The 71,915-nt window shown below is 41.7% G+C and overlaps 3 protein-coding genes across 6 annotated transcripts; 2 read left to right on the forward strand and 1 right to left on the reverse strand.

Annotated features, from left to right (window-relative positions):
• The first annotated feature begins 9,869 nt into the window (after positions 1-9,869).
• LOC146573259 (multidrug and toxin extrusion protein 1-like) lies at positions 9,870-19,703 on the forward strand. Of its 2 annotated transcripts, XM_085278742.1 has the most exons (16): positions 9,870-10,052; positions 10,625-10,726; positions 10,816-10,884; positions 11,107-11,255; positions 13,293-13,335; positions 14,154-14,198; positions 14,306-14,403; positions 15,483-15,580; positions 16,006-16,187; positions 16,270-16,378; positions 17,525-17,600; positions 17,910-17,979; positions 18,073-18,205; positions 18,865-18,959; positions 19,037-19,100; positions 19,173-19,703. In XM_085278742.1, exons 1-16 carry the CDS (start codon positions 9,870-9,872, stop codon positions 19,415-19,417), a joined length of 1,761 nt encoding a protein of 586 aa, XP_085134868.1. In that variant the 3' UTR covers positions 19,418-19,703. The 2 variants fall into 2 exon arrangements, with proteins under 2 accessions (XP_085134868.1, XP_085134867.1); XM_085278741.1 differs by having other exon boundaries at positions 19,037-19,703.
• Positions 19,704-20,875: 1,172 nt separating this feature from the next.
• LOC146573260 (uncharacterized) lies at positions 20,876-26,343 on the forward strand. 3 transcript variants are annotated; one of them, XM_085277936.1, is made up of 5 exons: positions 20,876-21,089; positions 23,497-23,593; positions 23,967-24,077; positions 24,526-24,692; positions 25,025-26,343. In XM_085277936.1, exons 2-5 carry the CDS (start codon positions 23,504-23,506, stop codon positions 26,067-26,069), a joined length of 1,413 nt encoding a protein of 470 aa, XP_085134062.1. In that variant the 5' UTR covers positions 20,876-21,089; positions 23,497-23,503; the 3' UTR covers positions 26,070-26,343. The 3 variants fall into 3 exon arrangements, with proteins under 3 accessions (XP_085134062.1, XP_085134060.1, XP_085134061.1); XM_085277934.1 differs by lacking the exon at positions 20,876-21,089 and adding an exon at positions 22,293-23,228; XM_085277935.1 differs by lacking the exon at positions 20,876-21,089 and adding an exon at positions 23,244-23,395.
• Positions 26,344-27,480: 1,137 nt separating this feature from the next.
• On the reverse strand, positions 27,481-31,713 carry LOC146573261 (uncharacterized). Its single transcript, XM_085277937.1, has 12 exons — positions 31,199-31,713; positions 31,018-31,050; positions 30,833-30,922; positions 30,350-30,421; positions 30,153-30,241; positions 29,938-30,040; positions 29,577-29,679; positions 29,445-29,497; positions 29,258-29,336; positions 28,564-29,036; positions 28,171-28,364; positions 27,481-28,062 (listed from the first exon to the last, which is right to left on the reverse strand). Exons 1-12 carry the CDS (start codon positions 31,409-31,411, stop codon positions 27,918-27,920), a joined length of 1,647 nt encoding a protein of 548 aa, XP_085134063.1. The 5' UTR covers positions 31,412-31,713; the 3' UTR covers positions 27,481-27,917.
• Between the last annotated feature and the right edge of the window lie 40,202 nt (positions 31,714-71,915).

The raw sequence follows: 71,915 nt of genomic DNA on the forward strand, positions 1-71,915 counted from the left end.
ACTCCCCTTTTTCTCCCTCCTCGCACTCACAGACACATAACGTGTATGGCAGTCCATTCTCCCTGCAGCACGGACTACAATGCCCATGATGCTACATTCTTTAGAGCTATGCTTGTAGCATTCTGCTTGTTAGCTTAGCACAACAACAACAACAACGAAAAGGCGCTCTCTCTCACCCAGGAAACACACAGTCGCAGAGAGAGAGAGAGCGTCGCCCTGTAACCATGGCAACCGTAACGCTGCCGCCTGGAACAACAGAACGTAGCTGTCAAACAAAACCCAAACAGTCCTGACCCGCGACAATATCAAACAGGAAAGTACCGCAGTGTAATCCATTTATTTCAACAAAGTAACTGTATTCTAAATACCACCTTTTTAAACGGTAACTGTAACGGAATACAGTTACTCATATTTTGTATTTTAAATACGTAACGGCGGTACATGTATTCCGTTACTCCCAAACACTGTGTATATATGTAGTGTTTTGTATGCACACAAAATACATTTCAATGCCTTTGCCAGCATGTCCCCAAAACACATTGAATAACTGATTTCTCTGTGTAAAAGGATACAAATACCAAAGAAGATTTATCAGAATACTTTAGTGATCCCTAGGGGAAATTCTTTTTCGTTACAGTGCTCCATTATAAACAACCATTAACAAAGACAGACAATACGCTAACTAAGAATAGCACAATATATACAGGCATATATATACATAAAGGTCACTTATTAATAAATAGCTGAAAAAGGAAGAACATGCGCAAAAAGGGTGTAGCTGTTGCCGTAAACAGTGTGTTAAGTGGATGCGTGTGTTAAGTGGATACGTAATTCTTTAATTACTTGTTATAGTCACGTAATTAAAGAATTGTTTTAATTTTGCAGTGTCTGTCTAATTATGTTTCCTTTTTCCCCCAAGAGGAATGAATTGTGAAGCTTAACTGAAGAACTATATCTGTTTGGTATCATGGCTGCAGCACACTGGATACAATCACAGTTAACAGGTGTTGCCAATAAACCGCTCCTCTACTGCATGACTCTTTCATCTTCACAACAAGACGTTATTGCCATGGTAACACCTACCTTTAGACTGGCGTGATTTCCCCTCTGGAGCTTTCGATTCCATCAGTGACCTGACTGTGCTCAAGCTTCAGTAAATTTAGGTCAGAGTAATGAGTAATAGTAACTAACTAACCACCTCCTGTTACCAGTTTAAATTCAATTATATACATTTTATATAAATAAAATGTATACAAATTTGGACATAATGTATATAAATATGTAACTTAAGATATTTGGGAGTAACTTAAAAAGGAATTTCTCTCATTACTGCAGTACTTTTATGGCCCACTTGGAGCCGCCCCACAGTGGGACTCACAGATATAGTAATGTTAGTCGACCTTTTGTTGTTTTTAGCCAGCAGTGAACACATTTACATGAAAGGATAGCGTGCTGAAATACCAGCTAACGTTTGTTAGTGAGCTGTGTGGGTACAAAACACGAGTACAGATATTGACTATTTAGAGCAACAATTCTAGACAGACTGTCCATTAAAAATGCTCAAAGCCATAATTCTAGTGACACAACAATAGAAGTCTGACTGACTCAAAATAGTGGACTTTAGGCCTTGTAGTTATCAATCGGATCAAACTACCTGCGTCCAGACAAATCAAAGCAGCCATACCTCTAACTTGAGTATCCCTGAGAATGGGGTTTCAAAAGTTCATGCAGTTGTTATCAGAGTGGAAACTATCCAGTGATGCCAGAAGCTGTGAAAATGCTTTTTAGTGCCTTAAGCTGTTCATGGGTCTCTCTGAGGACTGACACAGCCAGCCTCAAGTGGCACCAAGAGGAACTGCATTCCTGACTTAAGAAAAAAATTATGCATTTGTGTCAAACATTATTATGAGTTGACATCACTTGAAAAACACTTTGAATTTTGTGAAATGCCGGTTGCGGTTTGAGGAAGGAATCAAAGGGCAAAAGGGTAGATCTCCATTTGCTAATAAGATATGAATGAAGTGGGGGAGAATATATAGAGCTGGAAGGGTGTGTATCGAGGTGTGGTTTCACTCCTGAAATTCAAATAAATTATCACCAAAGCAGGTCTCTTTGATGTTAGATCACAGAAATGGTGGCATTGTTCCTCCTGGTGACTGTTCAGATAAGCCAACTGACTGGCCAGTCTTCAACAAACCGTGAAGTTGCGTAATTATTCAGCCCCCTGAGTCAATACTTTGTAGAACCACCTTTTGCTGCAATTACAGCTGCCAGTCTTTTAGGGCAGCGGTCTCCAACCTTTTTTGCGTCACGGACCGGTTTATGCCCGACAATATTTTCATGGACCGGCCTTTAAGGTGTACAACAAATACAACAAAATAAAACTAGTACCGGTACCGAAAAAAAGAAAATTTATTCATAACACACGTGAAAAGACCCAGGAAAACCGAGTAAACGATAAAAACGATAACAAAATAACGCTGAAAACTGATAAAAACCCTGAAAACTATACATTTCACACCTGAGCCTCAACTCTCGCGGCCCGGTACCAAACGACTCACGGACCGGTACCGGTCTGAGGCCCGGGGGTTGGGGACCGCTGTTTTAGGGTATCTCTCTACCAGCTTTGCACATCTACAGACTGAAATCTTTTCCCATTCTTCTTTGCAAAACAGCTCCAGCTCAGTCAGATTAGATGGGCAGTGTTTGTGAACAGCAGTTTTCAGATCTTGCCACAGATTCTGGATTGGATTTAGATCTGGACTTTGACTGGGCCATTCTAACACATGGATATGTTTTGTTTTAAACCATTCCATTGTTGCCCTGGCTTTATGTTTAGGGTCGTTGTCCTGCTGGAAGGTGAACCCCGCCCCAGTCTCAAGTTTTTTGCAGACTCCAAGAGGTTTTCTTCCAAGATTGCCCTGTATTTGGCTCCATCCATCTTCCCATCAACTCTGACCAGCTTCCTGTCCCTGCTGAAGAGAAGCAGCCCCAGAGCATGATGCTGCCACCACCATATTTGACAGTGGGGATGGTGTGTTCAGAGTGATGTGCAGTGTTAGTTTTCCGCCACACATGGCGTTTTGCATTTTGGCCAAAAAGTTCCATTTTGGTCTCATCTGACCAGAGCACCTTCTTCCACATGTTTGCTGTGTCCCCCACCTGACTTGTGGCAAACTGCAAACGGGACTTCTTATGGTTTTCTGTTACCAATGGCTTTCTTCTTGCCACTCTTCCATAAAGGCCAACTTTGTGCAGTGCACGACTAATAGTTGTCCTATGGACAGTGTAGCACCCTCAAGGATTGACGTACGCACGATGTAGTTATAGAACAGGGTTTATTCTGGTCTTGGCAACCCGTGAGAACTGCTCACGGACAAAACAATAAAACAAAACACATCAAAATGCGCTCTTGTAAGTAGTGTTAATCAATCAAAAATCCTTGATTACAGAAAATAAAACACACAAACCTCGTGAGCTGACATCCAGGAGGTGCTAAATAGTCCTTTAGGGCAAATAATTACGCACACCCCGCTTTTCAGTTATTTATTTGTAAAAAATGTTTGGAATCATGTATGATTTTCGTTCCACTTCTCACGTGTGCACCACTCTGTGTTGGTCTTTCACGTGGAATTCCAATAAAATTGATTCATGTTTGTGGCTGTAATGTGACAAAATGTGGGAAAGTTCAAGGGGGGCGAATACTTTTGCAAGCCACTGTATTAGAAGATAACATGGTCACATCCGTCCGGAAGAAGAGACAGAGTTTGAATGCACAATGCAGTTTTTACTGTAAGTGTTTTTTATTTTCATTCACAAAAGGGGAGAAATCTAGGAGAAAGAACTGGGAGCAAAATCCGTGAATAGTGTGATTTATACTCTGTATCACGCTGCATCTGATGAAGCTGGACCATAGACATGATCAAGAAAACTAGTGGTGCGGGGGGCCCTCAGGCCTCTGGCCTCTGGGCCTGCGGCTTGGTTCACTCTGGCACAGCTGGCTGCCGGCAGAGCCGGCGGGCACGCCGGTGCAGCCCCCTCTAGCTTCTGCTCGGTGGCTACTGGGTGACGCCTTGTCTGGGGATCCTCAGCCCTTCCCATGAAGGTGGCACGGATGCCCCTCCGGTGGTCCTCCTTGGGCTCTCGCACTCTGGGGCCTCTGGATGTCTGGGGCCTGGATCTCCTCCATGCCTCCTTCATGCCCTGGGGGACGGGGCTATGGCTCTCTACATCCTCTTGCAGACCATTACATGTGGAAACCATTTGAATACAAGCGCGCTTAAATAATAAAGTTTAAATAATAAAAACAAAGGTCGATCAAATGGACCAATACGGCAATGCCACGTTGATCCATTTGGCAAAATAAATCCATTGGGTATCCTTGTTGGTCTTCAGACAACAATTCTGACGGCTAAAGAACCAAATGGGACAGGCAAAAAAAAAAAAAAAAAGAAAACTAGTGGTGAAGTAACAGAGATGAAGAATACTCCATCATGGTCAGGAGTGGACCGAGGTTCCCTCTTTGTCCCCAGTGGAAAGTGGGTCCTCTTTCCCTTGATGATCCAACAATCACAAACTTCTGCTTATTCTCAGCAGCTGTTAAGTGTGACTGTGTGTATTTATATGTAATGAAACAGCTCCTCTGCAAACAGGGAGAATTTTGTAGAAATGACTGATGTCCCACTCAGCCCTCTCGTGGTTCAGATGTTTTCAGCTGTTTAGTGATTTATGAGTGTCAGTTCAAGTCCAGGATGACATTGTTTCTTTTCTCTGCATGATCACAGTTAAAAAGTAACTTCTTTGTGATACCGCCAGCAGACTGTGTTCAGGGCCAGATTTCCTTTTTTGAGTCATTTGACACCTGTTACATAACATAACATAACGTTTATTGGAAATATTGTTTAAACCTGCACATTTTTTTGTCAGTATTCAGCACTTTCAGTACAAATAGTTTTTATTCTCTGTTGTCATCTTTTGGGCCACATGGTGGAATGGTGGTTAGCACTGTTGCCTCACAAGAAGGTCCTGAGTTTGGCTCCACCCTCTGGCCACAGGTTTTCTGTGTGGAGTTCACATGTTCTCCCCATGTTGGTGCAGGTTCTGCCCAGTTTCCTCCCACAGTCTAAAGACATGCTGTTAGTGGGGTTAGGTCAATTGATGATTAAGCAGTGAATGGTTTCCTGTCGGTGTGTTAGCCCTACATCAGATTGGCAACCTGTCCAGGGTGAACCCTGCCTCTCGCCATATGGTAGCTGAGCTAGGATCCAGCCCTCCCAGCAGGAACCCTGATAAGGATAAACAGAAGAGGAAGGATCGATGGATGCACTATATATTTGTAATACTTTGTCATGTAGACAATATGGTGCTTGGAGTCATGCTGTCACAATGTAACTTAATACAGATACATTTTAATATCTAAGCTCTGTGTACTAAAAAAAAACCAAAAAAAAAAGCACATGAACCACTCTAGCACTGAGGCATCAGTTTTTAACTTTCATTTTAACGGTCAACTGGGCAAAAAAACAAAAACTAAAAAAAATTTCATGTGCAAAAGTCAAATCTGATTTTAAAAGAAAAATGTGTAAATTTAGAGTATAAATACTTTTCTTGTGAGCTGAGTATATTAGCTCTCAGAAAACATAGCTTTAAAATCCAGATTTGTTCCAGTTTCAATCCCTCCAATTAAATCAACAATTATGAATAAAAATGATAAAATGCTGAACTAGGTTCACATGAAGCGGCAATACATTCAAGCAACTCAGAACATTCATCTTCTCTGACTCGATTATCAATAATATGCACAGTCCAAGCTTCCTGTTAACACCTTCAATAATTAACCTTAATCTTAATTAACCTTAATCTAGTCTGGGTTTCTTACTGTGTCTTCTGCTGATTGAAAAAAAATTATATATATACATAATTTGGGGTTTTTTGCTGTTAAGATCACTTTTATTAGGTCACACAGCAAACCTGGATCCTGACAACCGGTCCAAGATTCTCAGCTAATCTGGTATCTGAGCTTTATCGAGTTTTCCATTACATATCTCCTATACTACTTCCTGCCTTAAGGCCAGTATTACTCCCAAATTTCTCATTGTGAGTCTTCCATCTTCACCTAACTTCTGCTATCAATCAATGACTTTCATCAGGTTGCATACCAGATCAATTAAATACAGCCTGTTAAAAAAAACTCCCTAAATTTCACTGTGTTAAAGAATTACAGGCCATTGATTTGTAAAATCCCCAAGGAAGCTGTGGCTCATCAGCTACTTGTAATAATGATTTTTTTTTTTTAAATTAACATGAATAATCCTCACAGCAAAAATCACCCTTAAATAGAGTCATGAGTTGGAGCACAAAGTTTATCTAAGTAATAAAAATGCACCTTCTTTTGTGGGAGGGTTACTTACACTGTTGATTCAACAGAGGAACAGCTGTGTGCAGTCTGTGCCCCGTCTTACAGTGTCCGGCCACAGAGATGAATTCAATAAGATGAAAAAGGCGGAATATGTAGTAAACAAAGGACAGCTTTATTAAGGCCTTTAATGAAAATGTGTGTAAAATGAGGCCACTGTTTGATAATGATAATCAGTTTGATGACAGTTGATCTTTGTGACTCATAGAACTTAATGTACATTTTATCAACAATCCTGTATAAAGACAGTGAAAACAAGGAGATACAAAACAGAAGTATGAGAAAGCAGATGTCTTCAGGCACACTCTGTTCACTGGGACTAGACCTGCTCTTGAAGCAAAAAGAAGGCGCTGTGCATCTTTATACATTATAAAACTTTTTTCTCTTGAGCTTTTTCCAGTGTTGGTGCAGGACCATGGTGTCTGATGAGATCCAGGTCACATTTCAGTTTGAGAACAGACTATAACAGTAAAAAAAATTATGGTAAAATGCAAAGAAATCAAGGACAGAATCCCAGGCTACATTTGTGACTCATTGGTGGTTATTGTAAGGTGCAACTGGTTCCAGATTGGGCACTTGGTCTGTTTTGGTGGAAGGAATGTGATATTTAAGATGCCATATTTCAGCAGCTCAGGTTGGGTTACTGAAGACTTTACAGATTTGTTGATGCAAAGGTAACATTCTTTACAGTCTGTATTTTCAGAATAAAAATATGACTGTGATGTCACATGATGCCACAACTCAGCGGCTCAGGTTGGTTTAAAGTTTTTCAAATTGATAGCTTCGGTGCAGCTACTAAAATTCTTGGATGAGTTTGAATTTCAGTGACTTTGATCTCAAGGTCAGAGGTAACATTTTCTGAAAATGTCATGAATGCTGTAACTCAAGAACAAGAAACTTATATGTGATTACTCATGAAAGTGGCCACTTTCTCATTACTTTCATACATTGTTTTAGGAAGTATCCAAAACATACAAGTTTCATTATATAATTTTTCAAGGGATCTTATATCTGTTTTCACTCTTATATGCTTTTCATACAAGTTTCACACAAGACAGATACAAACTTTATAAGCTTTATATATATCTGTTCCATATGGGAGGATTCTGAAATTGATAAAATCATGTCTCTAGTAGGATTTTTTTGTGAACTGTGGGGTATTTTTGTTGTAGCATTAAGCATAGAAACTGATTTGTCTGCCTAAAAGCTAAATCAGAAGTACCAAAGAAGATTAAGGATTTAATTAAATTTTGCCCTGTCTGTCTAATTACGTTTGACAATCATTTATGGTAAATAAGACCATATCTGCATGTCTTTGTACAATCACAATCAAACGGGTGTACAGGTGTTCCTAATAAACTGCTCCTCTAGTGTGTGACATTCTCACAACAAGGGGTTGTTACCATGGTAACACTTACCCTCAGACTGACTCAGTTTCCCATCAATGACCTGACCCTGCTCCCTGATGCTCACCTGTTCGTCTCCACTTCTCCAGAATCAAATGTAAAAATTTTGGTTTTATATTTTTATGCTGGTGATTCTACTGAATTTAAATGTCCAGGTAACTGAAACCCTCTGAGGAAGTTGCTGTGTAAAAGTATTGTCCTGATTCATAATAATGTAACAATAAAGAGTCTGCAAAGCATTGAAGCAGTCACTTGATAATTTATGAATCACTGTCTTCTGGTCATACTGGGCAGCTTTAAGTGTGAATGTGTGTATTTATGTATGATTAAACAGCTCCACTGTAAAATAAATACATAAATAAGAATCTTATTGAAGCAAACGTCAAAAAGTCGTCTCTTTGAAGTCACTCAGAGCTCACTGTAAGTCATCAGTCTCATCTCAGAGACAAGCACAGAGCTCATCACTGAGCTACCTGTGGTAATGACTTCTGTCCCACTCAGCCCCATCTTGGTTCAGTCGTTTTCAGCTGTTTATTTATTTCTCATCTTCAGTTCAAGTCTGGGATGACAGTGTTTCTTTTCTCTGTTAAAAAGTAACTGTTTTGTGATGCAGCGAGCAGACTGTTACGTATTCAGGGCCAGACAAATTACCTCTAATCATTTGCATTTTCAAGCCATTTGAGGTCTGTTGCATAAAAGTCTTCAAATATTTGTGGGAAATATTGTTTAGAGATTTATATTGTTGTCAGTATCCAGCGCTTTTATTTACATGACATTTAAAAGAAGAGCCATTTTTCAGCTTTGTTTTCATTTCACTGCATCATATTTGAATATCTGCAATACTCTGTCAAGTGGAACAGACTTTTTTTATGAAATTTTGAGTCATTTTTTCACAGTGAAACTTAATAAAGATGTATTCTGGTATCTGAGCGCTGCATATTTTGATGACCCCAGGTGATGGGTGTCTTTGTTTTGTTTTTTGTGCTGTGCTTCGTTCTGCAGGAGCTGATTAAAGAAGCTTGCTGCTTGAGGTACAGCTAAGCCCAGTGAGTTTAACTATAAAAGCTCCCTCTTTCCTGCAGCAGATCCTTCCCTTGCTCTCTGGTTATCCTTTCCTCACTGCTATTGTTTGGTTTGGACACCAGCTTCCTAGACTACACTGGCTCAGCTACAACATGTGTTTTTGATTCTTACTGACCTTGTCACATGCTCATGCACGTTTTACACTACTGACTTGCTGACATACACATTCACCTTAATTATGTTCTGTAAATAAATCATCCTTTGCTACCTTTAGTTACTTTAGTTACAACCTCATCCAGTCTCACTCTGTTTCATTGGACCCTGTTTTATTTGCAGGTGGAAGGACCCAGTGCAATCGAGGAAAGGCTCTAATCCTTCTGGAAAGTGCTACTTTCCAGAAGGATTAGAGCCTTTCCTCAATTGGATTAGGGGACAATCGTGCCTCAAGAGTTGGGAGTTCGCCTTGTAATCGGAAGGTTGCCGGTTCGAGCCCCGGCTCAGACAGTCTCGGTCGTTGTGTCCTTGGGCAAGACGCTTCACCTACTGCCTACTGGTGTTGGCCAGAAGGGCCGATGGCGCAATATGGCAGCCTCGCTTCTGTCAGTCTGTCCCAGGGCAGCTGTGGCTACAACTGTAGCTTGCCTCCACCAGTGTGTGAATGTGAGAGTGGATGACTGGGTGTGTAAAGTGCTTTGGGGTCCCTAGGGGGGACTAGTAAAAGCGCTATACAAATACAGGCCATTTACCATTTACTAAGGAATATCACCAGCATCTTTTAACTGTCATTTTAATGATCAACTGTAAGTGAATGCTTTATTTGTACAAGTGTATTGAGTATTTTGCAATAGCCGAAATCACACCTAAACAGAGTCAAGAGTTGGTTGGCTGTAAGGTGAGGAGGACAGTATGTGTCTGGCCCCTCCTCAGACTCCTGCGCTGGTTATCAAAGCAACAACATTTTCTTCTGCCTGAGTGACAGAAATCACCCAGAGCTGTTTGTGAAGAGGATCTGTATTTGTTCAATTATGGACTCTTCTGGGGAAAAAACAGGAAAATGCACCGAGGCAGTGAAAGAGGATTTAAAGGAAAGTGCAGCGGCTGCTTGCGCACAGAGCTCCCGAGGCTGTTGCCACATATGTGTCCCTCGGTTTATTCCGTCAGTTTACCGCAATGAGCTTGTGCAACTTTCCAAACTGGCGGGACCAGTGGTAAGACTGTGTGTAAATTTGAAGCTCATTTGAAGTTTGTCACACTCTCTGTCTGTTGTTACTGACAGGAAGAACGGATTTACTACAGAAGATGCACCATGTGTCAATAAACTGTAATTTGATTTAAACGTGGGACCTGGACCCTGGTTTAGTGTCTTATTAATAAATACATTAAATGTTATTTATGTTATTATGAAGTCCTGTTTCTGAATGGACCTCAAGCACTGTAGGACTGTACTGTGTATATCTGTTTAGTATTACAATCATTTAATTTTAAATTAAGTTACTATGTTTTTATGCATTATTTGGATTACATATCAAATTCCTCCATGTTTTCTTTAAGCCCCCAAAACATACAGTTGCTTATGTTTTTACTATTTTTACTCTTTATCGTGCTGCTGTAACACAGAAATTTCCCTTGTGGGAAGTATCCATCTATTTTAGATATTTGCTATATGTTTAACATCCTTAAGTTACTAAATGTTTTAACCATATTCATTACTTATTTATTTTTCCTTTAAATGTATTTCTAAATACAACACAGAGTCAGTATCTCCTCTTCTGTACTTCAGGTCATTTCCCAGTTCATGGTTTTCATGATCAGTTTTGTCAGCACGGTGTTCTGTGGTCACCTGGGGAAAACTGAACTTGCAGCTGTAGCATTATCAATTGCGGTGAGCAGACATTTCAGTGCCTTTGTTGTTGAACTGTAAATATGCATCATTTTTTACCCCACTTTATGCATGTTGTGTTTCGTTTGCAGGTAGTTAACGTCACTGGTATTTCCATTGGCACCGGTTTGTCGTTAACTTGTGATACCCTCATATCTCAGGTAGGGTCCTCACCAGAGCTTTCACTTTATTTGTGTAACCAAGACAAACACAAGCAGCACAGCTGGGTTCCCAGGTTCTCCTGGAATGCCCTTTTAAACATCTCAACACTGAGCTTTTGTGTGGAGTTATTTTTCTATGATCAGTCATACCCTTGTTCTTTGGTGGGATTCTGTGTTTTCCAACTTTTCTCACCCGAGCGTCTGTCTACCTGTTTCACGCAGACGTATGGGAGCGGTAACTTGAAGCGTGTGGGTGTGATTCTCCAGAGGGGAGTTCTGATTCTGCTGCTGGCCTGTTTCCCTTGTTGGGCCATCCTCATCAACACTGAGCCTCTCCTACTTGCTGTCAAACAGAGTCCAGAGGTCGCCAGGTGAGCTGTTATTAACCAGCAATAACAGACGCGTGGATGTTGTGACACTGCTGAGCATGTGTCTGTCTCACTCTTAAAGAAACACAAATTATGCAAAATGCCAAGCACTGTTAGTTTGTGCAAAAAATACAGTGGTCCCTCGCTATACTGCGGTTCACCTTCCGCTGTTTCGCGGATTTTTTTTGTGCAATTTTGCATGTTTTTTTGTTTTTGTTGTTTTTGCATTCAGCTTGTCAAATTTACATAAATCTTCGATCACTAGCAGTGTGACTCTGAAGTGCTGTACTGTATGTTTGTAAGTTTTCTCCCCAACAAAAACAACAATGTCGACGAAACGTTTTGCACCGTCAAAGGCACCTGCGGTAGCACCCAAGATACAGAGAAAGATGCTAACCATCTCACAAATGATGAACTTCTGGACATGCTAAAGGAAGGTAGAAGTTACCGTATTTTTCAGACCATGAGGCATTAGGCAAAACAAAACAGTCAGATGAGTTAAACTTTACTCAACTCATTGTTCTTGCTTCCTCTACTTCCGTACCATTGATTCATTAATGTTTAATTCTCTGGCAGCTGCTCTATTCCCATGTTCTGGACATAAAAACAGGGTTTGATCTTTGGCTTCATTCTTTAATACTGGACTTATTTTTCTACGAAGGTTTGAACTTTGAGAGTCTTTAAACAGGAGAGAAAAGTGTGAAAATGTTCATGCCTGTCAGAGAAAAGTGTATAAAGTGTGTAGTGACGGTCAAAGGAGCTTGCAAAGAAAAGCGTCTGGACTTCTTTAAGTTGCTTGAAGACGTTTCACCTCTCATCCGAGAAGCTTCTTCAGTTCTAAGGTCAAATGGTGGAGAGTCCCAGATATAAACCTAGTGGGAGTGACCCCCCACAGAGGGACAAAAGGACCCCCTGATGATCCTCTAATCGCCTGAGCCAAGGTGTGAAACTGGGTGTGGGTCCCAATCAGCCAGAGTTTCGGGTGAGTTCATTGTGAAACCTGGCCCCACCTTATCATGAGATCAGATGGCCCAGGATGTGAGTGGGCGTTAAGGCGTCTGGGAAGGATCTCAAAACTGGATTATAGATGGCAGAGAGTTGGTGTCGTAAACCCCCGCCTCTGTTCAAAGATGGTCGCTCACAGTGGACATAGATGGCTTCTTTCACTCCTCTTTCAAACCATCTGTCCTCTCTGTCCAAAATGTGAACATTGGCATCCTCGAAAGAGTGACCTTTATCCTTAAGATGCAGATGGACTGCTGAGTCTTGTCCTGTGGAGGTGGCTCTTCTACGTTGGGCCATGTGCTTGTGAAGTGGCTGTTTGGTCTCTCCAATGTAGAGGTCCGGGCATTCCTCGCTGCACTGTACAGCATACACCACGTTGTTAAGTCTGTGTTTTGGCGTTTTGTCTTTCGGGTGTAGTGACGGGTTTTACAGCCTAAAAACAACATATTTTTAGAACGTAACTCGAGATAAACGGGGCGTCACTGTAATGCAGTAATCGAAAAGCACATTATACCAAACCTCATAGTTTGACCACCTGTAGCAGCAGAAACTAGCTGTTAACTCAGCAGTGGAAATGCATGGAAATGTGTGCTGGTTCTTACTGCACACATTTCTGACCTGTGAGAAATAATTCAGTAGATCCTTGTACAGGTTTACAACCCAACACTACTTAAACTACGTGCTGTGTTTGTTTGTTTGTCACATTGTTACTGTGCCTTGACTTTTGGATAAAGCTGCCAAAAACTTTTAAAAAGATAATTAACATCCTGAGACCTGAGATGCATTTTCAGTTTGTCTAAACTATTTGGGATTAGTTGGACCCAATAAGTATAAAAAGGAAGCACCATCATTGGTGGGCTTATTTTACAGCATAACGCATTAAAGTCACCATTGTGTAACACAGCATGAAACAGTAATGAGCAGAATGAAGTAAAAGAACAAGCAAAATGGTATGTAACCTTAATTTATGTGCAGTCAAATGTCACCATCATCAGTTTCACAGGCTTACTTTGTTTTTTTCATTTCCACATGAAGCCTCTCCCAGCTCTATGTGAAGATCTTCATGCCCGCTCTGCCGGTGAGTTTGACAGGATTTGATGCAGATTTGGAAGGTGTTCAATATTTAAACAAAAGGCAGGTTGATATCCAGAACTGAGGGTCTTAACAACAGATGCAGTGCTATTTAAGGTCCAGAGAGCATCGGTCACACCTCAGCACACGGGGTGGTAGAGAAAGTCATCTACTAAGGGTTAGGGTTGGTAGTTTGACCCCTTAGCTGCTCCAGTCTGCATGCCAAATGTCCTTCAGCAAAATAGTAACCCCAAGTTACTCTCCAATGAATCCATTGGAGTGTGAATGTTAGATAAAAAGCACTTAGGCATGCTCACCTAACCCTATATGTGATCTCCTCCCTTTTGTCCCCAGATCTATGGGCGTTGGTGCTTAAGAGGTTAAGGATCGGATGGGTGAATGAGACGTGTTGTAAAAAGCACTTTGAGTGCTCTGAGAGATTAGAAAAGCACTTTATAAGAATCAGTGCATTCACCATTTATCATGTTTGACTTGGTATTCGTTTCTAAGGAGATTTACATTGTTCAACAATACTGCTCAATCTCTAACTTTGATGCCCCCCTCTCATTTATTCTTGGTTGAACTTTGAGGCATAAACTATCAGACAAAGTGGATGAGGGTTAATAACTTGCAGTGGAGGTGTATCAATGTATAGAATCTGTGATAAATTTTATTTCTTTGATTTATTACTAATTATTTGACATGTTCATTGTTTTCATTGAAAAGTGTTAGCGTGCTGATTAACCTAAGATCCGATCATGTGCTCAAATTTGTTCTTCACTTCTGTCAACGAGTCTCTTATAATTTAATGTTTGCTTTCTTCAGGCTGCTTTCATGTACCATCTGCAGGGGAGGTATCTTCAAAATCAGGTGCAGTGCTTTTGAAGCATGCATATGGCCTACATTACTTTAATAACTGGTTGTGCTTTTAAAACATTAACATGAATATTATTTGTATTTTGTGCTTTGGTGTACAGGGAATTATATGGCCTCAAGTTATAACTGGAGCAATCGGAAATGTCTTTAATGCAATATTCAACTACGTCCTCATCCATCAGCTGGATTTGGGTGTTGCGTAAGTTTTCCTCCATCATTCCTGTGACATCATTGGTTGAATGTAACCTCAATTCAGACAGTGAAAACTATATGTGTTTTAAATTCTTTATCTAAATTCATGATCCAGTGAATTTAGGTGAATTACCACAGGTTTTATGGTGTGTTGGTAAATTTGCAGACCCAAATGCAGGACACAAGGATCAAGTGTCCTGCATTTGATCCTTGTGCACTTGAAAGACGAGAATACACTGACCGTCAAAGTAAAACAGGAAACAGACTGGGCACAGAACTAAACCTAAGAACTAGACACAGAGGCACCAGAAAAAAACCCTCAAAACTAAAATACAAAAACAGAACTCAGAAGGCTAGAAGTCATATACAAAGATGAAATCATAGAATAACACCAATAATACACAAAACACTGGGTCACCGATTCAGGACCATAACATCATGAGCTTGAGCACAGTAATATTTTTAGTGTCAGTGTCAAGGTATCAGACAACATGCTTTCAAACTGTGGCAGATGTGTGCGGATATAATTTCGTAGTTGAAGATATCTTAAAAAATGGCTGCACAGTATTCCAAATCTATCTTTTAATTGTTGAAATGACATGAAGGTATCGTTTGATTACACGTCTTTTAATTTATGAATTCCCAGTTCATGCCACACGTTGAAAGCTCTGTCTGCACATGATGGAAGGAAAGAAGGGTTAGATGTAACAGGCATACACATTGATAGTGGTTTTAGTTTAAAGTGCTTAATTTGAAGCAAACAACATATATCTAATAAGAAATCAATACCAGGCTTCGGAAGACTATAAAACCCATAAGCACAAGGAAATACAAAGCGGCACTATTGAAAAAAATATATAACAAAATGTAGAACATGAATATAAATTGTTTCTCAAAAACCTAAAAGGAATAATGAACTGACAGCAAATTCGAAACCCATCCATCCATCCTCTTTCACTTGTCTTTTTACAGGGTTACAGGGGGCTGAAGCCTATCTTAGGGTGCTTGAATTGTCACCTGTAAATATGGAGCTTTAATTGTTCATTTTTTTTCCTTCTTTTAATCTCTAATGTTTTTATCTTCTAGTGGATCAGCAGCAGCCAGTGCCATCTCCCAGTATTTGTTGGCATCAGTCTTATTCATTTACATGTACTTGAGAGGTCTGCATAAGGCCACATGGGCAGGTCAGTCATTTTACTTCTACGGGGATCCTGAACTTGCTGAAATGTTTTGATTTTGCTGTGTCGTTCGCCTTATTTCCAATTCTGTCCAATAATTTCATCATGTTGCATCATTTAGCTTTTGGCCTTTCATACCTGAAGTTTTCCATTATAAATACTCAAGAGTTTAATGTTTGACAAAAATAGTCATACTCTATAACTGTGGAGTGCAGTGTGGAGGAGAGGTTATTCTTTAACACTGCGGTTCCAATAAACTTCAAGACATCTCTGTAATAGTTCAAATGTGTGGGATTTAAATATTGTTTAATAGTAATGTCTGATTTATGCAAATTCCTCATTAGTAATTGTTGATCCGAGGCCCATAATTAAATCCTAATTTAAACCAATAGTTTGAAAGATGACATATAGAGTCACTCTGACCCACACAGGTTGGTCCCTCGACTGTCTCCAGGAGTGGGGACCCTTTGCCCAGCTGGCTGTCCCCAGCATGCTCATGCTCTGTCTGGAGTGGTGGGTGGTTGAAGTGGGAGGATTCCTGGCTGGTGTGATCAGTGAGGCCGAGTTGGGAGCTCACTTGATATCCTACGAATTGACTATTACTGCATACATGGTAACTCCAGTGAACCTTTTGACTTTTGCTTATATGTTGACCTGGCATTACATTTTGGAATTACACATGGATTTTCCCACAGATTCCATTAGGGTTTGCTAGTGCTGCCAGCGTACGGGTTGGGAATGCACTTGGTGCAGGAAACATCGAGCAGGCCAAGCTGTCGTGCAAAGTCCCCATCATCTGTGCATGTAAGAACCAACACACTAAGTATTATTTTCTGTGTTAAATGAACAGAAAAAAGTAAAAATACTGCTAACTGAGCAGTAGCAGGATTAGTTTTATTTCATGCTGAGCTTCATGACATAAGAATATGAAGTAGAATACATTTCATAAAATATAAATGAACTATTCATCCATCCAGCCACCTTCCAACAGCGTAGCCAATTAATGGTAGATTAATGGTGGACTCTCGGTGCCAAGTCCATCACAGGGCCAACTCAGAGATAGACAACCATTCATATTCATGTATACAGTGACATTAGAGCCATTAACTAACCTAACATGCATTTCTTTGGTCTGGGAGGAAGCTCGAGTACCTCCACAACCCATACAGGGTCCATGGCTGTTCCGTCAACATAAGGGGTCACCACAGGGGGTAGCTTTGCATGATTGATCTGGTCAGTTTTATGCCGGATACCCATCCTGACACAGTCCCAAAGGGGATTTGTCTCCAGTTGAAATTGAACCAGTGACCTTTTGCCTATTATGGACCAGTTTGTTTACCCGACCCTGGGCAAAATAGTATGTAGTTGATATGCATTAGAACACATGTTGAATAAGCTGCAATAAATTTGTGGACTATGTATACTTCATGTAATTTTGAGCCTGCAGTTAAACTTGAACCCTTTAAATCCCAGCGTATCGTATTTGATACATGCCTTTTTGTGATCATCAGCGTGACTCCCCCCACCCCACCCCCAAATGATTTAAATTGCATGACACATTTTAATGACTAAATTGCAAAAATATCGCTCATGTAGCGAATGTGATTCAAGTTAAACCTCATATATGCTGATTAAAATTTGATATATATTTTGTCTAAAGGTTCAACAAACAGTCCATTATCAAAAAATGAAAGATTTCTGGCAGTTATATCATGGTTTAGGTTCTAAAGTGTTAACATAAATTCAACTTGTGCCTTGTTTTTGAACTTGTTTTTGTTGTTAAACGTGAATGCTGTACAATCGTTCTACTTTGGAAAAAGAAGAATAATGAAATTACAGTACATTTTTCACCACAACTGTATATAAACTGTAAAGTTGGCCACCTTTTGTGTTCCTTGTTTTTCTGTTTTTCCTGTGATTTTAATATTTAAATGGTTTTTCTCATTGCAGTCATAATTGCATGCTTTGTTAGTATTATTTTTGGCGTCTCAAAGGATGTCATCGGATACATTTTCACATCAGAGCCGTAAGTATCTTTGACCTTTAACCTTGATTCCAGGAAGAGTTCCTCTCTTATTTATTGCTTCTTTAATTACATGTATTATTCAAGATAATCATTTATACCTTTGTCTCAGAAACATGTTGCCCTTGTTATCTAGTTTCAGTTAACTAAAACAAGCCTATGTGAGTGCTATAATCAAATAAATTCATTGTTCATGTGTCCCATTGTATTAAAGGTCTTGTTTTCATTAAGTTTCATATGTTCTTGATGTTTGACAATATTTGTGAATGTACAGACAGATGTACTGAAGCTGAAACTGCACACTGTTTTTAGCGATATTTTGCAGAGGGTTTCTGACCTCATGTTGATAATTAGTTTCTTGCATCTTGGTGATGCGATTGCGGTAAGAAATGATTTTACAGCAGTGATCGACATTTCAGGCTAATACTGTCAAATATAAAATGTGATTCAGAGAAATCTGTGTTTGTGTTTACAGGCTGTGGCTGGAGGAGTTGTCAGAGGTGTAGGAAAGCAGTCGGTTGGTGCTCTGTGTAACCTGATCGGGTACTACTTTATTGGCTTACCCACTGGTGTGTCTCTGATGTTTGCAGCCAAAATGGGGGTTGTAGGTGAGGACTGAGTGAGGGTGGCATTCCAAGCTCCTTTGTTTTCCTTCATAGCATTGGATTGATATTACATATTCAAGACAAGAGAAAATAAGATATGTCGTACTTTATTTATCCCTAATTTTATATAATAACAATTAATTTTATTATATTCATTAAATAAAACCAGACATTTTGGTAGTTTTCTAGTCGAGTATGTTATAATAATGCCAGGGAGGAAAGACATCAGCAGTGACTTTGGGGAAGCATTTGTTGCTGTCCATGAAGGTTTGACAGAAGAAAGTCTCTTCTGTCCAAAAGGAACATTGCAGCATGGATTAGGTTTGCAATATTGCATCTGATGGAACAATGTTCTTTGGACAGACAAGAATAAAGAGGAGATGTTGGGCCATGCAAACTTCAATGCACACCACAATCATCATCCCAAGCAAAGCACCTCGCTTTTGCGTTTTTTGCTTAGTTTTTGCTAAAGACATATCATAATATGCCATATGCTGCTATTCATCTACACATCTACATCTCTATATATAACCAGTGTATGTTGTGTCTTTCAGGTTACAGGTGGATTGTGACAAATGCGTGCTGCGGTCAGAAATTAAATGTACTTCCTGCTTGTCAGAAAAACTATTAAAACTCTTCTTCTTCTGTTTTTTCTGCTGTAGGATTTTGGACAGGCCTTACGGTTTGCGTGTTCGTGCATTCGATCTTTTTCATCACATTTTTGTGCAAACTCGATTGGAAGAAGGCTGCTGAAGAGGTGCACACCTGCATCTATTGACAGTTTATCACACTTTCATTCATCAAAGCATGTCATTAACTGTTGTGTCTGATCAGGCTGAAGTGCGAGCGGGAGTCCGCATCAAAGAAGAAAAAGACACGATCAAGATGGAAAATAGAGGTGAGTGGGCAAACTGGCTGAAACATCCCATTATTACAGTGTCTTATTCATGCTTCTCTTTCCAAACCCTAGACTCTAATCACATCCAGACCCCAATCAGTACTATTGGATCCAGTGGTGAGAGCGCCGGGGTGGACCACGTATACATGGAGGTGCAAATACCAGAAGAGAGTCAAACCACCAACACCACTACAGTGGGAGATGTTCTGTCAGTGTCACAGCTGGTGTTACGGCGCGGCCTGGCGATACTCATCATGATCCTCATCCTCGCTGCTGGAGTCATTACCAACACCGTCCTCACCCCGCTGCTCAAATGATGTAATGGGTTAAATGTATTGTTGTGTATATACATACACGCTTAGTATATTTAGTGTGCACACAAAAAATACCACTTTTTATTTTATTTGCCTTAATCAACATATCACAAAAAGATATCAGAAATACCAAAAGAAAATTAAAGAATTTAATTTAATTTAGCTATCTCTTCTGTCTAATTATGTGTCTTTTACAGAAACTATGTATGAAATAGCATATTTATTTATAGCTAATAGCTAATAATAGTTGTATTTCTGATTTCATATAAGGTTTTTTTTAGTGTTTATTAATGTTTGCTAATTATATGTTTTAAATAAAGATTAGATTCACATTCAGATACATATCAGCCCATGCAATAAATGACATCTTCTCAGACAGTTTCATCAAACAACCAGTACTGTTAATTATCAATGTCCATAATAGCAAATCTAGCACAGTTCGACTCTGAAGTCAGGTTTTTTACCCATCTAATCTTGGTGGCTGTTTCTGTGCCTCCCTCTGCTAACCCCACATGTGACATTATCCACTCTGTCATAGCCAATTCAATTCAAATTCTTTATTGTCCCACAGGGTGAAATTAGTTTAGCAGGCAAAATAAAAGTAAACAAAACAATAATATAAAATAATAATGACAATAATAGTAATAGAAAGTCACAGGATGGTCATTTGCCACTAAGGAGATGGGATGCAGTAGGGATAAAAGAAACCTGGAGTCTTGGTCTTCCTCAAAGGTACTCAAAAACGGCGCCCAGAAGGCAACAACTCAAACTCACTGTGAAGTGGATGGTTCAAACAATTAACAATAGAATGAGCCTTCCTAAGCACATTTTTGTTGTAAATAGCCAAAAGTCCATCTTGCCAGCGCCCTGAAATTTTGCTAGTAGTTTTTACCAGAAGTCCCAACTTATTCTTATTCTTCACCGTCAGGTTACCAAACCAGGCAGCGAAAAGACATCATTCAATAAAACTACAAAACAAAGACAACATCTCAGATGAGACATTAAAGGATCTCATTTTCCTTAAAAAGAACAGTCTTTGTTGGACTTTTTTAGTAGTGGCATCAGATTGAAATGCAGCTGGATGCCTCTCTTGTGTCCTGGATTGTTGACTTCCGCCACTGCACAGAGACCTGTCATCTTCAGAGGTTTTCTGATGACTCTGCAGTGGTTGGATGGATCAGTGTGGGTGTTGAGAGAGAGTACCGGGCTGTGGTTGACTCCTTTGTCAATGCGGTGCGAGCACAATCATCTTGATTGTGGACTTTAGGATGAGCAGGAAACCTGCGTCCCCTGCTTCAATCCATTGCCACATACCTAGTTTCAGGGACTAAGATGCACGGAGAGGAATGGAGAATTTGCAATTTGAGAAATGAGACCCAATAAAAACTAAATGTGGAAGACGATAACAAATCACAGCACAGTGTGGTGCATGACCTTAATCATGTGATTTAGGGACGATCTGATTTCCTCGTGTCAGCATTGTTCCCACATCATCATAATTAATGTTGTTCCAGGTTCAACATTGCAAGTGACCAATCACCTTCTTGTGACGTCATTCCTTTGCGACTTCGAAATACCCGCCTTCGAGTATTTCGAAATACAAGTGAAGAAGCGAAAAACCGCCGCCTGTCCGCCGAATTTGAAGTCAATTTAGGATACTTTCCTTTAATAAACGGTAAGCATTATACATATGTTCCTCACTTGGCTTGCTGTTTGCTTGCTAGCGATAGGCTACTTGACGACAGCATTAGCTAACCAGTGTTCTCTAGACCAGCGTTCCCCAACTTTTTGGGTGTTTCGTGGCCCGGGGGTTGGGTCAGGCAAAATTGCAGTAGCTTCCCTGATCATTTTACAAACATAAGTGAAGAGAATCTGGACTAAAAGGCCTAGACTTATGGTTGTGTGCTGAATCTATGAATCAAACTATCACCTGGAAACATAATTAACTGGTCCATAGCTGTGAAACTGGACATGAGTTCTTGATTCTATGGAGATTAACAGTAATCCAGAAATTTACAAATTTGTCCTGGTACATCGCGTAAATGTTGTCCCTGAGACATCGCGTAAATGTTGTCCCTGGGACATCGCGTAGATGTTGTCCCTGGGACATCGCGTAAATGTTGTCCCTGAGACATCGCGTAAATGTTGTCCCAGGGACATCGCGTAGATGTTGTCCCTGGGACATCGCGTAAATGTTGTCCCTGAGACATCGCGTAGATGTTGTCCCTGGGACATCGCGTAGATGTTGTCCCTGGGACATCGCGTAAATGTTGTCCCTGGGACATCGCGTAAATGTTGTCCCTGAGACATCGCGTAGATGTTGTCCCTGAGACATCGCGTAAATGTTGTCCCTGGGACATCGCGTAAATGTTGTCCCTGGGACATTGTGTAAATGTTGTCCCTGGGACATCGCGTAAATGTTGTCCCTGGGACATCGCGTAAATGTTGTCCCTGGGACATTGTGTAAATGTTGTCCCTGGGACATCGCGTAAATGTTGTCCCTGGGACATCGCGTAAATGTTGTCCCTGGGACATCGCATAAATGTTGTCCCTGGGACATCGCATAAATGTTGTCCCTGGGACATCGCGTAAATGTTGTCCCTGGGACATCGCGTAAATGTTGTCCCTGGGACATCGCGTAAATGTTGTCCCTGGAACATCATGTAGAAGTTGCCCTGGGACATCGTGTAGATGTTGTCCCTGGGACATCATGTTAAAGTTGCCAGAGACATACCATATGAAAGTTTAGCTTCTTTTAGCCCCTGTTTGTTTTATATTATTTTATATATATATATTTTTTAATATTATATTTAATATTTACATTGTATTGCAAAAAACCCCACAACAAGTTAAAATGAATTAATGAATATTGACTAATTAAACCTTCGTTATTTTTCCACCAGAAATGGACGACATAATTAGAAGAAGTGTTCTGAATGACGAAAAAAAAAGAACTGGAAAAGACACACAACTTTGTGTGCATGTGTCACAATGCCAGGAGGACCCATTCAGTGTTGTGTTAGAAAAATTGAACTCATTAACCCTTCATGGACATTATAAATGTTTAAATGTTGCCTCAGGTAAAGACAGGAAAAGAGACTATTACAAATTCAACTGCATCAGAGCTGGGGAAAAAAAGTCGAAACAGCTACAGAGCAGTGGGCTGTAAGGCCTATGTTTCATTTAAAGTACTCAAATGTTGGAAAGACCACACAGTCATCGTGCAGCGTACATATGATAAGCATGATGGGCATGATCCTTCGGACCCAAAAGACGCACATTTCAACAATATTTCCAGTGATTTGAGGAGGAAGATTGAGGAACTGCTTTCCCTTGGAACTAAGCCAGCCATCATACTAACCGAATGTCATAAATGGGCCAAAGAACATGGACACAGAGATCTTCACAACAGAGAGCATTTTGTCACACCACGTGACATTGACAGTGTTAGAACCTGCATGATGAGGAAGAAGCACTTTAACTGTGGAGACAGTCAAAGTGTACATACCTTACTTAATGGAAAACATCAAGAACATGTTCTCTTCTATCAACCATACACATCTGACCAAGAACTAATGATTGTTTTGCAGACACCTGTAATGAAATCAAACATGGAGAACTATGCAAAACAGTTAGTATTTGTTGACACCACGCACTGCGTTAACCAGTATTCATTTCCCTTATTCACACTTGTTGTAAGAGATGATCATGGGCATGGAGTCCCTGTGGCCTATGCTATTGTCAGCAACGAAAGTCAGAAAACCCTGGAAACTGTTCTTGGAATAGTTTGTGAGCATTTCCCAACTTCCCCGAGGTAAATAATACATTGACAGCTATTGATTTTGAAATAATTCCTTTTCAAAAAAGTTATAACATGCCAGAATCTAATGCTATAGCTGCAGCATGGGCTGCAAAAAACTTTCCTTTCCAGTTGTTAAAGTTATTCCTATAGGCTGTATGCAGTATTTTATATATCTACTTGTGAGTTGAAATGTTTAATTTGGCATTGAAGTGGTGCTTTGAGATAGCAAAAACATTTTCATACTGTTTAATCTCATTTAGTGTTTTCTTTTTTTCTGTAGAGCATTTATGGTTGACAAAGACTTTGCGGAAATAAATGCTTTGCAGAAGGTTTTTCCAGAGTCAGCTATCCTTCTATGCTGGTACCATGTCTTGCAGGTAAACCACATTGTTTTCTTTTCACGTTGTCTAAGATGCACCTGAAACACATTTTTACAACAGGGTCCTGTTGTTATGATTTGCCTCATTGTGATATTCACCTACTCAGGTTAATGAATATAAAGGGATAAAATGTTGAGTGACTATGTCCATCCATTTAAGACCACAGTGCACTCATCTTCTGGTGGCTGCTTCCCAAAGCTCTTTTTGACATTTAAAAATATGTTTGCCTGGTTGATTTCTGTAATGCACAGGTCCTCTTGTCCAGTGAGTGACAAAGTTATTTTTGGACGTCAGCTTTCTTTTATGCTTTTTGTACAGCTGCTCCTCTGTCTCTCTCTCCAGATTAACTTTTTTTCTCTTACATTCACAGGCTGTTAATCGATGGCTTTCAAAATCAGAGTCCGGGGTCCATGGGCTTTCTAACACCCAAAAGAGAAATGAAATCATTTCTTTCTTTTGTAAGCTGAAAGCTTGCACATCTGTAAGTGTAATTTGTCTATTTCACATTTTGACTTCTTGATTACACTAAGAGCATAATAACTTTCAGTTGCTAAAAAAAGTTACAGAGAGATACAAAATAGATTTTTGAAACAATTTCTAAAACTGGCTTCTTATCTTGCTTATCAAAACAAGTACTTAAGCTGTGCAGAACATCATTGTGTCACCCACTGTGCAGTAGAACTTGTGAGTGGGATTCTTTCACAGACAGATGCTGAAACCAAATATGCTTATAGGTTTAGTGTTCCTTCTTAGCCATTGTAAGGGAAGAAATAATTGCTTCTTAATACAAAAACACGACATATTATTAATAACTTAAAATTCTTAATGTTATTCAATAAAAGGAAAAGGGCTTCAATACATAATATTAAAGATTTCAATAGGTCTGTTAAATGGATTGAAATATATTCTGTTGCATCCAATTCTCTTAGGAGGACGACTTTAAAGCCACATCAGCAGAGTTCTGCCAGACATTTAAGCAATACCCTTTGGTGTGCCAGTATTTTCAGAAGCACTGGGAAGGCATTGGCCACATGTGGTGTGACTACGGCCGTCGCTTCAGTCACGCTCGTTCTGAAACAAACAATGTGATTGAAAGGTATGATTTATTATTTTGACCTCATTCGATTGTATTGCTGAAAAAAAGATATTATGCTTTAATCCAAGAGGCTAAACTGAGTAGGTTCGTCATGTCATTGCCAGAACAGGTTTTAGGCAAATCCTTTAAATTCTAGCAGCGTTTTTTATGTTATCACAACAAAAAACAGAGTAGGTGGATTTGCCTAAATCAGCTAAACCGGCACAGAGCATTCCTTTATAAAAGACGTGTGCAATAGGTATTCCAATTTTTAAAAAAATAATACAGTCTTGATTAAAACTTTAAATTCCTTCAATTACAGTTACTAATCATTTCAAATAACTGTTTTTCAGATTTTTCCACCGCCTGAAATACCAGTTTTTATCTGGCTACAAGAATAGGCGTCTGGATGATCTGATTGAAGTGCTCCTAGGGAAGGCCGACGACTACTTGTCAGTCATAAAAACCCTGCAAGATGTGGGCCGCATGAAAAACAGGTTTGCTGACACCTTGTCTCAAGTTTCAGACTCTGCTTCAAGACTGATGGAAAGTGGTTGGGCTCTTAAAATTACAGTCAAGAACAGCCATGGAGTTAATGCATATCAAGTCCCATCTGAGTCAAGAGAAGACATAGTGTATGATGTCTGCCCTGTTGAGTCCTACTGCAACTGTACATATGGCTTACGAGGACTTCTTTGCAAGCATCTAGTGTTACTTGCAAAATTAGCAGAGGCTGACAATGACATCTATCCAAACATGGAAACAGACATTTCTACCTTGGCAAGAATTGCAGTGAAAGAAAGGCATTACTTTGTACACTGTGAGGACTTGAAAGTGATAAAAATGCCAAGTTTGTTTGGAAATCTGTGTTTTTTTGCATCGGCTGCAACACTTCAGTGCACTTGTTGTACGTTCTCTCACTATAACACATGTGCTTGCCTGAAGGTGGCTTGCCATTTTAAACAAATGAAAAACTCTCTGAAAAGTCCTCTATCAACTTTGAATGACACTCCTGTAGTTGAAAGCACAGACAAAAAATGCACAGAAGATGCAGTTGGAAAACTAAATGCTGTTTTAGACACAGTTAAACAGTGGGCATTCATTCCAGAGGGTATTACTGCAATGATAGATGAACTGCATACAAATGTCTTAAAAACAAAACAAGTAGGCAAAAGTATATGCCAGTACGAAATAAAGACGACAGATAATGCACGCAAAATTAGGCCATTGTATTCTAGCAAGAAACGTTCGGCCAGCATCGACATTCCAACAGTCTGTGAAAATGAATGTGAACAGTCGATAACCACTGAAAGAGAGACATCCTCTGGAGAAAATGAAAACCTTTTGGAATACAAAACAAAAAAGAGAAGAGTTAAAGCTAAGTATATGCACAAGTAGACTTTTGTGTGACATTTCAAAGGGACTGCATCCATTACTTCTGTTTATTGAAACCTAAAGCTGAATAGCTGTCTTAACTTTCTGCCAAGGAACAGTTGAAAAGAAATTGTTTGGTCTCTCAAGCAGTTGTTATTTATGTGTGTTATTCATTACTTTGGCTTGGTTGCTGTTTTTGATACAAATTCATCTGTGCCCATTGTAATATTTTCATATGTTACTATTTTTATATTGCTATGCATTATAAATAAAGGATTACTTATTACTATTAAAGGTCTGCATTTGTAATTGTTGGTATTATTTATAAAATATGCGCTCTTAAGTTTTTTGCTCCATAAAACGATACCTGTCACTTTTTGGACATAGAGTATCAGCTGTTGAGAACCCTGGCTCATACAAAATAGAAGTAAAAGGTTTCAACATCCAGCCTTTTTATGATTAAATACAAAGTGTAATAACAGAGTTATTGGGGTGTGATTTTGTTAATAGTTAGTCTTAAGTATAAGTTTAATAGTAATGAGTAAGAAAATATAGCCAGAATAATGGAATGAGACTAACACCTGACCTCACACTGAGATTTGGTATGAAGTGGCATGTTTGTGCTAATGCTGACATTGGGGCTCAGAGTTCCTCTGTGTGTATATATTTGTGAACGTTAACTTGGCTAATGTCCAAGGGTTTGACTGCTTTCCTGTTGGATTGTATCACAAAGAACAGGGATAAGAGCACCAGTGGCCGTGCACACCCTCATCTCTCTCCTTCACCCGATCATTAGTGTTGGAAACCGGCATTAGCTCAGAGTAGATTAGACTTCAGTATAGTGCAAGTGATTTGATTTTATGATTATTTGATTCAGATTTTTCTGTGTTCAAGCTCAATTACTTTAATAAAATATGTTGAATTCAAACAAATAAATAAACAAATAAACTGTGGACATTACCCTTTTAAACCTTTCTGAAACAAGACAGGTAAAAACCAGTGTATAAAAGTTTACATAGGTATAAATAGCTCTAACACTTTACTCCAGCCTGGCGTCCACACATGTGGACATCACATTTTGGGTTATTTAGACCAAAATACTAAATCTTGATCAACAAGTGCCTGATATACAGTTATGAGGACATTATACTGCAACTGTTCTATCGAAATTTCAAATTAATGTCCTCATATGTGGCTCTCATTTTTCTCAGAAACAAAAATTAGGTAAAAAAAACAAAACCTGGTAATTCTTTCTTTTTACATTCATCGGGTTCCAATCGGCCCAAATATCAAAGAGAAATTAAAAATGCATGCCATGGAAGATTTCGGGTCTTAGGGGGTTAAAATGACCAGACCCCTCCGGCCTGTTTTCCAGGCCACTAAATTAAACCCAGTCAATTACCAATTGAACAGAATAAAAACCTACGAGGTCCACTAATAGTCCAAAAGTCCAAATCTTTAATAGAAAAGACAGGCAGAACTCAAACAAACAATAATCCAAACGAGGAGCATATATACACACTGGAAAGTAAATAATTATAAGTTATTAAATCAGACTAAATACAGTAAAACTAATAAGGGAAGACGAACACACGGGAAATAAAAATAACAGTGTAAACATACCAAAACTCAAAATAAAACAGGAAAGCTACTACAAACCGAGTGTGACACAATTACATTCATATTGAAACATATGTGATAATTTTCTTTCTTTGTAGCATTTTTAAGATATGTGTTAGAACAGTCATTATGCTGTTTGGATTAGGAACCAATCATTTTTGCCAAATAGTTAACACAAACTTAGAACAACAATGAACAATTTTCAAGATTCTGATTTACAGAACAAACAAAAGTCACAAAAGGTTTCATTATTTAAGAAACAAGATCAAGTTTTTCACACAGGAATGAAATGACAGAATCCAGTGCAGCGGGGCCAAAGGTGTGTGTCAGCAAACTGAAGGTTGAGGAATCAGTCAGCTCATGTTTAAGATTGTGTTGGATTTTGAGAAGAGTCTGTCTGTTATTAGAAAGTAAGATTAACAATGTTACACCAATAACCCAAATACGGGGAAATGACAAATAATACCAAAAAAGATACAACTTTCATATTGTTTTACTAACTTACTTTGTCATATCAGCACTTGAATGGTCGATGCCTTTACAGACCATGTCTGTTGTGACATCGCAGGCCAATCTTCCGGCAAACCCGAGGGCTAGCTCCCCAGCCTCCTCTTCACTCAGAACACTAAACACTGTTACTTTAGTTTTGGCCTTCTTAGGCCTGTCAAGAATCATTGCGGGCAGTTTGGCTTTATGGCCCTAAAAAAGAAAAAGTGCAAACACCAAAAGAGCAGAGAGAGACACACACACGCGCACAAAGTTAAATGCTTTTGTTTACATGGTGTAATTGTGTATATGTTGCAGCAAATGCACAATTTCCAGCCACATTGTCACTTCATTGATACGAGTAACCCGGATTTATTTCAGGTGACATCAAAATCACGAAATGTATACCTACCCCAATCAAACCTCTGAAAACATGAACTGACATGTTCTCTGCGTTGATTCTGCGCTTGATCTCGTCTTCTGTTATTGTGTAGGTTTTCTTTTTTGAGCTTGGTACAGATAAGCGACCATGCACTCTGTAAACTGTACTAGTTCCTTCTGAATCAGTTTGGAATTCTGTATCTGCATCGATCCTGTCAACATCATCAGCAGCAGCATTATCTGTACTCAGACTTGTGCCGTATACTTCTGTTTCTTTTTCTTTGTCTTCAGTCTGTGTACCTTCATCTCTGACTGTCAGTCTTCCTATCTCACTGTTACTTGTCGATTTGCTGCAGATGTTCTCTCCCTTAGGAACTTTTCCTTTGTCATTCGCTGCCTGATGCTTTCCCTGATGACATTCTTCACTGGCTACTTCTATTGCTCCTCCTGTATAGCCACCCACTATGCTGCACAACTCCTTTCCCTCTGCTGTGCTGCACTGTGCTGTTACATAAAGAAGAATGATATAAACAGCACTATATCAATTTAATTGTGAAGAGAAATCCCCACAATACGACACAGTTATGTCTAAAATAGTTTTGTGTAAAAACTGGATCTTGAAACGTCCACTTTAATTACACAGTCCTGGTGTGCAAAGGCAAAATTACGAAAAAAAAATTCACTTTAAACATTTTTGGACGTTGTTTAGTTATATTGTGACTTACTCTCACAGAAGATACAGATGCCACAAACAGACTTTGAACAACGCATGTGCTTGTATGCACCACATTTCTGGCACTGCACCTGTGAATTTAAAAAAAAAAAAAAAAGAAGAAATAAACAAACAAAAAACAAATGAACAAAGTCCATTAAATAAACAATCTATATGGCTAAGGACATGTCATAGTGTACCCGGTCTTTGGCTGCAATCACACACCAGCACTGACTGCACTTCCTAGTTCGATCTGCAAAATATAATTTGTTTAAGTACAAGTTACATTTTCCAATGTTAGAGAAAAAGAAGGCAGCTAATTTTATCTTTACCTATTGAGGAAAATAAGTAGTGGCAAAGTCGGGACCTGAGCTTTGTGATTTCAGTGTTGTACTCCTCCACTTGTGTTTTACCGTCAATGAGAGATTGGGCAAACTAATAATTGACGAAGAAAAAAAAAAAAAAAGAAGAACAAAAAGAATTAGATTAACAAAGAAATGTTTGTTTGTTTTTAACCCCCCCCCCGAGAAAAAAAAAAAAAAAACAGAGCAACCAAAGCAAAGCATTACTGCTGAAATGGTTCAATCTACAAAAAAAATTGAGATTTTACCATCCTGCCTCTAAGGCTTTAAAAACTGAATAGGCAAAAATGTAAACATTACTTATATAGGTTAAAGCTATAGTTTTCAGTACCATTATGACATGCACTCCACATGAGTTCCCATCCTGTTGATGTGGGTGGCTCACATGTGACAAGGTCCACTCTCCAGCGCAGCCTCTTGCTGAAGCAAATGAGCTGAGAGATCGCAGTTATTACAAATAAAAAGCATATAGAGAAATCAATAACCACGTTCGGTAATGCTTTCAATTAAATTAAATATGTTATGTTAAATATGTTAATTAATTACCTCCAGTTTTTCAACACCGCACTTTTTCTGACCTCCGACTCGCCAAATGAATTCATATAGACTATGGTCCTCTTGGGTATGTCACAAAACTGTTTTGTAAAAAGATGGATATGGTAGGCTTGGGCCTTGAGAATTCCTAATGAGGGACACTGAAAAGTATCATGCACTAGAGAGAGTGCAAAATCTGTGCAACTTACAAACAAGGTCCAGTGGCTGCCGTTTTCCAGACAGGCTCCAATCAATTTCTCATACATCTGAAAGATGTTTTTCTGGAAATAAAAATAATGTGACAAGTATGTTTTTCTGTCAAGAATGACACTGCAAAACTGCAAAAGCTTGTCAGGTGAGACTTGTAATTAATTCTGCAGATACACAAACATATAGAAAGTGTCATTTTTGGTTTACATTAATTAATTTCTACAGTGTGTACAAAACAAATCAAGACCACAGACTCAACACGCACCACTCAATTTTTGGTGTTCTTTATCAGTTGGCCAAGACAGAAATGTTTTAATCTGTGTGCATTGCTTTTGAACAAGTCTTTACACAGAAAAGGTTTCAGAAAGGTATTTTTCAGGTTCTTCTGACAAGGTTTCAATTTTGGAAAATGCTGTTTGTTTATAGTGGCAACTTATAAACCCTTTGTGATAAGAACATAGTTACCACAGTCCAAGTCATACCTTCAAAAAGTATGCACTTTGTGCTCTTGTGGACCCATCCAAAATTTTTCCAGTGATTTGGCTTGGTATTGGATAAATGTGAGGGAAATTCTATAAAAATAACATAAATACACCTATGTTTTCAAATACATTACAAAAAACGTAAAATGCTATGTCATTATGATCAAACAAGCTTTTCAACATACCTCACACTGCAAATAGATTAGGCCATCTATTACCTTATAAAACAAATAAATAAATACATATAAATAAAAACAGAACTAAGGAACACGATTCATTAAGTAAATTGTACAATAAAGTGTATTTAAAGCAGAATTTAACATTAGTTTTATGACAACATAAAAGGATTTTTATGTCAAGAGGTACCTCATCTGAAATGTTAGTCTGGTCAAACAGGGATTTCAAACTTGAAATACCAATAGAGTTTGGTCCAGCTACTCCCGCAAGGTAATCTGTGAGAAAGCATATGCTGTAGTCAACAGATATCATTTTCTTTTTGCATGCTGCAACCATCATCCATTTCAGTCTTCTAGGAGCTTTGTCTGGTTGTAGTTCTTTTTTCTCCTCCTCTCCCCTCATCTATTAATTAAATTGTTTTCTGACCTTCCTAACTGTTTCCGACCTGTCTTCCCAATGTGATGTTTAAGCAATATATGTATGGTCAGAAGGGGGTGAAATTTTCATTGCAGTTGTACGTGTAACATTGCATGTGATAATAAAAGGCTTGATTGGTTGATTATTCAACATGAGTTGACATTTACCTGACATTGTGAAGGAGTCACAGTTTCTGTAAGGGTGTAAGAACATAACATGTGGATTTGTTACACTTCTTTTTCACAAGTTAATAACAATCAATAATTTTCATTCCATTATTTACAAGCTATCACACGATGTCCCTGGGACAACATTTACACGATGTCCCAGGGACAACAATTACACGATGTCCCAGGGACAACATTTACACGATGTCCCAGGGACAACAATTACACGATGTCCCAGGGACAACATTTACACAATGTCCCAGGGACAACATTTACGCGATGTACCAGGACAAATTTGTAAATTTCTGGATTACTGTTAATCTCCATAGAATCAAGAACTCATGTCCAGTTTCACAGCTATGGACCAGTTAATTATGTTTCCAGGTGATAGTTTGATTCATAGATTCAGCACACACTTCTTCACTTGTATTTCGAAATAATCGAAGGCGGGTATTTCGAAGTCGCAAAGGAATGACGTCACAAGAAGGTGATTGGTCACTTGCAATGTTGAACCTGGGACAACATTAATTATGATGATGTGGGAACAATGCTGACACGAGGAAATCAGATCGTCCGTGATTTAGCATGTTTTGGTTTTCTTGTTAGCTCACAAAATTTGTGGCATTGTTCCTCCTGATGACTGTTCAAATAAGCCAACTGACCTGACATAACTCATTTCCAAGACAAGCGGCTTGTCCACTCGAGGGCTGGCAGCAGGAGTCAGCCAACATCCTGTTATACAAGAGGCATATAAGAGGTCAATAGAGTCACATCCTGAGCTGAGGTCCAGAAAGACAGTGGGAGTTTGAGTGCATAATACAGTTTTTACTATAAGTTTTTTGTGTTCACAGAAGGAAAGAAATCCAGGGAAGCCTTGAAATATTGTCATTTACCCTCTCTAACACTCTGTTTCTGATGAAGCTGGACGATAGAGATGATCAAGAAAACTAGTGGTGAAGCAACAAAGACAAGTGATACACCCTTGTGGTTAGGAGCGGAGCAAGATCCCCTTTCCCCTTAGTGGGGTGGGTCACCTTCTCCACAGAGCCTGATTCCACCCAGTAATTCTTCCTCCCAGAGGAAGCATTTGCTTTGCAGGACCTCACGGTCACTGAACAGAAAGACTCCCAATTAGGAGTTTTCAGAGCAGAGACACTGTAAACGCCCCTAGAGAGTTATTGCATGTTTGGTTGTGTAATTAGTTATAGCAATGACAAAGGACTAGAAAACAAAACATTTAGTTTTATAGACTTTATGACACTTTTTGCTGCCACTGAAGATGGAAAAATAAAAACCTAATTCAAGCAAAAAAAAGTGCTCTTACTCAAGTACAGCAGACTGAGGAGGAACACCACCTGGTGAGTAAAACAGCTGTGATCTGTCCTTTTTGAAATTCAGTTTTGGGTAGGAAGTCAGTCACAATGTGGATTAATCTGCTGTTTACCACCCGTCTGTCTGTTAAAGATTATTTAAGATAATTTTATAGTTTGAATAAGCTTTGTAGCAGTACTCTGTTTATGTTATTCACTGCTTTCTCGTCTGTCCAGATAAACCAATATCTGACACTAGAGTACAGTCTGATCTATATACTTACCCAAACATCACCATTTATCTTTGCAAAACCATATTCACCGTTTACTGACACCATACAATAAGCATTGGTGCTTTAGAACACCCTGCTGGTTATATGTGGTTATGTCACTTGTTCTGTGGTTTTACAGTTGAAGTAATGGAACGTTTTCTGGGTTATTACTTAATTAAGGAATAATTAAACCTGACAGGCAGTTTAAGGCGAATACTGTCAAGCATCCACTCCTTGCACCCACCACATCATCCCTGCTCTAACGTTTTTTTCTCCCTCATGCTTGTCATACTTGCAGATGTCAGTAAAGTTGTATCGGCTACATGTGTCAGCATCTAGCTACAGAAGCACAGCTGGTAACTTTTTTTGAAGTTTCGAGTAATTTTGGATACAGTGTTTGAAACACTGTATCCAAACACAAGAGAAAAGTCACACATGAAGTTTGTTACACAAAATGCATATCGTACTCCAGCACCAGAGTAAAGGGTGTGAGAGCACTGGCTTGAAATAGAGGAAATAGGTGAATTAAAACTGAAAGTTTTATCTGTCATGCTTTAGAGAGTAAAAATGGACTGAAATGCAGAGACATTGGAAGCAGAGTATAATGAGCCATTTATTTTGGCTGATTAAATAGAGTTAGCAATGTGGTGCACAAAGTTCAGGATTTCAGAGGGAGGGTATGCACTTTTCATGCTTGCAGTTTCTGCATCTGAGCCTGAATCAAGATTTTTACCAATGACAGACCTCTCAGCTGGAGTCAAGGAGCAGTACTTCAGCATTACTACAGCTGTCTTGGCTCTCTGCACAGACTCACTGTGTCCTTTTTAAATATAATGGCATGCCACTGTGGTCGAGGTTCTGCAGCAGGTAATCTGAGATCATTGTACATCAAGTGCATCATTTAAAAGCAGTAAGGCTGCAGCTTCATGGATTATTGCAGTTCACTAATTTTCTTGTTATTGCTAATCTGGTTAATGCAGATTAATGGCTTCACAAGTTAACACACATAGCAAACAAGGTGATTGTTGCAAGCATCAGTTTATGCTTCCTCCAAAGACGTAGCCTGGTTGCCTAGACTGAAAGAGAGAGGGCTGTTCAGAGACTCCGTATTAATTACGATAGTGCCAGTGATCCATGCAGATGTTGTTACTGTCTGTATATGGTTTCCTCATGCATTCAGCAGACTAAACTTTGCCCTCAGTAATATTTGGACAACTACAGTGGGATGCAAAAGTTTGGGCAACCTTGTTAATAGTCATTGTTTCCCTGTATAAATCGTTGGCTGTTACAATAAAAAATGTCAGTTAAATGTATCATATAGGAGACACACACAGTGATATTTGAGAAGTGAAATGAAGTTTATTGGGTTTACAGAAAGTGTGCAATAATTGTTCAAACAAAATCAGGCAGGTGCATAAATTTGGGCACTACAAAAAATAAATGAAATCAATATTTAGTAGATCCACCTTTAGCAGAAATAACAGCCTCTAAACGCTTCCTGTAGCTTCCAATGAGAGTCTGGATTGTGGTTGAAGGCATTTTGGACCATTCCTCTTTACAAAACATCTCTAGTTGATTCAGGTTTGATGGCTTCAGAGCATGGACAGCTCTCTTTAACTCACACCACAGATTTTCAATAATATTCAGGTCTGGGGACTGAGATGGCCATGTTGTACTTGTTCCTCTGCATGAATGCCTTAGTGGATTTTTTGATTTTGTTGTCTTGTTTAAAGATCCAGCCCCGGTGCAGCTTCCGCTTTGCACAGTGACTCCATCAGCTGGAAGATGATGTTTTAGGTCTTTGGTGCCGGTCTGTGGGTTGACTGACTGTTCTCACCATTCGTCGCTTCTGTCTATCCGAGATTTTTCTTGGCCTGACACTTCGAACCTTAACTTGAACTGAGCCTGTGGTCTCCCATTTTCTCAACATGTTCCTAACTGTGGAAACAGACAGCTGAAATCTCTGAGACAGCTTTCTGTATCCTTCCCCTAAACCAGACCTTCCCAAAGTGTGGGGCCCGCCCCCTAGGGGGGGCGTAGAGCCATTGCGGGGGGGGGGGGGGGGGGGGGGGGGGGGGGGGCAGTATGAAAAGGGGGAAAAAAAAAACAATGCTTCGACACTGCTAGCACGGGCACCCACACAAATGCAAAGCAGGAGATGAAGCATAGCTGAATATGTTTCCAAACCAACTTCATTCTAAGCCAAAGACTAGAAAATATGGTGAGGCATATCTTCCCTTTGGCTTCACCTGCACAAGTGCTGAGGTAGGTCTCCCCTGCAGAATTGGTTTTCCCTTCGTCAGGAGCAACGCTGGGCTGTTTAAATTACGGACAGTATCCCACATTCTTGATTTTTAGTTCACAAACACTTCTTGTAATGACTAACTACTCCTGACATTTTGGAGATGTTAGATCTTTATACAGTAAAGTTACAGTGGGACACAAATAATATCAGGCTGATCCTGCCACGATTTGTTTCCCCGGTTCAAATCATGGACAAACAGTATCCCACAGCTGTTTATTTTTTAAAACCCATTTTGCACAGAGAGGCATTTTTTGAAAAATGTATTGATAGCAATGTTGAATATTATTAAACAGGAGAAAAAAAACAACTACATGTAAAATAATTACACCGTGACGCCTCTGCCTTTGTAAATGGAGGGACAGTAACTGCATGTTTATATGTAAGCATGTAAAACCTGCAGATAGATTAACAGTATTTTGTCTCTGACTATCTGCCATTCTGCAATTCATCTCATGTAAACAATAACGTGGCGCACAGCGTGACATGAAAAAAGGCACATACCTTTGACGTTGCGTGATGAACTCTGTATTCCTGTCCACACATAAACGCAAAAAAGGAGTTTTAAAAAATCTCCATTTTCGGTGATTCAAAACGCCGTTTACGTGTGGACGAAACAGCTGCGTGTTCAAAAATACCCGTGTAGGTGCGGACGTAGCGTAAAAGAGTTAGTAGTTTATTTTCTTACTACCTGTAATTTATTGCAGATTACTTCTATTTGCTTAATTGGTTACTAAATGTTTGAGGTGTGAAATAAACCGCAATGGAGCAAAATATGGGCGTGTGTGGTTGGAGGATGTGTTTGTGCATGCGTGTGCGCGGGGGGGGATTTTTCTTGGGGGGGCCTAGCAAAAACAGTTTGGGAACCACTGCCCTAAACCATGATGGTGAACAATCGTTGTCTTCAGGTCATTTGAGAGTTGTTTTGAGACCCCCATGTCGCTACTCTTCAGAGGAAATTTAAAAAAGGAGGGAAACTTACAATTGACCTCCTTAAATACTCTTCCTCATTATTGGATTCACCTGTGTATGTAGGTCAGGCAAGGGTGTTGTAACGTCGGGTTGCGTTTAGTGGTTGAGAGGAGGCGGCAAAACACCTAGCAGGGTAGCCAAAAGAATACACACTCACGCTGGCGTTGGGGATTCCACAGTGTGTTCTTTAATATACCTTCTCTTCATCAACCATATAAGCCCGGTTGAACGGCTGCAGCTTAACAAACATAGCGCACAGTGTTCGTACAACCCATAACGTTGCAAACAAAGGTGTCTGGAGAGGTAAAACATAAAATCCGTCCCTCCTCATGTACTAGCGTGCAAGCACATGTCCACACCATCACAGAGAGAGAGAGCAGAGAGACCAGTGGCACACACTGATGACACCATCAACCCTCGACTTGGGTGTCTTAAAGGGACACCACACCATAGTGGCTGTTACATATTCCCCCCCGGTTAAACAAAGGCTGTCCCCAGCCGAACACAGCAAAGGTACAGTTCAAACTTAACCAGCCTCCATACATGGTCAGCAGGATAAGACGTTAAAACCAAAATAGGGGAATGTACAGTCCAAAATTGACAACCTGGCATACATGACAGTGTCCCACATGGTGAATGCCCATTCAAATAAATGTCAAAGAAAGAAAATAAGCTTAGGATAGCCAGGACAATGACAGAATGAAATTCCCTCTTATTGTTACATTGCGTTTCCACCGTTTCCCCAAAAATTGCAACAGTAAGCATGAACATATCACCACAACATGAAAACAGTGCCAACATGAATCGTAGAAAACTCAAACAACGGTCCTGTGACAACAGTAGACCACATGAAACACATCAGAAAGCAAACAAGGTCACTTTATGTCAAATCTGTCAGTATGAAAAGGGTTGGTCCACCTATTGACCGACCAGTCAGCGGTGACCCTAGGAACTCGTCTTGGTCTGAGGTCATAAGAACCTCTAACAGCACACCCATCGGCAGCAGGAGGTGAACTGTTAACCTCTGTCTCCAGAGCAACATCAGCAGTCTCTTGGAAAGAGTTCTGGTCCATGACAAGCGGGGCAGCGTCAGCACAGTCAAAGTCAGTCTCAGCAGGGGCGTTGCTAAAGACCGCGGGAGTTGCGTCAACCGCGTCACAGTCAATGCGGCCCGGGACTGAAAGAGCAGGAGGCAAACTGCTGTCCGGGACACTGAGATCCAAAGCTGCTGTAGCATTTAGCTTCGCACGCTGGCTAGACAAAGCTGAGTCCCAGGTATGGAATGGTTGCATGTTCGCAACATGAAAAACTCCCACTCTCTCCCCAGTGTCCACTGTGGTGAGAGAGTAATTCACATCCGACATCCTCTTGGAGATGCGGTAGGGACCCGTGTAAAGCGGGGCCAACTTAGCAGAGAAGTTGGACGATGCATCTGATTTTGGGTGTGACTTTACCCTGACGAGGTCCCCAACTTCATAAGAAACCGTGCGACGTCTCAGATCATAGTAGCGCTTTTGCCTTTCATGACTCTCTCCGAGCACCAAGCGAGCATGTTCGTGAGCATCCCGAAGCGAAGCTCTCAGGTTATCTGAGTGGGATGTTTCCGGGTCGCTCAGTCCCTCCCAGGAGGGTTGAGTGACAAGGTCCAAGGGCGTGTCCAACTCTCGCCCATACAGCATCATGGACGGGCTCAGGCCTGTGCTCTCGTGAGGCGCAGTGCGCAGTGCAAAACAGATCTGGGGAAGATACTTGTCCCAAGAGGTGTGTTTATCCCCAACATAGGCTCGAATGGCCGTTTTCAAAGTGCGATTCACACGCTCAGTTGCATTCGTTTGAGGATGGTATGCAGTTGTTAGTCTGTGTTCGGTCCCAAGAGTCAACAAAACATGCTCAAAGAGTTCACTGACGAAAGGCGTTCCCCTATCAGAAATAAGGTGGGAGGGAGAACCATGTCGGGCAAAAATGTCAGTAATGAACTTGTTCGCAGCAACTTGAGCAGTGGCTTCTCTCACAGCACTCACCTCGACCCATTTTGAGAAATAGTCCACAAAAACAAGGATATAAGCATTCCCTCTTTGTGTGCGGGGCAGCGGGCCAACATAGTCCACCCCTGCGTACTCCCATGGTCTTTGTGGCTGGATAGGGACCATAAGGCCTGCTGTTTTTCTTTGACTCGGCTTAGTGGTTTGACACGAACAACATGAGACCACATACTTTTTCACGTCAGAGTTCATGTGTGGCCAGAAGAATCTGAGACGCAAGCGTGCCAGCGTTTTTGCAATGCCCAGGTGTCCAGCTGTGGGATGATCGTGGTAATATTTGAGCAGATAACCACGGAGGGCAGTAGGAGCAAACAGTTTAAGCTGCTTGAGTGGGTGGAGACCACACTTTGTCTTTGGGTCGAGGAAATAGAGGAGACTGTCATGGACAACGTACTGTTCCAGATCTTGATTATTCTCATCCGTTTGTTGGTCAGTTTCCAGTTGATTGAGCAACGGGCCTGTGACCGGGTCCTCAAGCTGCAGCTGACGAACATGCAGGCGGTCCGAAACAATCACAGAAGGTAGAGCACGAAGGTCCATGCTCCCAATCACGGCATAGGGAGGGAGAAGATCAATGGGGGCATCCACATCAGGTAGAGGATTACGGGAAAGGGCATCGGGCACCTTATTACGTTCTCCAGGTTTGTGGATGATGCTGAAGTCAAAGTCTTGAAGGCGCAGAGACCACCGAGCAAGCCTGCCAGAGGGATTCGGTCGAGACATCAACCACTTGAGGCTGCTGTGGTCGGTGTAAATGGTTACGTGCAAGCCTTCGACATAGGGTCGGAAATGTTCCAAGGCCCAGATCACGGCCAGACACTCCTTCTCTGGAGTTGAGTAGGGCTTTTCCGATTTGTGCATAGCCCGGCTAGCAAATGCTACAGCAACGTCTTTGTCATCCTCATCTTTTTGCATTAATGCTGCCCCAAGACCAGCATCGCATGCATCAGTGTGAATGAAGAATGGACGCGAAAAATCTGGGAACCTGAGGACCGGCGCTGAGGTTATTGAATGTTTCAGAAAGTCCACAGCTGCCTGGCACTTGTCATCCCAGTGAAACTGCACGTCCTTTTTAGTGAGGGCGAAGAGTGGCTCTGCATGGCGGGCATAGTCCTGCACAAAGCGGCGATAGTAGCCAGTCAGGCCAAGGAACTGTCGCACCTGCTTTGTTGTGGTCGGCACTCTGAAGTCAGTCACAGCTCTCACCTTGTCAGGGTCAGGATGAATGCCAGCCGGCGTAACCCGATAACCAAGGAAGGTGAGTTCTGAAAGGCAGAATTGGCATTTGCTCAGCTTTAAAGAGAGGCCAGCGGACTGAAGCCTACCAAGGACCTCTTTTAAGTCAAGCAGGTGTTGCTCAAAGGTCGGTGATGCGACAACAATGTCATCTAGATACACCGCGCAGGACTTATAAATCAGGCCAGCTAGAACATTGTTCATAAGCCGCTGAAAAGTGGCAGGGGCGTTACACAGGCCGAAAGGAAGGACTCTGAACTGAAACAGGCCACAGTGCGTGATAAAAGCAGTCTTTGGTTTAGCTTCTTCAGCAATGGGGACCTGCCAGTAACCTCGAGCGAGGTCTAGTGTTGTGAGAAACTTCCCTCTCGACAGAAAGTCCAGTGATTCATCCACTCGCGGGAGTGGGTAAGAATCCTTCACGGTCAGCTGATTCAGACCACGGAAGTCAACACAGAACCGTGGTTCGCGGGGGGGTTTGTTCACAATGACCACGGGGGCTGCCCATGGTCCTGATGCAGGTTCGATGATGTTATCCTGTAGCATTTTTTCCACTTGCTCTTCTATGATCTGCTTTTTAGCTGGTGAGGTGCGGTATGGTGGCAAGTTAACAGGCTTTGCATCCCCAGTTACAATGACATGTTCTGCCAGAGAAGTGCGACCAAGGTGGCCATCAAACAGGTCACCAAAACTATTTAACAACTCCAACAGTTCTTCCCGTTCCTCAGAATCCAAGTTAGCTTCTCCAGCCTTATCATGGAGTTGCGGGGTGTTCTGCAGGGTCATAGTTCCACACTCAAGATCAGCTTCCACAAAGCCATTTTCACAGAGTTCATCAAGACATGGGGGATTATCATCCATAATTACAGTTCTTGTTGGGACATGTATCGTCAGTGAAGTGCGAGTCATGAAGTCCATCCCAAGAACAAAGGGGGATGACAGGTCCTGCACTATCACAAACCGCTGATAGACTCGCTTGCCCATAAACCCAATGGTCAGCCAGGTTATTCCTAATGGACTGCAGTTGGTGCCATTGGCCAGTCTTATTGGAGGAGAATCCCACGGATTCTCTAATGACTGGTTTCGGTGTCTCTCAGATAATAGGTCTGCATTTACTGCTGAAAGAGATGCCCCTGTATCTAGTGTGGCATCCAGAGCCGCCCCATTAAAGTTCACTTTAACTCTGAGAGGGGTGTTCCACGATGCTTGCGAAGTTCCATCTTCAACGTGATTGAGCACTGGTGGCACACTTTGATTTGACAAAGACGATGAGGGCTGAGTTATTGGTTGGGGGGAGGGTTGCCCCTGTGAAACACTCTCCCCCCCCTGAAGTTTCCCGGTCTCCTGCCCGTTGCTCTCGTCTCCCTGACCCCGCCAGTTTCATCTGGATCGGCAGGCTGAGTTACTGGATGTTGGTCAGGAGACAGCGTTTGGGGAAGCTCCGGAGCCATCCTGGGAGAGTGTCGAGCTCCCCGAAAATCAGTGGAACAGTTAGGGCACGAACGAGAGGTAACACCAGGCATGGCACATTTGAAACAGCGGGGTCCTCCCTCAGCTCTGTTTTTCGGCTGAGCTCGGGAGGGCCGTGAAAGGTTAGTGCCAAGAACAGAATGCAGCTCGTGGGCACGCAGCACTAGATCAATTACTGACTTTACAGGCGTTCCGTACAGCGCTACTCTGTACTTCTCCACTGCGTGTTTACAGATGAGCTCAATTTGCTCCAGTTCAGATGGTGGGTTCCTCAGTCTCCTAAATTCACTGAGCATGTGGGCAACAAACGTTGGCAGAGGTTCTTCGGGGTGCTGGAAACAGTCCAGGATGCCTCTCAAAATCTGCTCCTGGTTGTCAGCAGGCAAGAAGACGGTTCTGAAAAGTTCACAAAACTTAGCCCATGTAGATACGTGAGGAATGAGCACATTAGACCACTTTCTTGGTTCCTTAGCTAGGAAGTGTGGCAGCTCTCTGAGGATTTGGGCATCTGTTAGGTCTAAGGAGGTTTTATAAGCAGCAACAGACTGCAGCCATTCTTCCGGGTGAAGGCTGCCGTCATTAGCGAACACCTTGGGCTCCAATTTAGCTTGGTGCAATGCCGCAGCAAGGACTCTGGTTGTATTAATTAGCTCCAGTGAATCTGAGTGAGATTGTGACAAGGCTCTGGCGGGCTGCGTGGGGCCAGGTGTTGAGATAGATTGCTGCGTTTCCCTGGTTGGCAGGCCTGGCACATATGGGGTAGAGGAGGCCTGAGGAAAAGGGTGAGTAATCTGGGCAGCTGGCACTTTTGGGACTGGTCGTTTTTGTTGAGTCCACTGCTCCAGAATATTCCTCTGGAGGTCCAAAGAGTCATGAAGACACTGCTGAAGCATATCAACCTCTGCTTGCAGACTTTGCACTTTATGCCCAAGGTCAGCAGTACTATGTCTGGCAGTAAGTCGGTTGGGGTGTAATATAAAGTCTATATCATCACACATGTCATTCAAGTCAGGATGAGTAGCCATAATACACACTTATCAAAGACCCAAATCTATACAAGGTAGCAGTTAAGCAGAAATCAACTTCAGTTCTGGTCACACAAAAATATACGAAACATGTGAATTCTGAAGTTTAGCTACACATGTCTTATCTGACTTTGAAACGTGGAGGTGGAAGGAGCAAACACCCTGGATCAAAAGCATTTAGGTGTAAAATAGATCCAAACTTACGAGTAACTGAGTATGAGCAACACCTTTTCAAGTCAGATGCACTTAAAACAGCATTTCAATAAGGACAGTTAAGCCAGTGAGAATCAATAGCAAATCAGTTTGAAATATAGACAGCGGTCTTTTTTTTTTTAAAATACACTCACTACATCAGTTCGGCGATTTTCCAGAGGACACCAAACTTGTCCAGTCCTGACGCGGTATAGAGGTTTGTCCCGTGGAAAAGTTCCCACTTGCAGAGACCATACGAACGAAGCAAAGTCTGCAGCGTGAGCTCAGCTGGCGAGGAAGAAAAAAATCCGGTGCGCTTTACTCCGCTTACGTGTACTTCAGAAACTATGAAGAAACGGCATCCATCTCGCGTCCAAGTAGCGTGAATCCACGTTAATCCAAAAATGTCGCAGTAAAGGCGTTCGGCAGATGACGATAATACATCCCGAAAACAGCGCTGCGGCGGCTCCACTCGTTGCCGTAGAAACACACTTCCGTGATCCGGCGAATCGGACGTCCGCGTCGAGGCCAGCCTGGTCTGTCTCCGCGAAGTATGGCAGGCTACTACTAGCTCTACTTTGCCGCTATGTACCTTTCAGTGTATCAATCATCCGCTGCTCGAAGATACTGCATACTGAGGTCCAAGAGAAGATGTTCGGGCGCCATTTTGTAACGTCGGGTTGCGTTTAGTGGTTGAGAGGAGGCGGCAAAACACCTAGCAGGGTAGCCAAAAGAATACACACTCACGCTGGCGTTGGGGATTCCACAGTGTGTTCTTTAATATACCTTCTCTTCATCAACCATATAAGCCCGGTTGAACGGCTGCAGCTTAACAAACATAGCGCACAGTGTTCGTACAACCCATAACGTTGCAAACAAAGGTGTCTGGAGAGGTAAAACATAAAATCCGTCCCTCCTCATGTACTAGCGTGCAAGCACATGTCCACACCATCACAGAGAGAGAGAGCAGAGAGACCAGTGGCACACACTGATGACACCATCAACCCTCGACTTGGGTGTCTTAAAGGGACACCACACCATAGTGGCTGTTACAGTGTGGATTTGGTTTTGGCATTGGTGGGGACGGATGATTCAACCACCGAACTCTGCCCTGTTTCTTTTTTTTCCTTTTCGTTTTTGCTTCTTAATAAAAAGAGGAGAAATATACTTGCCTACATATGCTATTCTACATGCTTTTAAACCATTTAAAATCACAATTCATAGTTTTATATGTGAATTACATAATGTTAAATTACTATTAAACAAATGACTGACTAAGTATTTTAGGCTTTAGTTTACTTCAGCCATAATCCATATAAACCAGGTATCATACAAAAATATAAATAGCTTCAAATACAGTCATGACAATAAAAGAATATGACTTTAAGGACTTAACAACATTACTTCAGTTATAGTACACTGAAGTAATGTGTACTATAACTATACTGCCCCGATCAGATCAGTGAGCTGAGATGTTCTATTCTAAACATGAACTACTGTTACAGCTACTGGTTTCCCACACAACAACTCAATGTCCACTATGTGAAGGAGCCAAACACATGCCTGCTCCTCTCGTTAACTGAGATAAACTGCTGGCATATTTGTTTTACATCTATACCGTCCAGTCTCTCCTGGTGGACATACAGCAGCATTGTTTAAACTCATTTGAGTCATTGTTAACCTTACCTATCTTTGTAGTCTTCTGAGAGCACTGACACTTCTTTCAGCCTCAGTGCATGCGTTTTATCCTCAGATTAAAATTATTATTCTGTGCTTGATGTGCCTCACCTTTGGCCCTGGCTCTTCCCCTCTGACTGCACTAGGACATATTGCCACCTGATAAAATAACACATGGATTCGTGCCATATAAAAAGTGAGACGTGTCAATTCAGATTCTTTGTCAAATATACACTAATGAATCAATTTACATCAGCAGCCTAACAACTGTCATGATAATAAATACTAGTTAATCTATAGCACCAAATCATCAGTCAGTCACCAGTGACCTTGCCTCTTCACCTCTGTCCGAGCTACAACATGGCAGAGCTGCCTCTGTCACCTGATGAATAACAGTGAGACATTCCACATACATGTAGTCACACATGTGCTTCAAATACAGTAATGAACCAACAAGTCATCATCCAATTTCACCTGTGATCTTGTGTCACCATTACTCTCTGAGCTTTGTGTTGGTTCTTCTGTCACCTGACAAATAGGACATACATGACAATAAGAATAAAATGTGGAGCTGCTTCAGTGTTTCTGTCAATTTGTGCAGATCTTGACTCATCAGTAATGTTTGTAGCGTGAGTGCATTTTTAAAACAATTTGTGCAAACTGCACTACAAGGTGGAATATTTGCAAAATCATCACTACCTCGTGACATTTTGTCTAAAAAATTAACCCTATGAATATGTCAGTACCATTAGGATGAAATTATTGTGTCACCAACATTTTAATGTTAGACATATAATTTTAACAGCCTCTGTAACCCAATATCCGGGCTTGCTCGAGGCTGCAGTTTTCTCTGACAGTTTCAATCAAAAATAGAAATGCTGCTCTGAGACTGAGAGAACTAATAGTGTAATAGTTGTGCAGTTAGTTTCCAAAACACATTATTCGTGGTTACATACAATTTGGTGGTTGTTGAAATTTTGTGAGGTTTCACCAGAGATTCTGGCATTTCGGGCAAAAAAATTTATATTAAAAAATCGATTCAGGATTTTAATGAATCGATTTCACGTTATCCAAGCCAGAATCGATTTTAATCAATAAATCGATTATAAAAACCCACCCCTAACTAACAGGGCCAAAGCCTACATAGCCTGTAACGTTATTATGACGGACACATTTTATGAGTTAATTTGGCTTTAAGTGACTTGCAAGTTTCTATGAAAAATACTGATATCCAGGTTCTTCCTTTTTGCTGCCATCCTCCTCTCCTCCTCGCAGCGCAGGTTTGCCGCTGCTAAAACTAAACAGAGCTCCCTGAAAGGCACAGCCAATCACATTGGCCGTATTTGTCACATGAGGTAGCACTCCAGTAGAGAACGTAATTTAACTCTTTCTGCACCGCTGGGTGAATGAGACGTTGACAGCTCGTTTTTTTTTTCTTTCTATCGGGTTTGATTTTCTTTACTCGAATAGATCAAATTATTGGTGGGGACAACTCAATAATCGCTGAATATTGGTGGGGACATGTCCCTTCCGTCCATGCCAAATCTACGCCCTTGAGGTCAGGGGTCACTGAGCTTACCAAGCCAATTTGAGTTCCAATAATTAGTTCTAAAGGTTTTGGAATCAATAAAATGACAACAGTGCCCAAATTTATGCACCTGCCTGATTTTGTTTAAACAATTATTGCACACTTTCTGTAAATCCAATAAACTTCATTTCACTTCTCAAATATCACTGTGTGTGTGTATCCTATATGATATATTTAACTGACACTTTTTATTGTAACAAACAACGATTTATACAGGGAAACAATGACTATTAACAAGGTTGCCCAAACTTTTGCATCCCACTGTATATGCTCACACTTGCGACTGTGCTCGTCTTGCACAAGAACCCACACTACTATAAACTTGTGATTTTGTCCTCCTTTTGCAGCTACGTGGGTCAGAGGAGGATTTATCCTGGGTGTGGCCGAGGGTGTACACTCCCAACATGGGTTTAATATGGGCTCTCATGCCTTTACAGTATTCAGTGTCCTTCATATTAGGTAAGACCACTCATGTGCCATTGTGATGCGCACTTCCTAATCATATCAGACATGTCAGCACATTGTTTCTGTGTAGCTTAGCGTAATCCAAATCACATAGTTCAAACAGTATCTCATCCACTAAGGCGGTCTTTTCATTGCCAAACCATTGAGGGAGAGAAAATACATCACTATGATGGACCCGTTCCAGATAAAGTATAGAAAATTACTGAGCGGTGCTCTTGTAGTGCCATGTCTGCTGGTCGACGTCCTGTGGGTGTCGTGTACTCTGCTTGGCTTAGGTAAACATGCATGCTTAGCATCTAACAAACTATTTAGCTTAGCCTTATGCAACATTTAAAAGATTGTGCTTATTGTTTTTTTCTAACAGGTGCAACTATGAGCGTGATACTGGACTTACCTTATGGCTACTCTATTTGGATCTCTGCAGCTGTGGCCACACTTTGTTGGGAGGCCTTTATTCAGTGGCCTACACCGACATCATCCAGCTGTCTGTGGCTTTCCTCAGTTTAGTGAGTTGCAGTGCTACCAAAGATGTCCTTTATTTGCTATAATTCTGCCATCTGCACTACAATATAATTTTTTCAGGCCTTAGGTGTGATCATGTCAATCTGTTTGCAGTGGTGTGTCCCCTTTGCGCTCCTTAATACAACATCCGTAAACATCGCTGAGACGGCTTTCAACCACACCTTCCAGGAGCCTTGGGTTGGCACTCTGAATAAGGACAATATCTGGAAGTGGATTGATGACTTCTTAATGCTGGCAAGCTGAGCATCCATCAGTTTGATTCCTCTTTGTGCAGAGGAAGTTGGGTATGTAATGGTACACCTACAGTAAGGAATGAGATTCTTCTACAGGCACTGTTACTTAATTTTTTGATTGGACCTTGTATGTTCTTTTATATATGTTAATTCACTGCAGTCATTTTCACTGTAAAGAACGGCTTTTCTGTCTGCAGGGTGGCAGCAGAGTTTCGTTATACTGAGTGTATCTCACAGAATTTCATCCACATAAATCATACAGTTTTAACACTGGGTATGTGAATTTGGTTTACATTATAGCTTTAGTTTTTACCTTTCCGTGGGTGGAAATGTCTAGTAATGTGAACCACTTAACACTAATCTATGAATCATTCAAGCATAAAAAGGCAACTTAACTCAAGTGATGAACCAGTGTTGCGTCTACACATGAGACAATTTAGAAAAGGACCAATGTTGAACTGCATCTTAAGGCACTTTTTTACTAGAAGCCTGTCACAAAAACACATCATTTGTTCCCAGTGTGAACACTAGCACTACTGTACTTCTTGTCAGCTGCTTCTTTTGCCCTGTTTAAAATTGTTTAATGGAAATTAGCAAGTTCACTGCCTCTAGACATTAAGACTGGATGGCTAACGGCCTCTTTACAAATAGGCACTTCAAGGCATTTTGCATGTATGCAGTATTGTGCAGAGGTCTTTATTCCTCCTCATTTCTTTATAGGTCATTGCCAAGGTGCCAGACTTTCTTGTATTTTTTAAAGTGGTCTTCAGTCCAGTCCTTGTACCAGACCATTTCCAGAGAAATTATTTTTCTTATTTTTTTAAAGCCACTAAATACTGACCTATAAGTAATTCGAGCATAAAGATGTCAAACATAACACAGTTTGACAGGTATAATATAGTTTTTTTTTTTCCAACAAAAAGGTAATTCCCAAAGAGCTATTAACCGAAAACTTGTCTTGGCATGATGTACAGCATGTCCTTAAAAATGAAACTGGACAAGTGGAGGACACTAGAAGAACTGGCAGGTCTGAAAAAGTATCTGCAGAGAAGGAACAGAATCTTAAAGTCAAGTCCTTCGGTTGGAACAAAATACAATAAAGAGCTGACAAAGGACCCTGAACTCAACATTAATGAAGTAGTATTGGATATCTTGACAGACATGCACAAAATACAGCCCACATCCAAAGAAGAGCTTCAAAAAGCCTGGAGAACTGTTTCTGAAGAATACTTAAAGAAATCACAAGAAAACTGCTAAGAATAAAGGAGGAAATACAAAATAAATGATAACATGAGACTTTCAAGCTCATTAGAATTGCACAAACTCTGTTTTTGCCTTATACACTTTATTTCCATGTATGTTTTCCACATTTCAATTAATTGCTGCACATATTTCCAATTTTCTTAGCAAAATATGAAGAAATGAATGCTGGTTCAAGACTTTTGCACACTAGTGTACATTTCAAAAAAGAAAGGGAAGCAGGGAAAGTATTTCTGACACAATCAAAGCATTATTCAGCATTCACTTCAGATACACACCCATTTTACATGAAAATTTCTACTTACTGTTTTCCCTACTTTGTCACTAATATTTGCCTCATTATTGTCAAAAAACTATTAAATTAAAAATTATACCGAAACCACAGACAAGTAGCAGAGTGAAGTTTGTAAAAGCTGGCAAACTCCCAGTTTTCAAACAAAACCAAAGCCAATGCAGGCAGATGATAAAGGTTAAACAGTTGATAAGAGGCCATAAGCAGATTTAGGCAGATAGAAGTCGATGGAGATGGGAAATGTTGGGCAACACTGAGCTGGCTGAAGTTTGCTCTGGGACCGGATTATAACAGCTTGGTTTGTGGTGACTCATTGCTTCATTATCAAGTAATCTATTAGAATAAATACAGTGCTGTGCAAAAGTCTTGATCCACTGCTCACGTTTTTTACCCCCCATAAAAGGCTGATGGTGTACTGCTGTCGCCCCCTCTGAGCTGATGAGCAACATGGATACCCAAGTTTGTGAATGCGATAACTAATTATCAGATTGATAGCATAGGTGTTTCAACTAATAATCTCAGATTAGTTTGAATGTCTATGGCATAGAATGACTCTCATCTGCTGTAGTTTTTCAGGTCTGACTTTATAACTGTCAGACTGTTTTATTTTTGGCAGTTTTCATCCATTCAACTAAATAAATGGGAACAAATTATGTTTTTGTGACAGGCAGCTAGTAACACAATACCTAAAAATACAGTTTAAAATTGTTTCTTTGCCAAGTTGTCTGTTATATGCAGACAAAACATTGGTTCATCCCATGAGTTAGGTGCCTTTTTTTATACTTAAATTATTCATAGATCAGTGTTAAGTTGCATACAAGAGAGGATTTCCGCATAAGCTTGAATGAAAATGTCCTTTTTTGTTTGTCTTGTATTTCCTTGCCTCACTCATTTTCTTGCACTTTCCTCCCATATCCTGCTATTTTTCTCCCAGGGTCTCGGCAGTCTCTCATTTCAGAGTTTCCACCAGAGGACGCTGTCTGCCTCCTCATCACAAACAGCCCAGTTAACCTGTTATGCTGCTGCCATTGTCATTGCCATACTGGGAATCCCTCCTGCCCTCATCAGGGCTGTTGCTGCTTCCACAGGTGGGATTTCCTGACACTGTATGTAACATGTAAAGTGCAGGTAACACATTTTCATCTTAAGGTTTCACAAAGCTGTTTTTTACTGTATTTATGGTATATGTCCAGCTGAAGTCAGATGCTGATAATGACAAATACTGTCGATAAGTACATGCTATAGGGATCAAACTATAACACTATGAGTGATTGTGAAATGTTTTCACACACTCCTGTTTACTTTACTGCAGCATGTTGTTTAATGGAGCGTTTTGATTTGGTTTAATCCCATTCACTCTAAAAAAAAAAAAAAAATCTGTGACAAACTTACTGCACTGTACCTGCCAGGCAGCTGGAGCTGGAGGGAGATCAATTTAAACCTTAGCTGCATGCAAACACATGCTGCCACAGACCACCAAGATAAACAGGCCGAGCACACTTCCATAATGGAAATCGCACTGCAGAACACAGCACTGGTCTCCAGTCTTCCCAGAATCCAATCCAATAGTTTGTTAACAAGTGCGACATTTCAGACCTATACTTTTTTAGGCAGCTGCTTTTAATATTGTGGTTCAAGAATGTATGTAATGTAGACAAGGCCACGCTAACTACATCATCACTGCCACTACCAGAGTTGCCACTCAAGAAGAACCCACATAGTACCAGGTTCTTTTTTAAAGTTATGCTTTATACTGCCTAATTACTTTAATATGTTACTTACTGCATTACTTTGCATTGCTAACTGGTGTGTAACATTGCATCTCAGGCCATGCTATGGAGTAATGTAAAACTTCAACTTACAGTCCCACACCAACACAACTGACTCACGAGATGTTTATTTGGGGGATTTAAGTCATTACCACAAAGCCGAAAGCAGAGCTGGCAAAAGCCAGCCTGAAGAGGACAGAAAATCGATTCTGCAGTAGAAATAGGTACAGATAGAAATGGAGGCAACAAAGGCTGACTGTGCATCTCTGCTTTTGTTTCCTGCCAGGCTCTGGCTGCTCAGCTGGGGTCAGCCTGCACTCAGCTTCATCATCACTCTAGGTTGTTCACTAGGTTTGTGTTTGCAAGCATCTGCACACACCTACATGCTAAAAAATGAAAAATAAAATAATATTCATGTCTCCTCCTCGCAAAAGTTTTAGACCACTCCAAGTTCGTCCTTCCTGCACACGAACTGAAATCAGCTGATTATAGAATGAGTGCACAGAAAGAAAAAGACATATTCAGGGTTTTTTCATGCACCCATCATCAACATAATCATACACAAGTAACAACATAATTCCAAGTGATTACTAAACAGAGGAGAGTAACTCAATACCTTGCTCCATTACAGGAAATTGTAGTGTTATTACTAGTAATGGGTACATCTGAGATAGGCTGTAGAATATGTCAGATGTCATAAAATGAAAGTGCACATCCTGGACAGGTGGCCAGTCACAGATGTAGAGAGACATTTATGCTGTTTATATCCACAGTCAATCTTTGGACTGTGGGAGGAAGCTCGAGTACCCAGAGAGAACCCACAGAAAGGCCCCTTTTTGGGATTCATAAATATGCAAACTGCCTTGAGCAATTTTTGTTTGGCTCTACATGTGATGTGATTTGGTGCTATATGAATAAAACTCAACTGAAAATTGTATTGAATTGCATTTAGCAGTGTAATACAGCTTGAAAAAAGACTATCAGACAGGTAAAGTTCAACCAGACTGCTAGAATTTTAACAAAAAATAGGAAGAGAGAGCATATCACTTCTCAACTCCTTATACTGGCTTCAGTAAAATGCAGATTTAAATTTACCGTATTTTTCGGACCATAAGGCACACAGGATTATAAGGTGCATTAAAAGTGAGACATTTTAAATGAGAATAAGAAAGAAAAGTGTTTATTTGTGCCCCCCTTTCCCTGTTAATGCCCTACCTGGCCCCCTGGCAAAACTTTGCTAGATCCGCCCCTGCACAGTTACCAGCTGTCAGCTACATAGAAAAGGATCCTGGTGTTATTTGTCTCTCAGAAACAGTTCATAACTTCCCTTCAACTCATTCATGTCACCTAAAAGGTAAACCTGTTTCTCCATCACCTGTTCAGCTCTGATGATTCAGTGAGGACATCTCCTGGTTTCATCTTCATGTTTCCCTCTCACCACATAACCAAACCGATATTATGACCAGCAGCTTTACAGCTGTGGCTCCAGCAAACATCAGCTGATACTAATTCTAACAACAGCTGATCAAGCTTAAACGTGCTGCTGTTGTTTAGTGCGACATCCTGCGGTTTCCTCTTTCTGGCAAAGTGGGAGATAAACAAACAAGATAGACGGGACTTGCGTCAGAAAAGCCGATCAGCTGATCATTGATCCTTTCATGATTGAAGTAGCAACAGGAGAGAGAGGGGGAGAGAACGAGAGAAGAAGAAACAGCTGTGCAGCCTAAACAAACGGAATAAATCCAGTTTTGTGTCTTTTTTTCATTCTAGCTGAAGTCCGAGACAAACTGTGTTCATTTTCAGCTCAATATGAAACGCGTGATATTTTCTCTGAATGCGGGACGATTCCGTTTTTTACGGGACGGTTGGCAATTCTACTAAGTAACCTTATGAATAAAATAACGTTCACTATCAGTAACATCATAGCACCCACCCAGCAGTATATAAATTCCGTCATGCTAGCTAGTACGCAGCACGAGTTATTGTAACTGACTGTAAAAAGTCACAACGAAACAAAATAAAACAACGTAAATAAACTACACCTAAACTTGGTTTATATCTGACCCAGATAGACTGCAGATCATAACTTCTTACCCGAAGTTCAGTTCACCTGACACTCAGACCGGCAGCCACACCGGGTCTCTCCTCCTCCTGCCTCCCCTTTCCCTCATCCACCTGCTGGCCTCTGTGGAAGCTCCGCCATAGCCACCACCAAACAACTGAGTTATTTTTACACATCGGCCAGCATCTGGCCAATCCACCACCTTTCATTGTTTATACCGTTACAACAACAACAACAACAAAAAAAAAACATGTGTCCATAAAAACGAAAAATCACCATCAGGCAAACCGGGCCAGTCCAGCTCTGGTCTTGCCATCAGTTAACCCTTTGCGTGCCAGCTGTGGCACGCATGCCCAGGGCTGCCGACCCCTGCAAGCAGCATTTTTACACATGCAAACACACATATCTGCTAATTTAGCTAAATAACACACTAGACAAATAGATGAATTTCAACCACTAAAATTACAGCAAACACTTCTTGGATGGGTTTTGCCACACAGCAGGTCACGTGATGAAAATTCTTCAAAAGGCATCAACGATACAGAGTCAACTAAACCCACTGGACACAGTGTCCGCACCCCTAAACCCCCAAATCTAGCAGGTGCACCACAATGACCGCTGACCTTTTTAGAGCTCCAGTTTCCATCAATGTTTCTAAAACCTCTTACCTAAAGATTTTTAAGCCAACCAGCTATGAAGTGAATCATGTCCATAAAAAGACTCGACTTGGATCAAAAAAATAAAATAAAACAAATATAAAGGCTAAGATACAAGATTACTTACTTTTAACATTGAACACTAACCCCATAACCCAGTCCAGAGCCTAAATTTAACAACAAGGACTTTCCCTCTTGAATTTAATCCTTTTAATTATTGTACTGTTGTATTATAATAATAGTTTTGAATAGTTTGTGTTGTGTGTGGCTGGTACAGCCTATTTATCAGTACAGTAGAGTGCTTTGTTCCTGCAAAAACTTTGTTGACTGCAATCACCGCTCTCGTGGTTTCTGATGTTTTGCGCTCACGCCTGTTTAAACATTTCCGTGTTAACATGAGCTTCCACCCATCAGCGTTTTGGTTTAGGACTGGGGGTAAAGTAGTTGTTTTCTGTAGCATCATGAATGAAAAAACGTATTCTTATAGGAGGTTGAGATCATAGAAACTTGTCGTTTCTGCAGAAGAAAATGCCATCTCATGTCTCTCCATGTTAATCCAATAAAACCAATGAAACCATACGTGTCATATCCGAGACAGGTTCCTGTCTACGCCAGTTTGGGCAGCAGCTTCATGAATTTTGTGCCATACTTGGCACTGGAACACAAAACTTGTAACCAGTCCACATGGATGAGCTGAGCCTTACAACACAATACCTTTTACTTCACCAGAAATGACCAGCAGAAGAATAACAGCAATGCACCTACCTGACTGTGTGCTGCATTTATTTTAATAGCACCAAGCTAAATGGGCACATTAAGAATTGTAATTTTAAGCTGGACCTGTGTTAGGCAACATAACTGAGTCACACACAAGCATGTTTACGGATTTACTCACAATTCACATTTCTCTTCTGCTTATTCCAAAGGCCAGACTGGATTGCAGATATGCCGTTCAGTGTTTGGTTTAATCATATACAAATCATTTCAAGGCCAGTAACAATAACAAGTGATTATCTTTTTACTGAAGACAACATAACTGATAATAATAATAGTGTTAATAATAACATCCTATGAAGTTGATCTGGTACAAAAAAACAACTTAGGTATCATCTGGGTTACTGAATATCTTAAGAAAAGCTTTCTAATTTTCTGAAATATTACCTTTCAAAACCACTTGGTATCAGCATGTGTACCAAAGTCTGCATGACAAGTGTTTCCTCTCACCACTTTTTTTCATATCTATGTGTGGTAACACCATGGCACACTTTTTCTTTTAATTTATTCAAGTGCTCACACTCCCTGGCTTTCATAGTGCAGCAGATTGTCTATTTCTGAATAAACATAATGTGACATAAAAGAGAAAAGTCTCTCATGCGACAGAGACATCATGGAAAAACACTGAGCCAGCACTCTTGTGAGGTAGCAGAGAGAGCCAGCTAGTACGTTGTGTGTGCACTGCTCACAGAGATGTTGGTGCAAACAGGCGGGGAAAGCATGTATAACAAAAGCAAGTTGTTGGATGGAAGGATGTGTTTTTGCTTTTACCTTTGAGCAGAGCGTGCACAAAATGCCACGGGTTACAGTGAAGACACTGATGACTGTATGAATAAAGGCTTATCACATCTCCATCACTGAAAACCAGGCCTGCCCTGCATCTGCACATAGAAACAGGTTTCAAATACAGAGCTTTTTGCCCTTGCCATCAAAATGTCCGGTAGCTTGCAACCTCTAAATGAACTAAAATGTATAAAAACAGGACTCTACTGCTGAGTGTGCATGTGATGTCAAGTTGAGGTTAACGCATTTCAATGATATTACAGCCTTTTCAAAGCACACACTGTTGATTGGCACCAAAACAACATTTTACGAGCAGTATGTGGGTGTGTCACCATCACTGAAGTGAAACGCTGCCGGCATGGTACACCTTGTAAGCACACAGGAGCATTCTGATCATGTTGTGCGATTTGAGCTGCACATATTTTGTATCCGAACAGTGTTCCTCAAATAAAGCAAAGTTTTTAATATCACTTGTTTTACCCCATCTCTTTTTACCACCATGCAGCTGAGTCACTACATGTATAACCAGAAAGGAGACTTTGGTTGTTAGTCTTTGCAAAGTCCACTCAATCCTTCTATATCCAGGGAAGAATGATGCATAAAATTAACACTGACAAAGGCAGGATTTACATTTTAGAGGCAAACGTTCAGTGTCGCACCACTATAGGAAATCATCTCAAAAGCAGCCTAGTTGTAGTTTTTGCAAATGGTTATAATCTACAACTCAAAGCTCTGACTTAGATATAAACACTGTTAGACTTTAAGGATTAAAGTCTAACAGTTTAATTAAGACTTAACAATTAAGTCTTAATTAATTTTAAACTCCTATATTATATATATATGGCAGTTGTATGCAGTTTATGTGATTCCATGTGCGTTAATGAGACTGTAAGTGTTATAACCTTTGACAGGTTAACTGGTATGATAATAGTTATAGTTGTTTGTGTATGTTTAAGCTAAAGTTATGCCTCAGTACACTGCTACCTTGTTAGTAGATTTATTTAATTAATTAGCACTAAGTTAATACCAGTGGCCAGAATCTCCCCCAATGACTATATCCCGCAGTTAAAGGATTTTTCTGTTGTTTATTGTTTGGTTTAGCTGTTGTTAGCTTGCCACATGCTTGCCTTAGTACTAGCAACTGGGAAGATATGTGCTATTTAGCCAACTTCTGGTCTTACGGCGACCCCTTGTGGACATTGTAAAAATATTGCTGTGTCTGAGTAGATGATGTGTTCTGATTGTTGCTTAGTTATCTTTGACCCTGCTAATTATAGTATTACCTGTTTCTGTTTCCAGACAACCATGCTTATAGTCACCTATACTGCATCTGCCACAATTATAAGTGCATATCTGGCTGTAACATAGTTGGATTTATCCTGGCAAGCCCTGCTGTAACCAGTTCTTCTGTGAAGCTTCATTAAAGAAGGTGAACTAAACTCCTGGACTGCTGCAGTCTTTCTGACCGAAGACTTAGGCCAGACTTGTATACCCAGCGCACACACACACACACACACACACACACACACATATATATATACATATATACAAAAACACCCAGCACGCCCCTGCGGGCGGTTTATCCTTCAAGCTCGGGTCCTCTACCGGAGGCCTGGGAGCTTGAGGGTCCTGCGCAGTATCTTAGTTGCTCCCAGGACTGCGCTCTTCTGGACAGAGATCTCCGATGTTGTTCCCGAGATCTGCTGGAGCCACTCGCCTAGCTTGGGAGTCACCGCACCTAGTGCTCCGATTACCACGGGGACCACCGTTACCTTCACCCTCCACATCCTCTCGAGCTCTTCTTTATCTGTATAACTGGCTGATATCAAATTCTTCACCAAATTAGTTCCTATGCACAATTTAAAATGGGTTGTAGTGTTAGATTACTTTCACTTTTTATCACACAGGTGCAGAAAACAATATGTTATTCATTATTTATTTATTGTTCCTATTATGCTTTTGGTGCATATGCAGAGGAATTTTAAACATCTGCACAACCTACACACTGTCCTGTTATTTGTGGGAATTTTCAGTACTGAAATGACTTAATTATAACAATGTAATTTCATTGCAACTTTGAAGGAGGAGGGGGGTGGGGTGAGGGTCCTTTTGAGTATGCATGAATTTCTTTTTGTCTGTGTCACCACAGACCCTCTTATTAAGTGATTAAACTTACGCAGGAGCACATGCCGAATAAGAACACATCCATGTGGGTTACTCCTGTTGCAGAGCTCTGACATCCTGCTGTAACCATCAGTCAGTGCTACATATTTTGTCATACGATGAAAAGGACACGTAAACATGCTTTTTCTTCAGATGTCCTGAGCCCTTGGTATTTCTCCAGCTTCTCGTGTTCCTTCTTCCTGATATTGCTGTCATTGGGAACCGCTACATCGATCACTACGGCCGTCTTCTTCTGTTTGTCTACCACCACTATGTCCGGTTGGTTAGCCACCACCATTTTGTCCATCTGTATCTGGAAGTCCCACAGGATCTTAGCTCGGTCATTCTCCACCACCCTTGGGGGCATCTCCCATTTCCAGGTTATACTCGGCACAGATGTTCCTGTACACTATGCCGGCCACTTGGTTATGGCGTTCCATGTATGCCTTGCCTGCTGGCATCTTGCACCCTGCTGTTATGTGCTGGATTGTCTCTGGGGCATCTTTACACAGCCTGCACCTGGGGTCTTGCCTGGTGTGATAGACCCCAGCCTCTATGGATCTTGTACTCAGAGCTTGTTCTTGTGCTGCCATGATTAGTGCCTCTGTGCTGTCTTTCAGTCCAGCTTTGTCCAGCCACTGGTAGGATTTCTGGATATCAGCCACCTCCTCTATCTGCCGGTGGTACATACCGTGCAGGGGCCTGTCCTTCCATGATGGTTCCTCGTCTCCCTCCTCTTTCTTGGGTTTCTGCTGCCTGAGGTATTCACTGAGCACTCGGTCAGTTGGGGCCATCTTCCCAATGTATTCTTGGATGTTCCTTGTCTCATCCTGGACTGTGGTGCTGACACTCACCAGTCCCCGGCCCCCTTCCTTCCACTTAGCGTACAGCCTCAGGGTGCTGGACTTGGGGTGAAACCCTCCATGCATGGTAAGGAGCTTTCTTGTCTTTATGTCAGTGGCTTCTATCTCCTCCTTTGGCCAGCCTATTACCCCAGCAGGGTACCTGATCACGGGCAGGGCGTACGTGTTGATGGCCCGGATCTTGTTCTTACCATTCAGCTGACTCCTCAGGACTTGCCTGACCCTCTGCAGGTACTTGGTGGTTGCAGCTTTTCTAGCGGCCTCTTCATGGTTCCCATTTGCCTGCGGGATCCCCAGGTACTTGTAACTGTCCTCTATGTCTGCAATGTTGCCTTCTGGTAGTTCAATCCCCTCAGTTCTGACTACCTTCCCTCTCTTTGATACCATCCGACTACACTTCTCCAGTCCGAACGACATTCCAATGTCATTGCTGTATAGCCTGGTAGTGTGGATCAGTGAATCGATGTCTCGTTCACTCTTGGCATACAGCTTGATGTCATCCATGTACAGGAGGTGGCTGACAACTGCTCCGTTCCGTAGTTGGTATCCGTAGCCAGTCTTGTTAATGATCTCACTGAGGGGGTTCAGGCCTATGCAGAACAGCAGTGGGGACAGAGCATCTCCTTGGTAGATCCTGCACTTGATGGTGACTTGTGCTATGGGCTTGGAGTTGGCCTCTAGTGTTGTACGCCACATCCCCATTGAGTTCCTGATGAAGGCTCTTAGGGTCCCATTGATCTTGTACAATTCTAGGCATTCCAGTATCCAGCTGTGGGGCATTGAGTCATAGGCCTTCTTGTAATCAATCCAGGCAGTGCACAGGTTGGTCAGTCTGGTCTTGCAGTCTCAGCTGATTGTTCTGTCTACCAGTAGCTGGTGTTTTGCGCCTCTGGTATTCTTGCCAATTCCTTTCTGTGTCCCGCTCATGTATTGACCCATGTGCCTGTTCATCTTAGCCGATATGATGCCTGACAGGAGCTTCCATGTAGTACTGAGGCAGGTTATTGGTCGGTAGTTGGAGGGGACCGGTCCCTTCTTGGGGTCCTTGGGGATCAGGACCGTCCGGCCTTCAGTTAGCCATTCCGGGTGTCTCTCGTTAACTAGCAGCTGGTTCATTTGTGCTGCCAGACGCTCGTGGAGTGCAGTCAGCTTCTTCAGCCAGTAGGCGTGAACCATGTCGGGCCCTGGTGCTGTCCAACTCTTCATACTGGAGACCCTTTCTTGGATATCTGCCACTGTGATGGTTACTGGACCCTGTTCAGGGAGGTCGCTGTGGTCTGCCCTCAGATCCTCTAGCCACTGAGCATTGCATCCTTCTCCCATATGCTCTTCCAGTATTGCTCCGTCTCCAGCCTTGGTGGTGCTGTTCTCTTATTGTTCCCTTGCCACTGAGAGTACACCGTTGCTGGTTCTGTGGAGAACAGCTGGTTTATTCTCCTGCCTTCTATCTCTCTGGTGTACCTCCTCAAGCGGCTGGCCAAGGCTGTGAGTCTTTGCTTGGCAGTTTCCAAGGCCTCAGGTATGGACAGCTTGCTGTATTTCTTAGGCACCTTATTTGTCGCACCTTTCTGCAACTCCGTTAGTTGGCTAACCTCCCTCCGTGCTACTTTGATCTTGCCCTCTAGCCTCCTTCTCCATGGAGGGTACTGCCCCTTGTCGCTGTTCAACTTGTGGCCAAGCATCTCACTGATCACTGCTGCCGTATTGTAGATCAGCTTGTTAGTGTCGGTAATCGTGGTTGTAGGTATTGCCCGTAGTGCTGCATTAACATCATCTAGCAGACCTTCTGAGGGTACTTCACGTAATCTTGGTAACCGGCTACGGGGGATCCAGGTTTCAAGCTTGGCCATGATCCTATTTTTCAGGTCAGTTCCTCTCGCACTCAACGATCCTTCTCCTATCGCACTTGGGGCTATGTACCCAATCTCGGGTGGGGGTGATGATATCGCCCCCCTGACCTGGCGTCCTGACTCCTCCTTGCCGTAGCATTTGTGTTGTACCTCTTCAATCTCTAGCTGTGAGAGCAGTCCCTTCTTTCGAATGTTGGAACACTGAGCTACTAGTTGTTTCGCCGTCATTGTGGATGTTGGGTATCGAAGAATCCATAGGTCCCTCATCCTATTCATGTAGCCCCTTCCGCCGGGGTTACTTGCGTAGTAGCATTCCAACAACGCCCTGTTTTCGTCTCTTGCCCACCGATGCCTTCTTGTTCCAGTAGCCCACTTTTCGTCAGGGTGCCCTGGTTCCTCAACACCTGACGCGGACCTTGTTGATCCGGGCGACGTCCAAGCCGGCATGCCTTCATATTTATTTGTCTCGCTCATGTCTGCGGTAGGCTCGCTTAGCATAGGGGGTCTAGCCTTAGGACCCTTACTGGATACAGACGCCCCAGGCAGGAATCGAACTTGCGATCCTCTGTCCCAAAGGCGTGTAGTCTAACCACTACGCTATCCAGCTGCATATGACGTCTACATACACACAAAGAGTACCTTGCCTGTGTGTTGTGTAAGTGTGTGTGTGTGTGTGTGTGGGGGGGGGGGGGGTCAGAGTGTGACCCCATAAACGACTTCCCTAAACCTGCTGGTCCGGAACGCCAGCAGTTCATCTAAACAAAAGACACTTAGACTAAAACAGATATACTTGTGTTTGCTATACCATAAAACAATAAGAGAAGGTACGACCTCTCCCATGCTCCCAGGATGTAGGTGTGAATGCCAGAACACTCTGGAATGCACACAAAGCCTTTGCAGACTATTAAGGATCACACATCCTATCACTACACAATCGATTATACACCTCTAAGCATATATGGTTGAATATTTCTAAGCATAAATGACAATAAACAATACAAATCTAACAGCTACCTTGGCTTTCAACATATCTCTGGGTAATGACATTTCTCTGACATCAGATTGGTTGGGAACGGGCTAAATTTAACATGTAAAACTTCCACTGAAGATAGCTAGTGAGGGGAAACTAGTGAAGATAAGGCAGACAATTTGACAGGAGTTACTCATATAATATATGTCATTTCAAGTATATTTTATTCTTACTGCATTCCCTTGCAGTGTGGGTCGAATCCAGTGAATTCTAGTTTTTGCACATTTTAGATGATGTTGGAGCAATCTCTATATCTGTGCAAATATGCAGAATCTGCATACTTGGGACAAGGTTGCTGAAGTTTTCTGTTTTTTGATTGCCTGAAGACGGTTTTAGCTTTTATTTTTTTTATATAAATGCATTTATAAAAAGTGAAAGGTGAACAGAATCCAGTAGTTAAGGCTTTGCCTTTGATAAAATGGGTTTAAAAAAAATTGGTTTCCCCAATGCTGGATTCAGACTATATAATATTGCTTAAACTGGACAACGAAGGGCACCACTCTGGGTCAGAAATAAAATGAGTGACACGCATGATAGTAGGGAATTTTATTTCTCAGTGTGTCGTAATGAATAAAAACCATTCGAAACACCTGATGACATCCAGGCAAAAACATAGGCGTGTTAGAATTTATTTTTTTTAGTCACATCTGTGAGTTTCACTAGTATGAGCTAATAAGATAAGGTGGAACAGGTGGAACAGTGACCCAAATGCAGGAACAAAGACAGGATCAAAAAGGAAACGTTCTGCCAAAAGGGCGCCTAAACTTCTGTATACACTCAAGACAGATTACCCCATGTGAGGACAGAACACAAGAGGAAAAGATTCGCAGCAGGTGAAAGCAATCAGGAAATTTTGGAGTCCAAAAGGAAACGCAAGTCCAACTGACAACTTTATTATACTCCCTCTTCTCTTGTGTGAGTTTTCCTCTTTGTGTCTTCTGTGTTTTGCTTCCTCCCTTTTTCACTTCCCACATTTTTTGTATCTGATTGAGTTCACCTGTCAATTGTTACACTTCTTGTGTTTTTACTTCTTCGTGTTGTTGGATTTCCAGTAAACTTCCTGCAGGACCTTTTGTTTCCCATTAAAATGAGAAAATACCGCCGTGTAATCCATTTATTTCAACAAAGTAACTGTATTCTAAATACCACCTTTTTAAACGGTAACTGTAACAGAATACAGTTACTCATATTTTGTATTTTAAATACGTAATGGCGGTACATGTATTCCTTTACTCCCCAACACTGTCAATAAACTAGTTTCACTTCATGGTTCTGGCCATAAAATTCCATTAAATTCAGTCAGGGGCGATTCTAGGATCAGAGCTTTGGGGGTGCTGAGCACCCAGAGAGCTGCCCAGCCAGGCAAGATAAACCTGTCTCTGTCAGTCCCTGCATCCTTAAATGTTGTCCCGAGTTCTCTCTGACTGTCACTTTGGTGCATTTAAACCCCTGTTCCTCCCTGTCCTCATCGTCTGTTGTCTTCATCTTCGTTATCAGTCATCATAATTTTACCATCTCTGTGCAAGTCTGCAAATTTCTTTATTACATCATAAAATTCTTAAATTCATCAAGTCTCTCTGTGCCTGGGTCCTCGTCACAAAAATGGGCTAAAATCGCCCCTGAATTCAGTTTTACATGTATGATGCCTGTGCACAACATCTACATATGATTTATATCATAAACACCCAACAGTCTTAGAAAGAGACCTCCAAGGAACAGACGAGGTCATGCACTTGGTGACAGGGAGGAGGAAGATCTCCCTTTTAACAGCAAGACCTCCAGCTGAACCAGACTGAAAGAGGGTTGTGAAAGAGAAGAATAAAGAGGAGCAGAATGATGCTGGTTTACAGCCTCACTGCTGTAAATCGACATGTTTCAAAAGATGCAACTTTTACTTTGAAAGCGAACACTCTCTATTTCCTGCTTGCAGCTTACATTTCAAAGTTTCAAGGTTTGAGGAGTGCTAGCAGGGAATTGGTTTGGGAATTTTTTTGATAGTAACCAGGGGGTGCCAGGAAGTCACTGTCAGATCTCAAGGCCTGTATAAGCAGGACTGCTAGTAGAGTCAATAACTCTCAAAGCAGAGGTAGGTCTATCATTGTGAAAGTCTACAGTCAAGAGACAACTTTTCATTAAGGAAATACTGGGGTTTACAATAAGATGCAAATCACTGGTTACGCTCAAGAACAGTAAGGCTAGATTAGTCTTTCCCAGAAAACATCTAAGAGAGCCGGCACAGTTCTGGGGAAAAAACCTGTGGACGATGAAAGAAAGATTAACTTGCATCAGAATGATGGGCAGAGAAAAGTATAGAGAAGGAGAAGAAGAGATGATCCCCATCAAACATGGTGGAGACAGTGTTGTGCATGGGCATCTATGACTGCCAGTGGAAGTGGGCCACCAGTATTTATTGGTGATGAAACTTCTGAGAGAAGTAGCAGGATGAATTCTGAAGTGTACAGGGCTTTAGGCTCTGCTAGGATTCAGCCACAACTGTTTGGATGGCACGTCACCTGTCACGTCAATTACATACAGTGTCTGTAATTCTTAAAAAGATACTGCAACACAAAGCCCTTGGAATTAAACCCACATTTATTTGATTTAAAGTACACTGTGTGCAGAGGCAAAACTACAAAAAGATCTGTCCAAGAGTGTACGGACCCAACTGTACATTTAATCCCAGTATGAAGGATGATAGTGGGAGAGTGTAGTCTTAATCAGCAGAAAGCGAAATAAGTAAACGAGACGCTCATGTGTGCCCAACTTCCTCAGCTGGGAAATTTGAACTCACACTAAAGAATAAACCACAATGTGAAGCAAGAGTTCAAGCATTACTGAAACTGTTGGGGAGGAGGCATACCTTATGATTTTTCTTATGTCCATGTTTGCTTTCACACTTACAGCATAAATAACTGTAAAGGTTACATTACTTATATTTGTCCATTTTAACTGTTGTTTTTGTACATTGAGGCTATTTACTCCACATACTCTGGAGCATTTTGAACCACAGGAATCACTTATTTTATTACATGTATGTAGTAGTGCTGCTGCTTAGTGCAGTCTTTCCCCCCACACTTAATCAAAAACGCATACAGCAGCAACCCAACAAGAAAAAGAGCTAAAAGGCCCCCCAAAAATCCCAATATCCTGGCATAACTTCTGATACAATCTGTTGTTTGTTTTGGCAATAAATTTTATATTGGTTTAAAACATCTTCTGTGGCCTGACACATCTCATAAATCTGTTTTGATAGGCTATTCCTTACATGTTAACCAAACTGACAGACAAGGATCAGCTCCATTAGAGCTGTCAAATCACGGACACAACCTCCTGCTTTGCTTTGCTTTTCAGTTTAGTTCATTTCAGTTCAGCAAGGCTTGATGGGTATAAAACCTTTACGAAAAGAAGAGAAGGATGACAACGCAGTGTCTCCAGTTTACAGGGCAAGCAATAAGATAATAATAAGCTAATTATTAAGATAATAAGCAATAATTGTATACATCAAGTACAGATCATATGCAAGTATGTGTGTTTCTGCTGTTTATAGCTAGCATCTCTTTTCGAGAGAAGAACATGCACTACAAGTATTTAAATAAAGAGAGCTTCACCAACCGTACCCATCCAAAGTAGAATCACTGTGGCGATCGCTTTAAAGCACTGGTTTTCATCTTTGCTTAGTGCTGCTGGCTTTGTGTTCATACCTGAATACTAAGAGAAAGATTGAATGCGTGTCCTCATTAGAATAGGGATTTGTGTTGGTATGTAGAACTGTGGCCTATAGGTTTATATTGTTAAATAGTAATTATGAGACAGTGCCTTTCAGGTCATTTCACAGAAAAACACAAAAGCAATATAAAGAGTAGTGTAAAGAATCACTCTTTCCTGGAAGTAATTAAGTAATGTACCCCATTACTTTTAAGAAAAGCGTTCTGTGTCAACGCAGATCACAGCAAATAACAAATAAATACCAATAACAAATAAACAGCATAAAATTAAAAAGGGTTCAGTATGATAACCATCAGCATGTTTACTTTCAAAAGTAAACATGCTGATGTAATCCTGTTACTATGGCGTCACATCAGCACGACATCCTGGTTAGAAATTGAGATCTAAATATTAAAAGTGCAATATTTTGCACAACTTTATGTCATATAAACAGTCTGCAACACTGAAGTTAGTATAATCAAGATTAGGATATATTATGTAAAGATGAGCCTTAAGAGGCAACATTTGTCACATGTCGTTCTGGTTTTGCATTACTCATAAACAATCAACTTCCAGGCAAACACATGTTAAACCTGACCAAAAAAAGACGGAGAGCTGTTTACCACAGCACAGGGAACATCCAGGAAGTAATCTGTGTCGTACAGAAAGAACTGAGACCGAAATATAGAGAAGGGAACAAACAGGGGGAACTTGTTTTCCTCTTCATTCCTTCTTGGCGCACTTGCAAAACTTGAGTATGCTGGAACAGTAATCACTTCCAGGCACTCGCACATGGAGTGAGGCCATCATTCCTGACTTCTGAAAGCGTGCCCATGCAGCGGGTGTTCAGGACATCTGAAGAAAAAGCATGTTTACGTGTCCTTTTCATCGTATGACAAAATATGTAGCACTGACTGATGGTTACAGCAGGATGTCAGAGCTCTGCAACAGGAGTAACCCACATGGATGTGTTCTTATTCGGCATGTGCTCCTGCGTAAGTTTAATCACTTAATAAGAGGGTCTGTGGTGACACAGACAAAAAGAAATTCATGCATACTCAAAAGGACCCTCACCCCACCCCCCTCCTCCTTCAAAGTTGCAATGAAATTACATTGTTATAATTAAGTCATTTCAGTACTGAAAATTCCCACAAATAACAGGACAGTGTGTAGGTTGTGCAGATGTTTAAAATTCCTCTGCATATGCACCAAAAGCATAATAGGAACAATAAATAAATAATGAATAACATATTGTTTTCTGCACCTGTGTGATAAAAAGTGAAAGTAATCTAACACTACAACCCATTTTAAATTGTGCATAGGAACTAATTTGGTGAAGAATTTGATATCAGCCAGTTATACAGATAAAGAAGAGCTCGAGAGGATGTGGAGGGTGAAGGTAACGGTGGTCCCCGTGGTAATCGGAGCACTAGGTGCGGTGACTCCCAAGCTAGGCGAGTGGCTCCAGCAGATCTCGGGAACAACATCGGAGATCTCTGTCCAGAAGAGCGCAGTCCTGGGAGCAACTAAGATACTGCGCAGGACCCTCAAGCTCCCAGGCCTCTGGTAGAGGACCCGAGCTTGAAGGATAAACCGCCCGCAGGGGCGTGCTGGGTGTTTTATTTATATATATATATATATATATATATATATATATATATATATATATATATATATATATATATATATATTAGGGGTGCAACGATATTCGTATCGATATTGAACCGTTCGATACAGTGCTTTCGGTTCGGTATGCATATGTATCGAACAATACAACATTTGTAATTTATTTTATCAACTTTCCTTCTGACAATGCTGTCTGTGTTGAGCGCTCAGTGAATCTGCGTTCGACTACTCCGCCTAGGCTGCACTGTCGCAGATCCACTGAGCGCTCAACATAGACAGCATCGTCAGAAGGAAGAGCACAGGGCACCTCCCCCACCCTCATTCAGATGTGGTGTTTGGAATTATTTTGGTTTTCATGTGGCGTATGACCCTGAAGGTAAGCGAGTCATGGACTAAAGTAAAACAGTATGTTGGATGTGCCACACAATGCTCAATTACATGGGTGGGAACTAGTGTGTTAGCGCAGTTAGCTCGTTAACGTGTTGGCCGTCTAGCCCCATGCACGGGGCGATCGGCGGTAGCTCGTTAACGGAGATTTGCCGTGTTGTGGCGTTAAGGTCATTTCAACGAGATTAACCTGAAAGCACTAGTGGGAACACAACGAATATGACTGCACATTTACGCCGACATCATCCTAGTGCAAAGACAAGTGGAAGCAGACAAAAAAAAGCAAGCATGCTACTAACTTTAGCCGAGTCATTTAGACAGCTGTTAGCACATGATTCTCCTTATGCTGCTGAGAATATAGCCCAGAAGAAGCGGATAGTATAGCTTTTATTTTGGAAAGAGACATTTCTCTGTAATAAACTCTCTTTTCCAAAGATGAGTGATTCCTCAATCAGATACAGGGCTTGCAATATCGCTAGCCCGACGTCCCGGAGCTAGCGATTTTTCCAGTCGGGCTATTGTAGGAAGAAAAATATATGTCAATGCTTTTGCATTCTTTCGGAAATGTAGCTGGGTAATTATGTCATTGGCATCGGTGAGCCACTGTCAATATGTGACATATTGAAGTTGCGTTTGAATTTGCGCTTGTTTTTTTGCTTTCACTTTGCAATGTGCGAACTGTGTATAGAGAGCGACAGCACTGATCTGTGAGTGATGATAATTTGTGCACCAATTCCTCTGACATCGTCTTATTAATCGTTAGCTTACTATGCAAACATGACAAGTGAAATCTCCCGCAGCAAGCTTAAACATGTGAGAGGTTGATCGCAGAGAATCGCTGAGCTTATGTGAGTGAGTGTGTAAAAGCATTTCAGTTCTGCTGAGCCAAATAAGACAGGTCAGGGTGAAGAAGTGACAGCCAAAGAAAAGCTTACCACAAAACGGAGAAGTTATGACAAATCAGACTATAAGGCAAAAAGAAAGTGCAGCTTTATGGTTTCATGGACAAAAGAATTTCTGTGGCTGCAATATGATGAGCTAAATAACCAGGGCTGCACATAAGTGGTCCGCAGGTGCGCATTCACTGTCAAAATAAAAAACACGCACAAGGGTTAGGGTTAAATTTAAAAACTGTACTTTTGAGTTAAAATATATATTTATAATTTTAATAAATGACAAATTAAAAAGGCATGAACATTTTTTTTGTATCGAAAAAATATCGAACCGTGACACCAAAGTATCGAACCGAACCGAACCGTGAATTTTGTGTATCGTTGCACCCCTAATATTTAAATATATATATATATATATATATATATATTAGCAGCTGGATAGCGTAGTGGTTAAACTACACGCCTTTGGAACAGAGGATCGCAAGTTCGATTCCTGCCTGGGGCGTCTGTATCCAGTAAGGGTCCTAAGGCTAGACCCCCTATGCTAAGCAAGCCTACCGCAGACATGAGCGAGACAGATAAATATGAAGGCATGCCGGCTCGGACGTCGCCCGGATCAACAAGGTCCGCGTCAGGTGTTGAGGAACCAGGGCACCCTGACGAAAAGTGGGCTACTGGAACAAGAAGGCATCGGTGGGCAAGGGACGAAAACAGGGCGTTGTTGGAATGCTACTACGCAAGTAACCCCGGCGGAAGGGGCTACATGAATAGGATGAGGGACCTATGGATTCTTCGATACCCAACATCCACAATGACGGCGAAACAACTAGTAGCTCAGTGTTCCAACATTCGAAAGAAGGGACTGCTCTCACAGCTAGAGATTGACGAGGTACAACACAAATGCTACGGCAAGGAGGAGTCAGGACGCCAGGTCAGGGGGGAGATATCATCACCCCCACCCGAGATTGGGTACATAGCCCCAAGTGCGATAGGAGAAGGATCGTTGAGTGCGAGAGGAACTGACCTGAAAACTAGGATCATGGCCAAGCTTGAAACCTGGATCCCCCGTAGCCGGTTACCAAGATTACGTGAAGTACCCTCAGAAGGTCTGCTAGATGATGTTAATGCAGCACTACGGACAATACCTACAACCACGGTTACCGACACTAACAAGCTGATCTACAATACGGCAGCAGTGATCAGTGAGATGCTTGGCTACAAGTTGAACAGCCACAAGGGGCAGTACCCTCCATGGAGAAGGAGGCTAGAGGGCAAGATCAAAGTAGCACGGAGGGAGGTTAGCCAACTAACGGAGTTGCAGAAAGGTGCGACAAAGAAGGTGCATAAGAAATACAGCAAGCTGTCCATACCTGAGGCCTTGGAAACTGCCAAGCAAAGACTCACAGCCTTGGCCAGCCGCTTGAGGAGGTACACCAGAGAGATAGAAGGCAGGAGAATAAACCAGCTGTTCTCCACAGAACCAGCAAAGGTGTACTCTCAGTGGCAAGGGAACAATAAGAGAACAGCACCACCAAGGCTGGAGACGGAGCAATACTGGAAGAGCATATGGGAGAAGGATGCAACCCATAACGGCAATGCTCAGTGGCTAGAGGATCTGAGGGCAGACCACAGCGACCTCCCTGAACAGGGTCCAGTAACCATCACAGTGGCAGATATCCAAGAAAGGGTCTCCAGTATGAAGAGTTGGACAGCACCAGGGCCCGACATGGTTCACACCTACTGGCTGAAGAAGCTGACTGCACTCCACGAGCGTCTGGCAGCACAAATGAACCAGCTGCTAGTTAACGAAAGACACCCGGAATGGCTAACTGAAGGCCGGACGGTCCTGATCCCCAAGGACCCCAAGAAGGGACCGGTCCCCTCCAACTACCGACCAATAACCTGCCTCAGTACTACATGGAAGCTCCTGTCAGGTATCATATCGGCTAAGATGAACAGGCACATGGGTCAATACATGAGCGGGACACAGAAAGGAATTGGCAAGAATACCAGAGGTGCAAAACACCAGCTACTGGTAGACAGAACAATCAGCCGAGACTGCAAGACCAGACTGACCAACCTGTGCACTGCCTGGATTGATTACAAGAAGGCCTATGACTCAATGCCCCACAGCTGGATACTGGAATGCCTAGAATTGTACAAGATCAATGGGACCCTAAGAGCCTTCATCAGGAACTCAATGGGGATGTGGCGTACAACACTAGAGGCCAACTCCAAGCCCATAGCACAAGTTACCATCAAGTGCGGGATCTACCAAGGAGATGCTCTGTCCCCACTGCTGTTCTGCATAGGCCTGAACCCCCTCAGTGAGATCATTAACAAGACTGGCTACGGATACCAACTACGGAACGGAGCAGTTGTCAGCCACCTCCTGTACATGGATGACATCAAGCTGTATGCCAAGAGTGAACGAGACATCGATTCACTGATCCACACTACCAGGCTATACAGCAATGACATTGGAATGTCGTTCGGACTGGAGAAGTGTAGTCGGATGGTAACAAAGAGAGGGAAGGTAGTCAGAACTGAGGGGATTGAACTACCAGAAGGCAACATTGCAGACATAGAGGACAGTTACAAGTACCTGGGGATCCCGCAGGCAAATGGGAACCATGAAGAGGCCGCTAGAAAGGCTGCAACCACCAAGTACCTGCAGAGGGTCAGGCAAGTCCTGAGGAGTCAGCTGAATGGTAAGAACAAGATCCGGGCCATCAACACATACGCCCTGCCCGTGATCAGGTACCCTGCTGGGGTAATAAGCTGGCCAAAGGAGGAGATAGAAGCCACTGACATAAAGACAAGAAAGCTCCTTACCATGCATGGAGGGTTTCACCCCAAGTCCAGCACCCTGAGGCTGTACGCTAAGCGGAAGGAAGGGGGCCGGGGACTGGTGAGTGTCAGCACCACAGTCCAGGATGAGACAAGGAACATCCAAGAATACATTGGGAAGATGGCCCCAACTGACCGAGTGCTCAGTGAATACCTCAGGCAGCAGAAACCCAAGAAAGAGGATGGAGACGAGGAACCATCATGGAAGGACAGGCCCCTGCACGGTATGTACCACCGGCAGATAGAGGAGGTGGCTGATATCCAGAAATCCTACCAGTGGCTGGACAAAGCTGGACTGAAAGACAGCACAGAGGCACTAATCATGGCAGCACAAGAACAAGCTCTGAGCACAAGATCCATAGAGGCTGGGGTCTATCACACCAGGCAAGACCCCAGGTGCAGGCTGTGTAAAGATGCCCCAGAGACAATTCAGCACATAACAGCAGGGTGCAAGATGCTAGCAGGCAAGGCATACATGGAACGCCATAACCAAGTAGCCGGCATAGTGTACAGGAACATCTGTGCTGAGTACAACCTGGAAGTCCCGAGGTCAAAATGGGAGATGCCCCCAAGGGTGGTGGAGAATGACCGAGCTAAGATCCTGTGGGACTTCCAGATACAGACGGACAAAATGGTGGTGGCTAACCAACCGGACATAGTGGTGGTAGACAAACAGAAGAAGGCGGCCGTAGTGATCGATGTAGCGGTTCCGAATGACAGCAATATCAGGAAGAAGGAACACGAGAAGCTGGAGAAATACCAAGGGCTCAGAGAAGAGCTCGAGAGGATGTGGAGGGTGAAGGTAACGGTGGTCCCCGTGGTAATCGGAGCACTAGGTGCGGTGACTCCCAAGCTAGGCGAGTGGCTCCAGCAGATCCCGGGAACAACATCGGAAATCTCTGTCCAGAAGAGCGCAGTCCTGGGAACAGCTAAGATACTGCGCAGGACCCTCAAGCTCCCAGGCCTCTGGTAGAGGACCCGAGCTTGAAGGATAAACCGCCCGCAGGGGCGTGCTGGGTGTTTTTTTTTTTTTTATATATATATATATATATGTGTGTGTGTGTAAAGATGCCCCAGAGACTATCCAGCACATAACAGCAGGGTGCAAGATGCTAGCAGGCAAGGCATACATGGAACGCCATAACCAAGTGGCCGGCATAGTGTACAGGAACATCTGTGCCGAGTATAACCTAGAAGTCCCGAGGTCAAAATGGGAGATGCCCCCAAGGGTGGTGGAGAATGACCGAGCTAAGATCCTGTGGGACTTCCAGATACAGACGGACAAAATGGTGGTGGCTAACCAACCGGACATAGTGGTGGTAGACAAACAGAAGAAGACGGCCGTAGTGATCGATGTAGCGGTTCCCAATGACAGCAATATCAGGAAGAAGGAACACGAGAAGCTGGAGAAATACCAAGGGCTCAGAGAAGAGCTCGAGAGGATGTGGAGGGTGAAGGTAACGGTGGTCCCCGTGGTAATCGGAGCACTAGGTGCGGTGACTCCCAAGCTAGGCGAGTGGCTCCAGCAGATCCCGGGAAAAACATCGGAGATCTCTGTCCAGAAGAGCGCAGTCCTGGGAACAGCTAAGATACTGCGCAGGACCCTCAAGCTCCCAGGCCTCTGGTAGAGGACCCGAGCTTGAAGGATAAACCGCCCGCAGGGGCGTGCTGGGTGTTTTTTTTTTTTTTTTTATAGATATATATATATATATATATATATATATATATATATATATATATATATATATATATCATAACAATGTCTTTTTGATTGGGGCTTCTGATCACATGTAGAAATTAACAAAACTGTAATGGACTATCACTGAAGTGTAATTATGTACAGCAAAGGTGTCAAACTAAATTCAGCCTACTAACCTAGAAATAAAGAAAATACCTCAAAATTTCACATAAAAAATAATGATAATGACTCTTTTCAGAGTAAGTTTCCATAAAAACAAATGTCCTGTTCAATATATTTATCAGTTTGTCCTGTCCTGTCTTTTAATAGCAGCTCCTTACTGTAAGTGACCTCATGTGTGCTTGGTGATCAGAC

This window comes from Mchenga conophoros, linkage group LG6 (genome assembly GCF_057382185.1).
Source record: "Mchenga conophoros isolate Kocher_MC1m ecotype Shallow Benthic linkage group LG6, M_conophoros_male_GT1.1, whole genome shotgun sequence".
NCBI lineage: Eukaryota > Metazoa > Chordata > Actinopteri > Cichliformes > Cichlidae > Mchenga > Mchenga conophoros.

Coding starts and splice junctions, on each gene's coding strand:
- LOC146573261 (XM_085277937.1), bottom strand. CDS start 31,411: ATGAGGGGAGAGGAGGAGAAAAAAGAACTACAACCAGACAAAGCTCCT. Junction 29,680..29,937: donor GTGGAGTGCATGTCATAATG/GTACTGAAAACT, acceptor GTCAATTATTAG/TTTGCCCAATCTCTCATTGA. Junction 28,063..28,170: donor TCAAGTGCTGATATGACAAA/GTAAGTTAGTAA, acceptor TTCTAATAACAG/ACAGACTCTTCTCAAAATCC.
- LOC146573259 (XM_085278741.1), top strand. CDS start 9,870: ATGGACTCTTCTGGGGAAAAAACAGGAAAATGCACCGAGGCAGTGAAA. Junction 10,885..11,106: donor GTGATACCCTCATATCTCAG/GTAGGGTCCTCA, acceptor TGTTTCACGCAG/ACGTATGGGAGCGGTAACTT. Junction 18,960..19,036: donor GGAAGAAGGCTGCTGAAGAG/GTGCACACCTGC, acceptor GTGTCTGATCAG/GCTGAAGTGCGAGCGGGAGT.
- LOC146573260 (XM_085277934.1), top strand. CDS start 22,483: ATGTTGCCTCAGGTAAAGACAGGAAAAGAGACTATTACAAATTCAACT. Junction 23,229..23,496: donor CATTTCCCAACTTCCCCGAG/GTAAATAATACA, acceptor TTTTTTCTGTAG/AGCATTTATGGTTGACAAAG. Junction 24,078..24,525: donor AGCTGAAAGCTTGCACATCT/GTAAGTGTAATT, acceptor CAATTCTCTTAG/GAGGACGACTTTAAAGCCAC.